This window comes from Hyla sarda, chromosome 5 (genome assembly GCF_029499605.1).
Source record: "Hyla sarda isolate aHylSar1 chromosome 5, aHylSar1.hap1, whole genome shotgun sequence".
NCBI classification, from domain to species: domain Eukaryota; kingdom Metazoa; phylum Chordata; class Amphibia; order Anura; family Hylidae; genus Hyla; species Hyla sarda.
The window spans coordinates 321,189,235-321,261,323 of record NC_079193.1 but is presented as its reverse complement, the minus strand read 5'-3'; the positions used below and the strand labels follow the sequence as shown (position 1 = coordinate 321,261,323).

Here is a 72,089-nt window from a genome sequence, read left to right as displayed (position 1 = left end):
CAGGAACTGTATTGCAAAAACATGATGTGAACCCAGCCTAAGCTATACAGAACAGTTTGTCGTTTACATGCAAGGAAAATATGTCCTCCTGCTATCCACTGTGTCTCTGTCCATGTCCCTCTATGATAGCAGCCCCACCCTCTTAATAGACACAGACCATGTGTTTTCTGCCCTGCACTGATGATGCTCCCTTTAGCTGGGAGGTGTGTGCAGCCTTAGCCAATCAAACACCGAATCTCTCTCTGCTCAGAGAGCAGAAATATGGGGGCTGCTCTCAGAGAGGCAGCTGGACGGTAGTGAGAGGAGAGCTGCAATGGCTGCGGTGAAATGTAGTATTCATGCTGAAAAGGAGGGAAGAATAATATCAAGCAACCAGAGAAGACAACAGGGGCCATGTGGGCCAAGCATATCAGGCAGAATCATTTACATTTTTCATGTCCAGGTAGTGTGGTGGCTTTGGAGTTCTTTTTTACTTCCCTTGAGAACCCCTTTGATTACCGTTTTTGATCACCTTGAAATTCAGATGCACCACCTCTTTTCGGCATAGATAAAATAATATGAAGCATTCTGGATTGTCCTGAAGATTAGAGTCGTCAGGCTGAGCACAGTTCACCAATTATGAGATTCATTTAATTAAAAACATTTGCACACTCCCTGTTCTATTAAAAGCCATAAAAAGCTCAAACAAGTTTGCCCATGATACACAGAAATGCTGCTTATATTGACACAAAGAACATACACTGCTCAACTCAATGACACTTCTGAGAAATCACACTGTCCACTCAGGAAGCAACACTGATTGACAATCAATTTCACATGCAGTTGTGCAAATGGAACAGACAACAGGTGGAAATTATAGGCAATTAGCAAGACACCCCCAATAAAAGAGTGGTTCTGCAGGTGGTGACCACAGACCAATTTTCAGTTCCTATGCTTTCTGGCTGATGTTTTGGTCACTTTTGAATGCTGGCGGTGCTTTCACTCTAGTGGTAGCATGAGATGGAGTCTACAACCCACACAAGTGGCTCAGTTAGTGCGATCATCCAGGATGGCACATCAATGCGAGCTGTGGCAAGAAGGTTTGCTGTGTCTGTCAGTGTAGTGTCCAGAGCATGGAGGCGCTACCAGGAGACAGGTCAGTACATCAGGAGACGTGGAGGAGGCCATAGGAGGGCAACATCCCAGCAGCAGGACCACTACCTCTGAATTTGTGCAACAAGGAGCACTGCCACAGCCCTGCAAAATGACCTCCAGCAGGCCACAAATGTGCATGTGTCCGCTCAAATGGTCAGAAACCGACTACATGGTGGTATGAGTGCCTGATGTCCACAGGTGGGGGTTGTGCTTACAGCCCAACACCGTGCAGGACGTTTGGCATTTGCAAGAGAACACCAAGATTGGCAAATTTGCGACTTGCGCCCTGTGCTCTTCACAGATGAAAACAGGTTCACACTGAGCACATGTGACAGCAAGTAGCAGAGGTAAGCCCTCCGGCTACCTCCACTATGGATCGCCCGCTCGCGATCGCGCTGCGGGGGGGGGGGGGGGGGGTCGATCCACCCTACTAGCCCACCAGGGAGCAATCACAGGTCCCTTTAGATGCCGGCGTCAAAGCTGACAGTGGCGTCTAAAGGGTCCTGTGAATGCTCCCTGGTGGGCTAGTGGGGTGGAACGCCCCCCCCCCCCCCCACAGGGCGCAAGTGGTGAACTTGCGATCTAAAGGGTTAATAGCCTGCTGCGGCGATCACCGCATGCTGGCTATTAGCGGTGGCCCCTGGCTACTGAAAACAGCTGGGGGCTGCAGAATATGGAGCAGGCAGGAGTTCAGAGCACGCTCCATACAGACTGCTGAGCACCGCATGCTGGCTATTAGCGGAGGCCCCTGGCTGCTCAAAGCAGCCAGGGGCCGCAGAGTACAGAGCATGCATGAGTCAGGAGCCCGCTCCATATACCCAGAGCGCCACCGCGCTTGTCAAGTCCGGCCCCGCTTGCACAAGCCGGAAAAATTCACCTGCCCGGTGCCCGGAACTGCATGTCCCAGGCGTCGGGAGATACGAATTCCACATCCCTAAAAAGATCGATTCAAAAATATTTTGAATCGATACAGTATCGCCAAATGAAAAATCGTGATAATTGAGTGAATCGATTTTTTCTTACAACCCTAGTATTTTGTGATGCACTAGAAGCATATATACCATTGGCTATAGACCAGTGTTTCCCAACCAGGTTGTCTCCAGCTGTTGCAAAACTACAACTCCCAGCATACTGGGAGTTGTAGTTTTGCAACAGCAGGAGGCACTCTGGTTGGAAAAACACCGGTCTATGGCAATACCTGCAAATCCAAATAACATTTCCAACCAACCAAACACGTTGTTAACTTGTTCCCTTTTAACTCCACCTGGGCGATATTTATTTATGTGGATATGAATATTTAAAATGTAAGTAACAAGAGAGATATCTGCCTTAGGCTAAGTTCACACGGCCAATGTGCTGCGGTAAAAGGCATTCCGTCGCTCAGTCCATCAGAAGGACAAGATTTAAAGGGGTACTCCGGTGCTTAAACATCTTATCCCCTATCCAAAGGATAGGGGATAAGATGCCTGATCGCGGGAGTCCTGCCGCTGGGGACCCCCGGGATCATGCACGCGGCACCCCGTTTGTAATCAGCGCCCGGAGCGTGTTCGCTCCGGGACTGATTACCGGCAACCGCAGGGCCGGCGGCGTGTGACGTCACGCTCCGCCCCTCAATGCAAGCCTACGGGAGGGGGCGTGATAGCTATCACGCCCCCTCCTGTAGGCTTGCATTGAGGGGCGGAGCGTGCCATCACACGGGGCGGAGGCGTGACGTCACACGCCGCCCGCCCTGCGGTCGACCATAATCAGACCCAGAGCGAACACGCTCCGGGTCTGATTACAAACGGGGTGCCGCGTGCATTATCCCGGGGGTCCCCAGCGGCGAGACTCCCGCGATCAGGCATCTTATCCCCTATCCTTTGGATAGGGGATAAGATGTTTAAGCACCGGAGTACCCCTTTAAAGGGGTACTCCGGCTGTCACACCCCCTCCCATAGACATGAATGGAGTCGGCATAGCAAGACGTCATGTCTCTGGTCGCAGAAACCTGTTTAGAATGTCGGGTGCGGCATGGAGATCGCGGGGGTCCCAGAGGCAAGACCCCCGCAGTCAATGGGAGTCATCGGGCTCCGTCGGTGTCAGTTGTGTTTCTCCCCTTTTAGGGTCTGTTGGCGCAATGAAAACGAGCCAAATGGACCCTGAACGGGTTGGAGGAGAACGACCATGTGAACTTGGCCTTTGTTAAGGACCCAGGGCGTATGGATACGCCCTCACACCCTGGGCCCTAAGGACCCAGGGCGTATCCATACGCCCTGGCGTTTTCCGGTCTCTGCCGCGCGCCGGGCAGAGATCGGAACTGGATGCCTGCTGAAATCCTTCAGCAGGCATCCAGGGCAAACGCCGAGGGGGGCCATGTAGGCCCCCCATGTCGGCGATCGCCGCAAATCGCAAGGGAAATCGCCCTTGCGATCTGCGCCGATACCGGGCTGATCGGGTCTCTGGGACCCGACCGCCCGGTAATTTCGCATGATCCCGGCTGTCACAGACAGCCAGGACCATGCTGAAGTATCGGAGCGAGGTGGCAAACCTGCCACCTCCTCCTATACCCTGCGATCTGTCGGTTAGTTAACCGACCAATCGCAGGAGGGGGGGCGGTTACTTCCTCCCGTCCTGCCCGGCCCCTGAAAGTCGGGACAGGACGGGAGGAAGACCGGAGGACGGGGGAGTGCTGGGGACCGGCCCCGGTACTTACCTCGTCCCTGAAGACCCGGATCCTGGCGGCGGAGACGGCGGCGGCGGCGACAGGTGAGTAGATCTTCAGCCGCGGTCGGGCCCTTTACAGCAATGCACGTCGCCGTAAAGCGACATGCATTGCTGTAATGGGACCCTGTAAACTACAACTCCCAGCATGCCCAGACAGCCCTTGACGTCTGGGCATGCTGGGAGTTGCAGTTTTGCAACATCTGGAGGTACACAGTTTGGAGACCACTGTGCCCTTCCAGATGTTGCAAAACTACACATCCTCAGCATGCCCTTACTGTCCAGGCATGCTGGGAGTTGTAGTTCTGTAACATCTGGCCCTGCAGATGTTGCAGAACTACAACTCCCAGCATGCCTGGACAGTTTTGGCATACTGGGAGTTGTAGTTTTGCAACATCTGGAAGGGCACAGATTGGGAACCACTGTATTAGTGGTCTGCAAACTGTAGTCCCCCAGATGTTGCAAAACTACAACTCCAAGCATGCTGGGAGTTGTAGTTCGGCAACATCTGGCTCTAAAGATGTTGCCGAACTACTACTTCCAGCATGCCTGAGAATGTTTGTGAGTTGTGATTTTGCAACAACTGGAGGCACACTGGTTGGGAAACATTGTTTCCTAACTCAGTGTTTCCCAACCCGTGTGGCTCCAGCTGTTGCAAAAATATAACTACCAGCATGCACTGATAGACTGTGCATGCTGGGAGTTGTAGTTTTGCAACAGCTGGAGGTCCCCCCCTTGTGAATGTACAGGGTACATTCACATGAGCAGGGGGCTTACAGTGAGTATCAGGCTGCAAGTTTGCGATGCAGCAAATTTTGCGCGGCAGCTCAAACTCACTGTAACCCCCCGCCCATGTGACTGTACCCTAAAAACACTACACTACACTACCACAAAATAAAATAAAAAGTAAAAAACTCTACATATACATATACCCCTACACAGCCCCCCTCCCCTCCCCAATAAAAATGAAAAACGTCTGGTACACAACTGTTTTCAAAATGGAGCCTCCAGCTGTTGCAAAACACCAACTTCCAGTATTGCTGGACAGCCATTGACTGTCTACGCATGCTGGGAGTTTTGCAACAGCTGGAGGCACCCTGTTTGGGAATCACTGGCATAGAATACCCCTATGTCCACCCCTATGCAAATCCCTAATTTAGTCCTCAAATGCGCATGGCGCTCTCTCACTTTGGAGCCCTGTCGTATTTCAAGGCAACAGTTTAGGGTCACATATGGGGTATCGCCGTACTCGGGAGAAATTGCCTAACAAATTTTGGGGGGCTTTTTCTCCTTTCACCCCTTATGAAAATGTGAAGTTGGGGTCTACACCAGCATGTTAGTGTAAAAAAATAAATTTTTTACACTAACATGCTGGTGTTGCCCTATACTTTTCATTTTGACAAGAGGTAAAAGGGGAAAAAAGCCCCCCAAAATTTGTAATGCAATTTCTCCCGACTACGGAGATACCCCATATGTGGGCGCAAAGTTCTCTGGGGGCGCACAACAAGACCCAGAAGGGAGAGTGCACCATGTACATTTGAGGTGATTTGCACAGGGGTGGCTGATTGTTACAGCGGTTTTGACAAACGCAAAAAAAACAAAACCCCACATGTGACTCCATTTTGAAAACTACACCCCTCACGGAATGTAATGAGGGGTGCAGTGAGAATTTACACCCCACTGGTGTCTGACAGATCTTTGGAACAGTGGGCTGTGCAAATTAAAAATGTTGTACAGCCCACTGTTCTAAAGATCTGACAGACACCAGTGGGGGTAAATGCTCACTGTACCCCTTGTTACGTTCCTCAAGGGGTCTAGTTTCCAAAATGGTATGCCATGTGGGGGTTATTTTGCTGTCCTGGCACTATAGGGGCTTCCTAAATGCGGCATCCCCCCCGAGCAAAATTTGCTCTCAAAAAGCCAAATATGACTCCTTCTCTTCTGAGCATTGTAGTTCGCTCGTAGGGCACTTCAAGTCAACTTATGGGGTACCTCCATACTCAGAAGAGATGGGGTTTAAAATTTTGGGGGGTATTTTTTGCTATTAACCCTTGCAAAAATGTGAAATTTGCGGGGGAAACACCCATTTTAATGATTTCTTTTTTTTTTTTTTATGTATGCAAAAGTCGTGAAACCCGTGTGGGGTATTAAGGCTCACTTAATTCCTTGCTACGTTCCTTAAGGGGTCTAGTTTCCAAAATGGTATGCCATGTGGGTATTTTTTGCTGTCCTGGCACCATAGGGGCTTCCTAAATGCGACATGCCCCCGAGCAAAATTTGCTCTCAAAAATACAAATATGACTCCTTCTCTTCTGAGCATTGTAGTTCGCCTGTAGTGCACTTCAGGTCAACTTATGGGGTACCTCCATACTCAGAAGAGATGGGGTTACAAATTTTGGGGGGTATTTTCTGCTATTAACCCTTGCAAAAATGTGAAATTTGGGGGGAAACACACATTTTAGTGAAATTTTATTTTATTTTTTTACATATGCAAAATTCGTGAAACACATGTGGGGTATTAAGGCTCACTTAAATCCTTGTTACGTTCCTCAAGGGGTCTTGTTTCCAAAATGGTATGGCATGTGTTTTTTTTTGCTGTTCTGGCACCATAGGGGCTTCCTAAATGCAACATGCCCCCCCAAAAACCATTTCAGAATAACGTACTCTCCAAAATCCCCTTGTCGCTCCTTCGGTTCTGAGCCCTCTACTGCGCCCACCGAACACTTTACATAGACATATGAGGTATGTGCTTACTCGAGAGAAATTGGGCTACAAATATAAGTAAACATTTTCTCCTTTTACCCCTCGTAAAAATTCAAAAATTGGGTCTACAAGAACATGCGAGTGTAAAAAATGAAGATTGTGAATTTTCTCCTTCACTTTCCTGCTATTCCTGTGAAACCCCTAAAGGGTTAAAAGGCTGACCGAATATCATTTTGTATACTTTGGGGGGTGCAGTTTTTATAATGGGGTCATTTGTGGGGTATATCTAAGATGAAGACCCTTCAAATCCACTTCAAACCTGAACTGGTCCCTGAAAAATAGGGAGTTTGGAAATTTTGTGAAAAATTGGAAAATTGCTGCTGAACTTTGAAGCCCTCTGGTGTCTTCCAAAAGTAAAAACTTGTCAATTTTATGATGCCAACATAAAGTAGATATATTGTATATGTGAAAAAAAAATTAAAATATTTTGAATATCCATTTTCCTTACAAACAGAGAGCTTCAAAGTTAGAAAAATGCTAAATTTTCAAATTTTTCCTAAAATTTTCAAATTTTTCACCAAGAAAGGATGCAAGTTACAATTTTTTTTTACCACTATATTAAAGTAGAATATGTCGCGAAAAAACAATCTCGGAATCAGAATGATAACTAAAAGCATTCCAGAGTTATTAATGTTTAAAGTGACAGTGGTCAGATGTTCAAAAAATGGCCGGGTCCTAAGGTGTAAAATGGCTGGGTCCTTAAGAGGTTAAAGGGGTACTCCGGTGGAAAACTTTTTTTTTTTTTTGTTTTTATCAACTGGTGCCAAAAAGTTAAACAGATTTGTAAATTACTTCTATTAAAAAATCTTAATCCTTCCAGTACTTATTAGCTGCTGAATACTAAAGAGGAAATTCTACCCCTGCCAGGAACTGTCCAGAGCAGGAGAAAATCCCCATAGAAAACCTATCCTGCTTTGGACAGTTCCTGAAATGGACAGAGGTGTCAGCAGAGAGCACTGTGGACAGACAGAAAAGAAATCAAAAAAGAAAATAATTTCTTCTTTAGTACAGTGATCCCTCAACATTTGATGGTAATCCGTTCCAAATGGACCATCGTTTGTTGAAACCATCGTATGTTGAGGGATCCGTGCAAAGTATAGGACAGTGGTCTACAACCTGCGGCTGTCCGGGCATGCTGGGAGTTGTAGTTTTGCAACATCTGGAGGTCCGCAGGTTGAAGACCACTGGTAGAGGAAGTTGTACTCACCTGTCCCCGCTGCTCCGGACCGTCACCGCTCGTCACCGCTGCCCTGGATGTCGCCCTCCATTGCTGTCGCCGCGTCCCTGGGGTGTCCCCAATGCTCCGGCAAGGCCTCTGCTTCCCCGGCATCCTCGCTCTCTGCCGCCGCCATCACATCGCTACGCACGCCGCTCCTATTGGATGACGGGCCGGCGTGCGCAGCGATGTGATGATGACGAAGGAGAGCGCCGGCGATGCAGGGGATCCCAGAGAGGATGCGCCGGAGCCCGAGGACAGGTAAGTGATCGTCAGCAGACCACACAGTGCACCGTAAACGGCTATCCGGCGGCAGCTGAAGAAGTCTGCGCTGCCGGATAGCCATTTATGCGATGGCCCCGACATACAAAAGCATCGTATGTTGATGCTGCCTTCAACATGCGATGGCCTCTGAGAGGCCATCGTATGTTGAAATGATCGTATGTCGGGGCCATCGTAGGTCGGGGGGTCACTGTATTCAACAGCTAATCAGTACTGGAAGGATTTAGGTTATTTAATAGAAGTCATTTACAAATCTGTGAATTCGGGTAGAAAAACAGACATGGTGCACATCTACAATCTTGTATAATGATGTAATTGCTTCTCAGCATAATATCAAAAACTAACAGGTTGTTAGTATACATTTTTGATCAAAAAGTACAAGCCCACTCGCCACGTCAAGGCCACCTATTTAGAGTGGGTCCCTAACGTCCCTAGCATAAAATGGCGCAGCACCGAGCGGCAACCACCACCGCCGCGACACCAATGCCCACAGGGGGGAACGACCCACCGGCAGAGCGGCCCCAATGCCACTCAAACCAGTCTATGGGCCGCACCCCCCCGCAGACACGGCGCCACGGCAGCGACGGACACCGCACAGCACCACACCAGTGTGAACAAGGTGTAATGGCTCACTTACCATGCTCTCCCAGTCATACTGGGAGGCTGCTAGGAAAGAAATGACCCATGTGTAGCTAACTACTACTTATATAGGGTTGGGCTGAGGGGGTGGGGAAGAGTGCAGACAACATGTTAAAAAAAAAAAAAAAAAAAGAGGGGATAGAAATCACAGTGTGAATTCGGGTAGAAAAACAGACATGGTGCACATCTACAATCTTGTATAATGATGTAATTGCTTCTCAGCATAATATCAAAAACTAACAGGTTGTTAGTATACATTTTTGATCAAAAAGTACAAGCCCACTCGCCACGTCAAGGCCACCTATGTATGCTAACAACCTGTTAGTTTTTGATATTATGCTGAGAAGCAATCAGATCATTATACAAGATTGTAGATGTGCGCTATGTCTGTATTCTACTCGAATTCATTTACAAATCTGTTTAACTTTTTGGCACCAGTTGATCTAAAAAAAAAAAAATGTTTTCCACCGGTGTACCCCTTTAAAGGGAATCTGTCAGCTGCAATTCACATTCCAAACTGCTGACATTTAGAATGCTGTTAGAAGAAAGAGACATGTGGTACCATATATATATATATATATATATATATATATATACAGCAACAGGAGAATACAGCAGCACACTGCTAGCACAAAGATATAGATAAAACATGAGTATATAGATACAACATGAGAAGCTATTCAGCTATGGTGCAGTAATGAAATAGTGAGATACTTAGGTTGCAATTTGGCGGCCAAATAGCTTGGACCGTCCCACCACGGTAAGGTGATCTCATTGGGACGGACCCTACACTATGAATATGCCTCTGTGTGAATAGATCAACAGGCATTGCAGGATCTGAAACATCCAAACCACCTTATATACACCTGATAGAGGTGGGTGGGGTGCAAGAACCAACATGGAGGTAGCCACTTCCCCATATGTGTAATACAAACAAAGAATAAGTTGGCCAGCACTATTGATTCCAAACTATTATACGGACCTGGCTTACAGGTGCAGGCTGCTAGGCTAAATATACAGCAACAGGAGAATACAGCAGCACACTGATAGCACAAAGATATGGATAAAACATGAGTATATAGAAACAACATGAGAAGCTATTCAGCTATGGTGCAGTAAGGAAATAGTGAGATACTTACCTTGCAATTTGGCGGCCAAATAGCTTGGATACCGTGGTGGGACGGTCCAAGCTATTTGGCCGCCAAATTGCAAGCTAAGTATCTCACTATTTCATTACTGCACCATAGCTGAATAGCTTCTCATGTTGTATCTATATACTCATGTTTTACCTATATCTTTGTGCTAGCAGTGTGCTACTGTATTCTCCTGTTGCTGTATATTTAGCCCAGCAGCCTGCACCTGTAAGCCAGGTCCGCATAATAGTTTGGAATCAATAGTGCTGGCCATCTTATTCTTTGTTTGTATATATATATATATATATATATATATATATATATATATATATACCAGCAATAAATCCAACAGCACTCACGGATTCAAGTGAAAAAACACAACGGTGTTTATTTAAACCATGTTCGGATGCAACGTTTCAGTGGTATCCACCACCTTTTTCAAGCATGGTGGTGGATACCACTTAAACGTTGCATCCGAACATGGTTTAAATAAACACCGTTGTGTTTTTTCACTTGAATCCGTGAGTGCTGTTGGATTTATTGCTGGAATTTATGGGTCTGCGACTGGGACCGCAGCTCTTCCTATTGCACCTCGACTATTACCTAGAGACATACAGTGGTTGTGCTGTCCTCCGCCATTTGGGAATATATATATATAAATATATATATATATATATATATATATATATATATATATATATATATATATATATATATATGTTAGAAAAATGCTTTTATTCTCTGGTGCCAAGTGTCAAAGAGGTGTTGCAAAGCCCTTAAAGTTCTGGGGGGCTGGAACGCCTGCTCCCTTTCATCCTTATTCCATTTAGCTTCCACCACGGACCCCTGTGTCCAAATCTCCTTCCTGTGCTGTGAATACTAATGGTGTGCAGGTGTGAGATTATAAAACAGCCTATACACAAGAATAAACGCTATTTGAGGCCTAATTAATACATAAAATGAAAATAAAACATAAAAGCACCATAAACAATGCATATCCATATATGTAAAAAAAAATTCCAAAGTTCATTTTAGCAGAAAGGGACATTACATCAAAAATGACTCACCAATGAGCCCAATAAAAACATTAGAAGACCCCTCCTGATAACTCTATGTATACCGTACAATGCTAACAGTACGTAATGGCTGTACCTCCCATAAACACCACTTCGAAGTAAAATGTACTACAATGTGAATACACCAATGTTGCATAAAGTGCTGAGTGCGATAAAAAAAACCTGTGAACAGAATACACTATATACTAATCTCCTTAGAGGTGCTGGATGTTGCATTGCAATGGATTGCGTGAAGCTCCACTATACTCCCTACTTGCTATTTTGCTACTTCTTGCTGTTTTCCTCCAATATCTGGATCGGTATTTATTATTAAATTTAGAGATTTTGATTTTATCTAGATGAAGTATTGTGCCAATGATCTATTCACGTCCCTTAGTAGTGCTGGGCTTCCTGGTAGCAAATATCCATCTGCTTATCTAGGTAGATCCTGCTTTTTGTAAAATAATAATTAATGCATCCTGTTACATCCCATTTTAATGTCTCTTTAGTGATGCAAACACCTAATTAGAGATGAGCGAACTTACAGTAAATTCGATTCGTCACGAACTTCTCGGCTCGGCAGTTGATGACTTTTCCTGCATAAATTAGTTCAGCTTTCCGGTTCTCCTGTGGCCTGGAAAAGGTGGATACATTCCTAGGAAAGAGTCTCCTAGGACTGTATCCACCTTTTCCAGCCCACGGGAGCACCTGAAAGCTGAACTAATTTTATGCAGGAAAAGTCATCAACTGCCGAGCCGAGAAGTTCGTGATGAATCAAATTTACTGTAAGTTCGCTCATCTCTACACCTAATGTGAACAGTGACTAGTATATGTTCTTGTAAGTCACTGCTGTGGAATATGGCGAGTTTCCAAAACTTAATTTGAGGAACAGGTTGGGTGAGATAGTTATGATGTGTAAACCTGCAATGTTTACTTGGTGGCTGCAGAGCTAATTTTTATTTTCGTTTTCAATGTTAGTTTATTAAACACCATGAGTTTTTATTGTTATATTGTCATATGGTTTTTATTGTTATATTGTATATTGTTATATTGCGGGTGGTTTGACTGTCATGGAAACATAGAAAACTGCTTCTGGTCCGCACTATATTACAGGTCTGTGGTGGAACCAAGTGCAGGATGAAGAGACTTTGTGGATTATTGGATCCCAGATGATGTAAATGTGACTGCTGTTTGTTTAGGTTAACTTTAAAAAACATCAGTAGGGTACAACCACATGCTGCAGAAATGCTGAGGATTTTCTGAGTATGCAAATCATTTCAAAAAGTAAAAAAAATTATCTATGGTAGAGATTTACTAACCTGCAGGAGTGGCATATTTTTTGAAAAGTAGCAAAAACCTCGCACCAAGGGCGCAGATAGGGGGCACAGCTTCGGATGAAGGGCATTCCCTCCTCACATATCACTTTAGGCCCTGAGACACCACATGTTGCATATAGGTATGGTTCCATGTAGCGTGCAAAACTTGCTGTGCTGCAGGAAATACGCTGCATATTCTCAGATCAACATGCCTGGCGGTAGCCCTGTGTGTTCGGTGAGGTTTGGAGGCAGCGCGCCAAAATGATGCATGGCCCCGCCTCCAAACTTCGCTGAACACACAGGCTGCCGCCAGGTAGTATGCTGATCAGAGAACATGCAGCGTAATTCCCTCAGCAGGAAATACGTTGTGTAAACTCTACGTGGGACCGTACCCTAAATCTAAGCAAACTTGCGTAGACTAGGGGGGGGGGGGGGAGATTGATCAAAACCTGTCCAGAGGAAAAGTTGCAGAGTTGCCCATAGCAACCAATCAGATCGCTTCTTTCACTTTGGAAAAGGCCTCTGCAAAATGAAAGAAGCAATCTGATTGGCTGCTATGGGTAACTCAGCAACTTTTCCCCTGGACGGGTTTTAATAAATGTCCCCCTAGATGTCTACGCAGGGCGCATGGACAGCCACAGATTAGGTGGATTTACTGGAGATGTCTATGCTTCTTAGTAAATCCCGCATAGTGACAATGGGGGAGATTTATCAAAACCTGTGCAAAGGAAAAGTTGCCCAGTTGCCCATAGCAACCAATCAGATTGCTTCTTTCATTTTGCAGAGGCCTTGTTAAAAATGAAAGAAGCAATCTGATTGGTTGCTATGGGCAACTGGGCAACTTTTCCTTTGCACAGGTTTTGATAAATCTCCCCCCCCCCATGGGCGGAGCTTTATGTAAATCTGGCATTTGAAAATGCAGCACTCACTAAATCTTCCCCTATGTGTTTAACCCCTTAACGACGCAGGACGTATATTTATGTCCTGCACCGACTCCCGCGATATGAAGCGTCATCATATCGCGTCGGTCCCGGCGCTAATCAACGGCTGGGACCCGCGGCTAATACCACACATCGCCGATCGCGGCGATGTGCGGTATTAACCCTTTAGAAACGGCGGTCAAAGCTGACCGCCGCTTCTAAAGTGAAACTGAAAGTGAAAAAAAAAAAGTGTTAATAAAGGTCATTTAACCCCTTCCCTAATAAAAGTTTGAATCACCCCCCTTTCCCCCCTTTTCCCATAAAAAAAATAAAACAGTGTAAAAAAAAAATAAAATAAACATATGTGGTATCGCGTAAATGTCCGGACTATAAAAATATATCATTAATTAAACCGCACGGTCAATGGCGTACGCGCAAAAAAATTCCAAAGTCCAAAAAAGCGTACTTTTTATACCATTAAAAAATGAATAAAAAGTGATCAAAAAGTCCAATCAAAACAAAAATCATACCGATAAAAACTTCAGATCATGGCGCAAAAAATGAGTCCTCATACCGCCCCGTACGTGGAAAAATAAAAAAGTTATAGGGGTCAGAAGATGACATTTTTAAACGTGTAAATTTTCCTGCATGTAGTTATGATTTTTTCCAGAAGTGCGACAAAATCAAACCTATATAAGTAGGGTATCATTTTAACCGTATGGACCTACAGAATAATGATAAGGTGTAATTTTTACCGAAATATGCACTGCATAGAAATGGAACCCCCCAAAAGTTACAAAATGGCGTTTTTTTTTCAATTTTGTCGCACAGTGATTTTTTTTTCCGTTTCGCCGTGCATTTTTGGGTAAAATGACTAATGTCACTGCAAAGTAGAATTGGCGACGCAAAAAATAAGCCATAATATGGATTTTTAGGTGGAAAATTGAAAGGGTTATGATTTTTAAAAGGTAAGGAGGAAAAAACGAAAGTGCAAAATGGAAAAACCCTGAGTCCTTAAGGGGTTAAAGGGGTACTCCACTGGACTGCGTTTGGAAGTGAATGTTCTGAATGCTGCTTCGCGCTGCGGGGGGTCGGCCATGCCCCTTGTGACATCACGGCCAGGCCCCCTCATTGCAAGTTAGATTAGAAAAAGCTGGCCGGCACTGCCAAGCTTCCCGTGACTCCTATGTGAACCAGGTCAGGCCCAAAACAGTTAGTGGTGCTCAATTCCTTATGAAAATGAAGAGTATCCAGAATCCCATATACAAAGAAAGGAGGAATGGCACTCACCGCTTACTGTAATTTCTTTCTTTTATTCTCCATAAAGTGCAGGTGCTTTAAAAAGGCATTTCACCCAGCCGGGTGTGGACGCCAGTGCGCGTGCTACAGGTAACAATTGTTTCGCTCTGGCTAGAGCTTCAACAAGGTCTGTTGAAGCTCTAGCCAGAGCGAAACAATTGTTACCTGTAGCACGCGCACTGGCGTCCACACCCGGCTGGGTGAAATGCCTTTTTAAAGCACCTGCACTTTATGGAGAATAAAAGAAAGAAATTACAGTAAGCGGTGAGTGCCATTCCTCCTTTCTTTGTATATGGGACCCCTCATTGCAAGACTACGGGAGGGGGCGTGACAAGCGTCACGCCCCCTCTCGTAGTCTTGCAATGAGGGGGCCTGGCCATGATGTCACAAGGGGCGTGGCCACCCCCCCCCCCCCCCCCGCATTAGCATTCAGAACATTCACTTCCGAACGCAGTCCAGTGGAGTACCCCTTTAAACATTTGCAGTTGTAGATTTTGCTGTTGTGGTTTCCACAGCAAAATGTGCATCACTTTTGCAAAACTGCGGCAAAGAATGGTGCAAAACACTGTGCTGGGTCCACACTACCAAAGTTTTAGGCTGGGTTCCACACTACGAATTTTTTTTAGTGGAAATTGTGATGCAGCAGAGTCACATTGCTGTCAAGGGGACTCCACCGCACAGTTCACACGATGAAATTTCAGCTGTGGAAATTTCAGCAGCGGCTAAAATCCATCCGCCAAAAGAATGAACGTGATTATACTTTTGGTGGAATACCACGTGGAATACATTGCCATCTATGGGGACCGGTCCTAGCGCCGACTAATTCAGTCAGTGCCGGCCACCCTGAAAGTCTCCATCCGAAAATAGCCTTTGGCTGTCTGGGCATGCTGGGAGTTGTAGTTTTGCAACAGCTGGAGGCACACTAATCAAAAACATTGGTCTAGGTTTTCACTTATGATCTACCACTAGAGTGGACTTAGACTGACAATATCCATTTGACTGGTAGAGCAGACATGATGGTTGTTTCTAAGGATCATTGTTATAGGTTGTAGCAGGTGACAAAAATTTTTTTATCAAGAGTCAGATTAAAGGGGTATTCCAGCCATATCAAGTTATAGCATATTTTTAGGATATACTGTTACTTGCTGATCAGTGGCGGTTAGATTGCAGGCATTCAAGTGGTATTTAAATCATTACTGTCATGATGAGCCACAGCAGGATATGTTTAAACATTCCGGGCAAACTCGTAGCACGAGTTAGGCGGCTGGGAGGCCCTCTCCAGCGCAAAGCCTTAGGTGGCCTCCTAACTCCCCTAAGGGGAGAGCCGCCGCTGCTTTCAAAAGCTTTAGGCTATGTTCACCTTATGATTCTGGGATTCTGCTCAAATTCTGTTCTTGTTACGGAATTTTTGCAGAATTTTAGCGGGATTTCTGTCAGAATTCTGCCAAATTTCAAAGCCCCATTGACATAGTTACATAGTTAGTACGGTTGAAAAAAGACATCCGTCCATCAAGTTCAACCAGGGAATTCAAGGGTAGGGGTGTGGCGCGATATTGGGGAAGGGATGGGATTTTATATTTCTTCATAAGCATTAATGTTATTTTGTTCCAGGAATGTATCTAATCCTGTTTTAAAGCTGTTAATTGTTCCTGCTGTGACCAGTTCCTGAGGTAGACCGTTCCATAAATTCACAGTCCTCATGGTAAAGAAGGCGTGTCGTCCCTTGAGTCTAAACCTTTTCTTCTCCAGATGGAGGGAGTGCCCCCTCGTCCTTTGGGGGGGTTTAACCTGGAACAGTTTTTCTCCATATTATTTGTATGGGCCATTTATATACTTATATACATTTATCATATCCCCCCTTAAACGTCTCTTCTCAAGACTAAACAATTGTAACTCCTTTAATCGCTCCTCATAGCTAAGATGTTCCATGCCCCATATTAGTTTAGTCGCGCGTCTCTGCACCCTTTCCAACTCCGCAGTGTTCCTTTTATGTACAGGCGACCAAAACTGAACAGCATATTCCAGGTGAGGCCGTACCAATGCTTTATAAAGGGGGAGTATTATGTCCCTGTCCCTTGAGTCCATGCCTCTTTTGATACATGACAATATCCTGCCGGCTTTGGAAGCAGCAGCCTGACATTGCATGCTATTCTGTAGTCTGTGATCTACAAGTACACCCAGATCCTTCTCTACCAGTGACTCTGCCAGTTTAATCCCCCCTAAGACATACGACGCATGCATGTTATTAGTACCCAGATGCATAACTTTACATTTATCCACATTGAACCTCATTTGCCAAGTGGATGCCCAGACACTTAGTCTATCCAAGTCATCTTGTAACTTATGCACATCCTCTATAGACTGTACCGTGCTACATCAATAGGATTCTGTCCAGAATTCTGCTAAACATAAAGACATGTTCAATCTTTTTTAAGAATCCTGAAAGCAGGATTTTCGCTGCAGAATTTCTGCAGTGAAAATTCCGCATTGTGGATGGGACAGCAGAATCCCCATTCAACACAATGTGAAGTAAATTTTGCTGAATTTTTCTAGCAGATTCCGCTTGGAAATTCTGCTATGTGAACTTTGCCGTAGAGAGAGATGTTCTAATGCAAATCCATATTTACTATATTATGGATGAGTTATGTGAACTATTCAGAATATAAGACAAGTGCCGGGGAGCAGCAGCTTTTCATGATCTTTCCCCTGTGATGATCTGAAGTCACCGATAATCCCAATAAGCAATGTAAATATGCAAATATCTGTCACCAATGGGGCCGACCCTAAAATTGTTAATGAGTAAAGACGGGAATATTTACTCTTGTACAGACGCGGCAACAGCTAGAAATCCCTGTCCTGGGGCCTATTAACTCCTAGCCAGATGGCAGACATGTTAACTTCAATAAAACCTAAGAAAATAGCATCAGACTGGCATCCCATAAAGAGGAGTAAACACGGCTGGCGTCATTTCTTTTCTTTATTGAATGAAGATGGAAAGGACATTCCTACCAGACAATTCTACCCACTTAGACATATGGGTTGAGAGCTTGTGAGACCTACCTGTCTGTCTCTAATCCTGTGAGCGATGATCTCAACATATGATTTACCATCATAGATAGTCTGTACCTACAATTGTTTACCTACATGTATGATCTGATTTGGATGACACAATGGTTGATTTACGAGATTATTGGATCCTTCCTTTTTTCTTTATAATTTCCCTTTGCCCAACGGGCATTGGAGTACCCCACTATATGCTGTATGGAAAAAAGTATTGGATCCCACCTGATTGAATTCAGGAGTTCCTTTCAGTCCCAATGTCACACGTGAATCACAGAAAGGATATCGTGTCCAAAAATACATAGTCACAGAAATTAGGACATAAAATAAATTTTATTACTCGCCCCTAAAAAGAAACCAAGGAAGGTTTCTAGCATGCTCAGGGAGCCAAACAAAAAACACAGCAAATACACTCAGTGATTGAGCACCAAGCTCATAATAGATATCACGACTGATCAAACATATACTGGTGGCAGGGAGTGATTCTAACTAATGTGACAGATAAGGGGTCTGCTGAGTTTATATTGGGGATGGACATTTTGAAGAATTGTTTCACTGAAGTGTTAGATGCCGTGCATGCCTCTCTTACCCATCTGTCCCCTTCAGGCCAGCGGGCTGTACAGCACCACTTGAAAGTTCTACAGGCAGAGCAGAAGTTTTCCAACAAGCAAGGTGAAATCTGATGAGTTCAAGTTCAAGACATCAGGTCGGTGACCTTACAACCCAACATGGATACGGCTGGGTTCACACCACGTTTTGTTAAATACGGCTCCCGTATACGGTTGGGAGGCGGGGGGGGGGCAGGGCTTAATCGCGGCGCCCGCACTCAGCCGTATTCAGGAACCGTATTTAATGTATGTCTATGAGCCGACCGGAGTGAACCGCAGCCTCTGGTCAGCTTAGTTTTCGGCCGTATGCGGTTTCCCGACCGCAGGCAAAAACGTGGTCGACCACGTTTTTGCCTGCGGTCGGGAAACCGCATACGGCCGAAAACAACGCCGACCGGAGGCTGCGGTTCACTCCGGTCGGCTCATAGACATACATTAAACACGGTTACCGAACACGGCTGAGTGCGGGCGCCGTGATTAAGCCCCGCCCCCCTCCTCCCAACCGTATACGGGAGCCGTATTTAACAAAACGTGGTGTGAACCCAGCCTACCATCATCTGGTGTCATGCATGTCCCGGAGTCAAGAATAGGGACTATCAAGCCCAGCTGGAACCTATGCAATTGGAAGATCTTCTTCTTGTTCGAGCTGGGAGAAGCCTTGTCACTGTCACCAATGGAAGAGTCCCGGGTGGTTAGTAAACCTGTCTGATTCTGCTACTGTCTTGCCCAGATACACTCCTGTAGCCCAGCTGTACCTGCTAGAGTCGAAAGACATTGTCACAGAACGTCTGGTGGCCCGACAGCGTGAAGCTCAAGTGGCCAAAGGATCCAGTGTGAGCCCTCCAGAGCCCTGGTGGGCACAACTCCAGGTTGGAGACGACACTACCCCAAGGACCAAGTCAATGGAATCGTCAATGTAGCTATGAGGTACCATGAGACTTTCAGCAAGCACCCCACAGACTTCGGACAGACTTCAATGATCCTGCACCAGGGCTGGTTCAACCTACTCTAGTCTCTACACCAGTCCCAGTCTTGTCACTATTGGCTCCGATCTATACACCAGTATCTAGAGAACCAACTCTGTCTCCAGCCTCTCCAGCGCAGATGCCAGCGACTCTGGGCCCTACCAGTCCTGAACTAATACCAGCTCCTAAGTTTGCTGTGGCCTCGGACGTTCTAAGAGCTCCAGAAGACGCAAGAGTTCCAGATTCTCCCAAGGTGGTGTTGCGTAGATCCCAAAGGTCTACTCAAGGACAGCTTCCCGCTAGATATAGGGAGTAAAAACAGTATCACACATAGTCTAACTAATTTAGTAAGTCTATATAATGTATATACAAGTTAGTCAAAATGTCTAGTCTGGACTGTATTTGTACATTACCAGTCCATATTGTTGAAATGTTTATATCTATCTAACATTTTCCTGTCCTTGTGTACAGGGTGCTCTCCTGGCCAGAGGGTTTCCTAGAGTGACAGAAATGCTGTATATAGAGGTAACAATGATGTGTTGTATAAAATATGTATAGAGTTCTGGGGAGCCCAGCCCAATCTGCAATTTATGTGTTTCAGTATCTAGAGTGTAATGAATCCTGTGTATTTACCAATTTATTACCCAAAGAAGCATATATGGACATTTCTAAAGTGCTACATGGACTCATCCTCTGTTGTTATTAACTATCCAGACCTGCGAAGGACATTTTATACCAGTATGCCCTAGGAACTGTCACTAGGCCTCAGTGGCCACTGTTAGTCGTCCACCCTCTAGACCTGGGCGCCGAAGGTGGCTGTATTCAAGAGGTGGAGTTTGTGGTAGCCCAGTACGGGAGGTGTCACCCCGTACTCTTGCTGCCCTGTCAGGCAGCCTCCCTACAGTGTCCCCTGGGCCCCTTTGCATCTGTACCCCCCCCCCCCCCCCCCCGTTTATATATGTTTCTAATGTATTATACCACGTAATGTGTTCGGGAAGCATTGTCACTTTAAGATTGTTTACCATGTGACTTGTCAAGTGATTGTTACCCAGGAGGTACCGGTGACCCGGTGATCCCAGGGGTGACCTATGGGCTCCCTACTAGTCTCCCCCATATAAGCCCTGGGTGAAGCTAGCTCTCTTTCTTTCCTTACAAGTCTTTGCTGAGGTAAAGTCGAGTCCTAGAGAGTGTCCAGAGTCATAGGAAGCCCCAAGTCCAGTCTACAGCCACAAGCAGTAACCACAGTCTCAGTATTGTCAGTCATCAGTTAAGTCAGTCACAGTCCCTATTTGGCATCAACGTGGCCTGCATTAAATTGACCCCATCTACTACAGTAGTTTAGGAACCACAGCAACTCAGCCATGAAGTGGAGACTATGTAAAGTTACATGGCGGGGTCGCCGATCCCCAGTGCGACGCATAGTGTATAAAAGTCACCTGCTGACTCAATACTGTAGCCATCAAACCTCATCTGGCAATAAACCAGCACAAAAACTGTGGAAGCTTCATAAATGGGAGTCCATGGCCGAGCAGCTGCAGCCTTACATCATCAAGGACAATACCAAGTATAAGATGGAGCGGTGTAAAGCACACCACCACTGGACTCTGGCGGAACATGTCCGGTGGAGTGATGGATCACGCTTCTCTATCTGGCAGCCTGATAGACAGTTTTGGATTTGGCTAAAGCTAGGAGAATGTTACTTGCCTGAGTGCATTGTGCCAGCTGTAAAGTTTGAGGAATAATGTTGTGGGTTTCTTTTTTTCACGGTTTGGCCTGAACCCCCTTACTTCCAGTATAGGGAAATCTTAAAGGGGTTCTCCAGTGGAAAACAAATGTTTTAAAATCAGATCAACTGATGCCAGATAGTTAAACAGATTTGTAAATTACTTCTACTTAAAAATCTTAATCATTTCAGTACTTGTCAGCTGCTGTATGCTCCACAGGAAGTTCTTTTGTTTCTGGAGTTCTTTTCAGTCTGACCACAGTGCTCTCTGCTGACACTTCTGTCTGTGTCAGGAACTGTCCAGAGTAGGAGAAAATCTCCATAACAAACCTTTCCTGCTCTGGACAATTCCTGACATGTCAGCAGAGAACACTGTGATCAGACAGAAAAGAGATTCAAAAAGAAAAGAACTTCCTGTGGAGCATACAGCAGCTGATAAGTCCTGGAAGGGTTAGGATCTTTATATAGAAGTAATTTACAAATCTGTTTAACTTCCTGACACCAGTTGATTAAAAAAAAATTGTTTTCCACTGGAGTACCCCTTTAATGCTTCAACATGCCAAGACATATAGGAACCGTTTGGGTTCGGCCCTTTTCTGTTACATGACTGTGCCCCAGTGCCCAGAGCAAGGTCTGTAAAGACATGGTTGGGGGTGTTTGGTGTGGAAGAACTTAACTGGTCACACAGAGCCCTGACCTCAACCCCACCCAGCACCTCTATGATGAACTAGAATGGTGTCTGTGAGCCGGCCCTCTCATCACACATCAGTGTCTGACTTGACAAATGCCCTTCTGGATGAATAGGTAAAAATTCCCATAGACACTCCAAAATCTTGTAGGAAGTCTTTCTAGAAGAGTGGAAGCTATTATAACCGTAAAGAGGGACCAGCTCCATAGTAGTGCCTATGGATTTAAACTAGAATGGGCTGAATCTGCTGTAAGTATAGTGTGTAGGTGCTGCAATACCATGTGCTGTATTTGTATTATATAGTAATCCCTCAACTTACAATGGCCTCAACATACAATAGTTTCAACATACAATGGTCTTTTCTGGACCATTGTAACTTGAAACCAGACTCAACATACAATGCTATGGAATCTGCGAAACGTGTCAACGGTTGGAAGAACCGACCAATCAAAATGGACATTTCACTGGTAAAACCCCTGTATTACTGAAGTGCATGCACTGACTGATGTCTTGTAGCGCCCCCTACAGTACAGGGAGGTATTACATGTTCTGTACTCTTTACCTGTACCCAGGGTTAGCTGCTCCTTTGGACATCAGGTGAGGGCGGCTCCATATTCAATTTTTTATTTTTTTTATTTTTATTTTTGTGAGGACATTGCGTGTTCTGTAAAAGACCCTGAAGAAGCTTGTCCTCTACATAGACCAGTGTTTCCCAAAGAAGGTGCCTCCAGCTGTTGCAAAACTACAACGCCCAGCATGCCTGGACAGCCGAAGGCTGTCCGGGCATGCTGGGAGTTGTAGTTTTGCAACAGCTGGAGGCACCCTCTCTGGGAAACACTGACATAGACAGTGATTTACAGCTCCCAGCAGATCTTTCTTACTTTTATATATAAGGATTTGCTTTATCTGTATTAGTTATCTACTTATTTTTCTTTAATCCTCACTTTTTCCTATTTTTGGATGACATTTTGGCGGTTTACAGAACCAATTACCAGGTTTCCATAGAGTTATGGTCTCGACATACAATGGTTTCAACTTACAATGGTCGTCCTGGAACCAATTAAAGGGGTTATCCAGGAAAAAACTTTTTTTTTTTATATATCAACTGGCTCCAGAAAGTTAAACAGATTTGTAAATGGCTTCAGTACGGCTTTCAGTACTTATGAGCTTCTGAAGTTGAGGTTGTTCTTTCCTGTCTAAGTCCTCTCTGATGACACCTGTCTCGGGAACCACCCAGTTTAGAAGCAAATCCCCATAGCAAACCTCTTCTAAACTGGGCAGTTCCCGAGACACGTGTCATCAGAGAGGACTTAGACAGAAAAGAACAACCTTAACTTCAGAAGCTCATAAGTACTGAAAGGATTAAGATTTTTTAATAGAAGTAATTTACAAATCTGTTAAACTTTCTGGAGCCAGTTGATATATATAAAAAAGTTTTTTCCTGGAATACCCCTTTAATATTGTAACTTGAGGAACCACTGTATAGAGAGTATTAGCTCACGTGATACATATTCAGAAATATGAGGCTACCTGTTCTCCTTCTTTTCTGGTTTACTTCGGAGAGTTACAATTTACTGTGGAGGAGCTTCATAGGATATGAAGTTGAAAATTGTTTTCATTAATGTTAATAGGTTGAACTCACTATAGAAAAGGTATTTGGCCTAGAGAGAGGCGATGAGCGCGAAGTGTGATGAGCTTATCCTTCAGGAATCCCATCTGCTCCGCAAAGATAACCCCAGATTATTTCACAAATCATTTCCTCCTATATACTTCATGAGCAGTGATAACAAGAAAGTGGGGGTAGTAAGTGAGTTTAATACCTGACTGACCATTACTGGCTCAAATATAGGAGGAGACCATTTGAGGAGATCTCTAGAAATCATTTGACACATCAACATCCAAAAATATATACTGACATATACCATATTTATGCCCCAGATACAGGTCAATGGAAATTACTTGACAACATTCTGGCTCATATTGTAGAACATAAAGAGGAGCGTGGCCGGTGACTAGAGATGAGCGAACTTACAGTAAATTCGATTCGTCACGAACTTCTCGGCTCGGCAGTTGATGACTTATCCTGCATAAATTGGTTCAGCTTTCAGGTGCTCCCGTGGGCTGGAAAAGAGAGTCTATCCTAGGACTGTATCCACCATTTCCAGCCCACCGGAGCACCTGAAAGCTGAACTAATTTATGCAGGATAAGGCATCAACTGCCGAGCCGAGAAGTTTGTGACGAATCGAATTTACTGTAAGTTCGCTCATCTCTACCGGTGACCCTAATATGACCAAAAAATACAGGGAAAACAGTCTACTAGATGGCATCGTAAAATTGTATATTGAATTTACACAGTTGTGTTATCTTCTTGGATAAGTCATGGATTGTACAATTTCTCAGGTCATCATAAGTTATATACTAGACCAGTATTTCCCAACCAGGGTGCCTCCAGCGGTTGCAAAACTACAACTTCCAGCATGCCCGGACAGCCTACCGTATTTTTCGCCCTATAGGACGCACCGGGGTATAAGACGCACCCAATTTATAGGTGCAAAATCTAAAAAAATAAAGATTTTGAACCCAATAGTGGTCTTCAACCTGCGGACCTCCAGATGTTGCAAACTTCAACTCCCAGAATGCCTGGACAGCCAACGTGCAATTTTTGATAGGAGACTATACTAAAGTATTTAGCACCAAACGCAATATACTTTTCTGATTGAAAAGCTACTTTGGTCATATATCTTTGGTTACTAAGGGGTAATAGGAGAAAATGACCCCAACATTTGTAACCCCATTTCTTCTGAGTATGGAAAAACCCCATGTGTGGACGTCAAGTGCTCTGCTGGCGAACTACAATGCTCAGAAGAGGAGGAGCGCCATTGAGCTTTTGGGAACAGAATTTGTTTGGAATGGTAGTCAGGGGCCATGTGGGTTTACAAAGCCCCCCGTGGAGCCAGAACAGTGGACACCCTCACATGTGACCCCATTTTGGAAACTACACCCCTCACAGCATTTAATAAGGGGTGCAGTGAGTATTTACACCCCACTGGTGTTTAACAGATCTTTGGAACAGTGGGCTGTGCAAATGAAACATTTTATTTTTCATTTTCATGGACCACTGTTCCAAACAGACACCTGTGGGGTGTAAATGCTCACTGTACCCCTTATTACATTACATGAGGGGTGTAGTTTCCAAAATGGGGTCACATATGGGGGGGGGGTCCATTGTTCTGGCACTATGGGGGCTTTGTAAACACACGTGGCTTTCAATTCCGGACAAATTTTCTTTTCAAAATCCCAATGGCGCTCCTTCTCTTCTGAGCATTGTAGTGCGCCAGCAGAGCACTTTACATCCACACATGGGGTATGTTCTTACTCAGAAGAAATGGGGTTACAAATTTGGGGGGGATTTTTTCCTATTTTCCCTTGTTAAAATGAAAAATTAAGGGTAACACCAGCATTTTTGTGAATTTTTTTTTTTCATTTTCCCATCCAATTTTAATTAAAATTCGTCAAACACCTGTGGGGTGTTAAGGCTCACTATACCTCTTGTTACATTCCGTGAGAGGTGTAGTTTCCAAAAAGGGGTCACATGTGGGTATTCATTTTTTTGCGTTTATGTCAGAACCGCTGTAAAATCAGCCACCCCTGTGCAAATCACCAATTTAGGCCTCAAATGTACATGGTGCGCTCTCACTTCTGAGCCTTGTTGTGAGTCCACAGAGCATTTTACGCCCACATATGGGGTATTTTCATACTCAGGAGAAATTGCATTACAAATTTTGGGGGTCTTTTTTTTCCTTTTACCGCTTGTGAAAATAAAAAATATGGGGCAACACCAGCATGTTAGTGTAATTTTTTTTTTGTTTACACTAACAGGCTGGTGTAAACCCAAACTTTTCCTTTTCATAAGGGGTAATGGAAATACCCCATATGTGGCCCTAAACTGTTTCCTTGAAATAAGACAGGGCTCCGAAGTGAGAGAGCTCCATGCGCATTTGAGGACCATATTAGGGATTGCATAGGGGTGGACATAGGGGTATTCTACGCCAGTGATTGCCAAACAGGGTGCTTCCAGCTGTTGCAAAACTCCCAGCATGCCTGGACAGTCAGTAGCTGTCCAGAAATGCTGGGAGTTGTTGTTTTGCAACAGCTGGAGGCTCCGTTTTGGAAACACTGCCGTACAAGACGTTTTAAATTTTTATTGGGGGGACAGTGTACGGGGGTGTATATGCAGTGTTTTACCCTTTATTTTGTGTTAGTGTAGTGTAGTGTAGTGTTTTTAGGGTACATTCGCACTGGCGGGTTACAGTGAGTTTCCCGCTAGGAGATTGCGCTGCGGCGAAAAATTTGCCGCAGCCCAAACTTGAAGCAGGAAATTTACTGTAAGCCTGCCTGTGTGAATGTACCCTGTACAAACCTCCAGCTGTTTCAAAACTACAACTCCCAGCATGCACTGACAGACCGTGCATGCTGGGAGGTGTACTTTTGGAACAGCTGGAGGCACACTGGTTGGAAAACCTTCAGTTAGGTTCTGTTACCTAACTCAGGATTTTCCAAACAGTGTGCCTCCAGCTGTTGCAAAACTACAACTCCCAGCATGTACTGATCGCCAAAGGGCATGCTGGGAGATGTAGTTATGCAACAGCTGGAGGTACGCAACTACAACTCCCAGCATGCCGAGACAGCTGTTTGCTGTCTGGGCATGCTGGGATTTGCAGTTTTGAAACATCTGGAGGGCTACAGTTTATAGACCAGTGCACAGTGATCTCAAAACTGTGGACCTCCAGATGTTGCAAAACTACAAATCCCAGCATGCCCAGACAGCAAACAGCTATGTGGGCATGCTAGGAGTTGTAGTTTGGCAAGATCTGGAGGGATATAGTTTAGAGACCATTGTATAGTGGTCTCAAACTGTAACCCTCCAGCTGTTGCAAAACTACATATTCCAGCATGCCCAAACAGCTGTCTGGGCATGCTGGGAGTTATAGTTTTGCAACATCTGGAGGGCTAGAGTTTAGAGACCACTGTACAGTGGTCTCAGACTGTAGCCCTCCAGATCAACTTACCGACTTCCGTAGGATCCAGGGAGGCGTCCTCTTCTGCCGCATGACATGCCGCCCGTGCCGATCGCCGTCGCCTGCTGCCTCCGGACGGGTAAGTGGATCTTTGGCGCCCGGTCCCCTTCGGTTCCCCCTTCTGTCCCGCCTATTGTGGGTGGGCAGGACGGGGAAAACTAAAGTTAACCCCCCGTCCCCGATCTGCTATTGGTTGTCGCTTCTGGCGACCAATAGCAGGGATAGGAGGGGTGGCACCCCTGCCACCTCACTCCTATCCCTTCAGGGGGATCTTGTCTTAGACATCCGCGATCCCCCTTATATTCCAGGTCACCATAGACCAGTAATGACCCGGAATAGGCACAAATCTCAAGTCTGATGACCCCCCTGGGCATTTGCGCGGAGTGCCTGCTGATCGCCGCGCGGCAGGGACCGAAATTATGGATACGCCCTAGGTCCTTAAGTGGTTGAAGGGGTTAGCCAGGAAAAAACTTTCATTTAATATATCAACTGGCTCCAGAAAGTCAAACAGATTTGTAAATTACTTCTATTAAAAAATATTAATCCTTTCAGTACTTATGAGCTGCGGAAGTTGAGTTGTTCTTTTCTGTGTAAGTGCTCTCTTATGACACCTCTCGGGAACTGTCCAGAGTAGAAGCAAATCCACATAGCAAACCTCTTCTACTCTGTGCAGTTCCTGAGACAAGCAGAGATGTCAGCAGAGAGCACTGTTGCCAGACAGAAAAGTACAACTCAACTTCAGCAGCTGACAATTATTGGAAGGATTAAGATTTTTTTGATAGAAGCAATTTACAAATCTGTTTAACTTTCTGGAGCCAGTTGATATATAAAAAATAGTTTTTCCTGGTAATACCCTTTTAATATTAATTCCAGACCATTATGGAGATTGCAAAGTTGTATTTGCTGTGCCCATAACATTGTGGCAAGGGGACACTGTATGAAACTTATTGCTGAACAGAAAAAAAAAATTTCCGATATAGAGGGGTTGTCCAGGAATTAAAAAAAAAAAGAAAAATTATATGGCTAGATAGAATTGGTGTAAAAATAAATTAGAAGCAATACTCACCTACCCTGAATTCCCAATGGGGCTGTGCCCATGATCCCAGTTCCTGTTCATTAAAGGGGTACTCCGTTGCTCAGCGCTCAGTGCTCGAGCTTGAGAACGGTCGCGAGGCCGCCGAAATGTTGCTCTGTTTTTTTGTACTGGAATAATGGAATAAATCTTCACATTTTTTTCACAATTTGTGTCCTGCTGTTTACTGGATTTCTATTGAGAGTGGAGCCACCAACCAGGGCCCCTTACAAGGGTGCACCTTTTCTATTACATTAGGTTGTGCTGCTCTCCTTGGTATATATCTATCTCATAACTGTCACGATTCGGCTGGCTGGAGGTGGATCCTCTGTGCCAGAGAGGGATTGGCGTGGACCGTGTTGGTGGACCGGTTCTAAGTTGCTACTGGTATTCACCAGAGCCCGCCGCAAAGCGGGATGGTCTTGCAGCGGCGGTAGCAACCAGGTCGTATCCACCAGCAACGGCTAAACCTCTCTGACTGCTGAGATAAGCGTGGTACAAGGGAGTAGACAAGAGCAAGGTCGGACGTAGCAGAAGGTCAGGGCAGGCAGCAAGGATCGTAGTCAGGGGCAACGGCAGGAGGTCTGGAACACAGGCTAGGAACACACAAGGAAAAGCTTTCACTGGCACAATGGCAACAAGATCCGGCGAGGGAGTGCAGGGGAAGTGAAGTATAAGTAGGGAGTGCACAGGTGAACATACTGATTAAGCCTGCTGCGCCAATCAGTGGCGCAGTGGCCCTTTAAATTGCAGAGACCCGGCACGCGCGCGCCCTAAGGAGCGGGGCCGCGCGTGCCGGGACAAGACAAACGGGGAACGGGTCAGGTACGGGAGCCGGGATACGCATCGCGAGCCGGCGCCTCTCGCATCGCGAATCGCATCCCGGCTGGGAGTGATACTGCAGCGCACCCGGTCAGCAGGTCTGACCGGGGCGCTGCGAATGAGAGGATGCTGCGAGCGCTCCGGGGAGGAGCGGGGACCCGGAGCGCTCGGTGTAACAGTACCCCCCCCCCCTTGGGTCTCCCCCTCTTCTTGGAGCCTGAGAACCTGAGGATAAGACTTTTGTCTAGGATGTTGTCCTCAGGTTCCCAGGATCTCTCCTCTGGGCCACAGTTTTCCCAATCCACCAAAAAAAATCTTTTCCCTCTGACAGTCTTGGAGGCCAGAATCTCCTTCACAGAGAAGACGTCAGATGAACCGGAAACAGGAGTGGGAGAAACAACTTTGGGAGAGAAGCGGTTAATGATGAGTGGTTTAAGGAGGGAGACATGGAAGGCATTGGGAATACGAAGAGAAGGAGGAAGAAGGAGTTTGTAAGAGACAGGGTTAATCTGGCACAAGACTTTGAAAGGGCCAAGATAAAGTTTGTAACTGGGGACACGAAAGCGGACATATTTAGCGGAGAGCCATACCTTGTCTCCGGGAGCAAAAATGGGGGGAATTCTTCTTTTCTTATCAGCAAATCTTTTCATCCGGGATGAAGCCTGTAAAAGAGAATTTTGGGTCTCTTTCCATATGGTGGAAAGATCACGAGTCACTTCATCCACAGCGGGCAAACCAGAGGGCAAGGGAGTAGGGAGGGGAGGAAGAGGGTGACGGCCGTACACCACGAAAAATGGGGATTTAGCAGAAGATTCGGAGACTCTGAAGTTGTATGAGAATTCGGCCCATGGTAGAAGATCTGCCCAGTCATCCTGGCGAGAGGAAACAAAATGCCGTAAATAGTCACCCAGGACCTGATTAATTCTTTCTACTTGCCCATTGGATTGGGGATGATAAGAAGAAGAGAAGTTTAATTTGATCTTGAGCTGTTTACAGAGGGCCCTCCAGAATTTAGACACGAATTGGACGCCTCTATCCGAGACGATATGCGTGGGCAAACCGTGAAGGCGAAAAATGTGTACAAAAAATTGCTTTGCCAACTGAGGCGCTGAAGGAAGACCAGGAAGAGGAATAAAATGTGCCATCTTGGAAAATCGATCAACGACCACCCAAACAACTGTGTTGCCACGGGATGAGGGCAAGTCCGTAATAAAGTCCATACCAATCTGTGACCAAGGCTGTTCAGGAACAGGCAGAGGATGAAGGAGACCAGCAGGCTTCTGGCGAGGAGTCTTATCCCGGGCACAGACAGTACAGGCCCGCACGAAATCAACAACATCCGTCTCCAGAGTCGGCCACCAATAAAATCGAGAGATGAGTTGCAAGGATTTTTTGATGCCCGCATGGCCTGCGAGGTGGGAGGAGTGTCCCCATTTGAGAATCCCGAGACACTGGCGTGGAGAAACGAAGGTCTTCCCTGGAGGAGTTTGCCTGATGGAGGCTGGAGAAGTGGAGATCAGACAGTCCGGAGGAATGATGTGTTGCGGAGAGACCTCTACTTCAGAGGCATCAGAAGAACGAGAGAGGGCATCGGCCCTAATGTTCTTGTCAGCAGGGCGAAAATGGATTTCAAAGTTAAAATGGGCAAAGAACAACGACCACCTAGCCTGGCGAGGGTTCAGTCGTTGGGCAGACTGGAGATAGGAGAGATTCTTGTGATCCGTGTATATGATAACTGGAAATTTTGATCCCTCCAGCAGGTGCCTCCATTCCTCAAGCGCCAATTTAATGGCCAGTAGTTCTCGATCACCAATGGAGTAGTTTCTCTCCGCCGGAGAGAAGGTCCTAGAAAAAAACCCACAAGTAACAGCATGCCCGGAAGAATTTTTTTGTAGAAGGACAGCTCCAGCTCCCACAGAGGAGGCATCTACCTCCAATAGAAAGGGTTTAGATGGGTCAGGTCTGGAGAGCACGGGAGCAGAAGAAAAGGCAGACTTGAGATGTTTAAATGCGTCTTCCGCTTGGGGAGACCAGGCCTTAGGATTGGCATTTTTCTTGGTTAAAGCCACGATAGGGGCCACAATAGTGGAGAAGTGTGGAATGAATTGTCTGTAATAATTGGCGAACCCCAAAAAACGGATAGCACGGAGTCCGGAGGGGCGTGGCCAATCTAAGACGGCAGAAAGTTTATCTGGGTCCATTTGTAGTCCCTGGCCAGAGACCAAGTATCCTAGGAAAGGAAGAGATTGACATTCAAAGAGACATTTCTCCATTTTGGCATAAAGTTGATTGTCCCGAAGTCTCTGAACAACCATGCGGACATGCTGGCGGTGTTCTTCTAAGTTGGCAGAAAAAATCAGAATATCGTCCAGATAAACCACAACACAGGAATATAGGAGATCACGAAAAATTTCATTAACAAAGTCTTGGAAGACGGCAGGGGCGTTGCATAGGCCAAAGGGCATGACCAGATACTCAAAGTGTCCATCTCTGGTGTTAAATGCAGTCTTCCATTCGTCCCCCTCCCTGATGCGGATGAGATAATAAGCACCTCTTAAGTCCAGTTTGGTAAAGATGTGGGCGCCTTGTAGGCGATCAAAGAGTTCCGAGATAAGAGGTAAGGGGTAGCGTTTTTTTACCGTGATTTTATTAAGTCCGCGGTAATCAATGCAAGGGCGTAGGGAGCCATCTTTTTTGGACACAAAAAAAATCCAGCTCCGGCAGGAGAGGAGGACTTGCGGATAAACCCCTTTTTTAAATTCTCCTGGATGTACTCCGACATGGCTAGAGTCTCTGGAGCAGACAGAGGATAGATTCTGCCCCGGGGTGGAGTAGTACTCGGGAGGAGGTCAATAGGACAGTCATAAGGCCTGTGAGGAGGTAAAGTCTCTGCTTGCTTTTTGCAAAAAACATCAGCATAGTCCATATAAGCCTTAGGAAGACCGGATACCGGGGGAACCACAGGGTCACGACAGGGAGTACTGGGAACCGGTTTAAGACAGTCCCTGAGACAAGAAGTACCCCAGTTCTTGATCTCTCCTGTGGACCAATCAAGGGTTGGGGAATGGCGTTGAAGCCACGGTAATCCAAGAAGAATTTCTGAAGTGCAGTTGGAGAGGACCAAAAATTCAATTTTTTCGTGATGGGGTCCGATGCACATTAGGAGAGGTTCTGTGCGGTAACGCACGGTACAGTCCAATCTTTCATTGTTAACAGAATTGATGTAGAGGGGTCTGGCGAGACTGGTCACCGGGATGTTGAACCTGTTGATGAGAGAGGCCAAAATAAAATTTCCTGCAGATCCGGAATCCAAGAAGGCCTTAGTAGAGAAGGAGAAGGTAGAGGCAGATATCCGCACAGGCACAGTAAGGCGTGGAGAAGCAGAGTTGACATCAAGAACTGTCTCACCTTTGTGCGGAGTCAACGTACGTCTTTCCAGGCGGGGAGGACGGATAGGACAATCCTTCAAGAAGTGTTCGGTACCGGCACAGTACAGGCAAAGATTCTCCATGCGGCGTCGTGTCCTCTCTTGAGGTGTCAAGCGAGACCAGTCAACTTGCATAGCCTCCACGGCGGGAGGCACAGGAACGGATTGCAGAGGACCAGAGGAGAGAGAAGCCGGGGAGAGAAACCGCCACGTGCGAACAAAGTCCATATCCTCTCGGAGATCCTGACGCCTTTCGGAAAAACGCATGTCAATGCGAGTGGCAAGATGAATAAGTTCATGCAGGTTAGCAGGAATTTCTCGTGCGGCCAGCACATCTTTAATGTTGCTGGATAGGCCTTTTTTAAAGGTCGCGCAGAGGGCCTCATTATTCCAGGATAATTCGGAGGCAAGAGTACGGAATTGGATGGCGTACTCGCCAACAGAAGAATTACCCTGGACCAGGTTCAGCAGGGCAGTCTCAGCAGAAGAGGCTCGGGCAGGTTCCTCAAAGACACTTCGAATCTCCGTGAAGAAGGAGTGTACAGAGGCAATGACAGGGTCATTGCGGTCCCAGAGCGGTGTGGCCCATGACAGAGCTTTCCCAGACAGAAGGCTGACTACGAAAGCCACCTTAGACCTTTCAGTAGGAAACTGGTCTGACATCATCTCCAAGTGCAGGGAACATTGCGAAAGAAAGCCACGGCAAAACTTAGAGTCCCCATCAAATTTATCCGGCAAGGATAATCGTAGGCCGGAAGCGGCCACTCGCTGCGGAGGAGGTGCAGGAGCTGGCGGAGGAGAAGATTGATGGAGCTGTGGTAATAGCTGCTGTAGCATCACGGACAGTTGAGACAGCTGGTGGCCTTGTTGCGCTATCTGTTGCGACTGCTGGGCGACCACCGTGGTGAGGTCGGCGACAACTGGCAGTGGGACTTCAGCGGGATCTATGGCCGGATCTACTGTCACGATTCGGCTGGCTGGAGGTGGATCCTCTGTGCCAGAGAGGGATTGGCGTGGACCGTGTAGGTCTGACCGGGGCGCTGCGAATGAGAGGATGCTGCGAGCGTAACAATATCTATCTCATATCTATCTATCTCATATCTATCTCATATCTATCTATCTAATATCTATCTCATATCTATCTATCTATCTATCTATCTATTTATCTATCTATCTATATATCATATCTATCTCATATCTACCTATCTCATATCTATCTCATATCTATCTCATATCTATCTATCTATCTATCTCTCTCATATCTATCTATCTCATATCTATCTATCTCATATCTATCTATCTCATATCTATCTATCTATCTATCTAATATGTATGTATGTATGTATGTATCTCATATCTATCTATCTATCTCATATCTATCTATCTATCTATCTATCTATCTCATATCTATCTATCTAATATCTATCTATCTATCTATCTAATATCTATGTATGTATGTATCTATCTCATATCTATCTATCTCATATCTATCTATCTCATATCTATCTATCTCATATCTATCTATCTATCTATCTATCTCATATCTATCTATCTATCTATCTATCTCATATCTATCTATCTATCTATCTGTCTAATATCTATGTATGTATGTATCTATCTCATATCGATCTATCTCATATTTATCTATCTATCTATCTATCTACCTATCTTATATCTATCTATCTCATATCTATCTATCTTATATCTATCCATCTATCTATCTCATATCTATCTATCTATCTATCTATCTCATATCTATCTATCTATCTATCTATCTATCTATCTATCGCATATCTATCTATCTATCTAATAAATATCTATCTATCTATCTATCTATCTCATATCTATCTATCTTATATCTATCTCATATCTATCTATCTCATATCTATCTATCTATCTTATATATATCTATCTCATATCTTTCTATCTCATATCTATCTATCTATCTTATATCTATCTATCTATCTATCTATCGCAGTGTTTCCCAACCAGTGTGCCTCAAAATTAGTGATGAGCGGCATACGCCACATTCGAATTTGCGATATTTCGCAAATGTATGGACGAATATTCGTCCTATATTCGCAAAATTCACATTCGCTATCTTTGTTTTTTTCATGTGAAAATTAGTAATGAAATTCACACGTACGATTATATCTTTCACCTAAAAGAAGGGAGGGATCAGTGTCCTCTGACTGGAAGCGCCGATATTCGCAAATATTTGCATATTCACCAAAAAATAAAAAATAAAGAATATTCATCATTATATCGCAATATTCTATATAAAGGCTGTGAGTAGTAGTTTTGCAACAGCTGGAAGCCCCCTGATTGGGAAACACTGATCTACACTATCTCTATCTTTTTATCATAAGTTTTACATGAAAATAGTAAATTTGGAATTTCATCGCTCAAACTTCTTTTTCTTCTTTGTCTTTGTAGATGATTCGGCAGCGACATGAAGATTGAATTGTTTGGGGTTTGTTCTGTCTCTTCTCTCATTGCGCTGAATGAAAATGATTTTGCAACAAATACTACATAAATGGTGCCATCTAGTGTCAAGAAAGGAAACTACATCACATATGACTAGTGAATAAGAGATCAGGCTGGATTATTACAAAGGATGAGGAGAATTATATCTGGAAATAATAATCAATTATTATTGGTATACAGTGTATGTAAAACCCCACTTACCTCGGGTTTCATGTAGGTAGATGACCTACAAATGCACCAAACAGCCTCACTGAGTCATTGTTAAAAATGTGGTGCATTTTTTAGACTGTCTAGTCCAAGTTTACCAGTCTAAGTTTATAATTATCTTCCCATGTATGCCTCCCATGTCAAGGCGCATGTTATTGGAAACTTTATATCAAGCTTTAACCCCTTCATGACCCAGAAATGTTTTGTTCTGGCTCACGTTTTTTCCTCCTTACCTTCTAAGACCCATAACTTTTTTTTATTTTTGTATTATGGCTTATTTTCTGCGTGACGAGTTGTACTTTCCACTGATAGACTTTTCTTTTTCTTTTCTTTTTTTTCTTTTTATCATACAATATATTACGAAGGGCGAAAAAAATTATATGTGTGGCAAAATTGAAAAAAAATATAGAATTGCACATTTTTTGTAGGGCTCTAAGTTTTTACGATTCCAATGATACCAAACTTGAATAATTTTTGTTTCCTTTTATGGCTAAAACAAATTGAAAACTTAAAAAAGAAAAGAAAAAAAACCTTTTGTTTATGACCATGTTCTCCCCACTATAACTGTTATATTTTTCCACCTACGGAGCTGTGTAAGGGTTTGTTTTTTGCGCCATGAGCTGTAGTTTTTGACTGTACCACTTTTGTGGTACAGGATATAATGTAACCAAAAGTCAGTAATTTTGGCATTAGCCTGGCAGTGGTGACATCACTGTGCACAGAGGGCTTGGGAATACCCTCCGCACACCATGTCTGATGATTTGCATATACCGAAAAAAAAAGGATAACAGGCAACCTGAGGCACAGTGGTAAGTGTCTGTGGTAGGTATCATTTTCATCAGTGTCAACCGCACTACAAGCCTGTACCAACATGTTAGTGTGGGTGATACTGATGACAGATTTCCTTTAATACATAGCATTTTGATGATAAATGTGTGTTTGTAATGTTTTTATTTTTTTTTACATGGTGTTTCTTTTAGGGTCTTTTTGGTTCAAATTTTTGCGCAACTCAGTCTCTGCCACTTTACTAAAAATGGGAGAGCATGGCCTTAAAGGGGTAGTCCAGTGGTGAAAAACTTATCCCTAATCCTAAGGATAGGGGATAAGTTTGAGATTGAACCGACCGCTGGGGCCCCCTGCGATCTCTCTGTACGGGGGCCAGGCTCTCCGGCCAGATAGCGGATGTCGACCCCCACACGAGGCGGCGGCCGACACGCCCCCTCAATACATCTCTATGGCAGAGCCGGAGATTGCCGAAGGCAGCGCTTCGGCTCTGCCATAGAGTTGTATTAAAGGGGCGTGTCGGCCGCCGCTTCGTGCGGAGGTCGACATGCCCCCTTCCCGCGGGCTGTCGGGGCTCCGTACAGGAGATCGCAGGGGGCCCCAGCGGTCGGACCCCCCGCGATCTGCAACTTATCCCCTATCCTTAGGATAGGGGATAAGTTGTTCACCACTGGGTCACCACTGGACTACTCCTTTAAAGGAGCATAGCCGGATTTATTTCAACTTATTCCAGAGGATATTTCAATTAAATCTTACACCAGCAAATCACTATGGTAGATTTCAGTGCATGGGGTGAAGTCACAGATAAATCCAGCACAATCGTACACTGGTTGGGTTTTACTTAGAGGGGTACTCCACTGCCCTGCTTCGGAAGCTCCGCTGTCCAGTGTCCGTAAGTTTATTGTTCAGAACGCTATGTGCAGGCTTCCGTGTTCAGGGCCGCCCCGAGGGGGCGTCACGAGGGGGCGGGCGTGACATCACGAGGGGCGGCCCTGAACACGGAAGCCTGCATGTAGCCTTCGGAACAATAAACTTCCGGACGCTGGGGAGCGGAGCTTCCGAAGCAGGGCAGTGGAGTACCCCTTTAAAGGGGTACTCCCGTGCCCGAGCCTTCTGAACATCCGCAGGGCCGTGATGTCATGACCGAGGCCGCTGCTTCAAGCCTTTTAAACCTGATGTTCAGAAGCCTGGGGCACGGGAGTACCCCTTTAAGACTTGCATCTTAGTAATTCTCTCCCATAGGCTCAGGCCCAGAGCAGACTTACTAACAAGACTACTGTCAGCCTCAGAAATGACATCAGACCTTTGTTTTTGCGCAGTTTTGAAGAGGCAACTCATTTTTTTGAAGTCTGTGCCACAATTATATAAATCGGGCACACAATCTATAAAATACACAGTTTTGTCTACAGCAGCGGTCTTCAAACTGTGGCCCTCCAGATGTTGCAAAACTACAACTCCCAGCATGCCCGGACAGCCAACGGCTGTCCGGGCATGCTGGGAATTGTAGTTTTGCAACATCTGGAGGGCCACAGTTTGAAGCCCACTGGTCTACAGCAAAAAAAAATGGTTTCAGCTATTATTTTCCATAAGATTTCCTTCTTGCTTAGAATGATAAAACATAATACATTCTGCCATGTACAGGTAAAGGCTGTAAAAAAAGACAAACTATGTACGATATAATGTTACAGAAGCTTCAACAACTCATCATTTAGAGATTTCTTAATTAATGCAATATTATAATTGTGCCATAGTACTAAAAAGCTCAGCATTGGGTATGGAAGGTTTACAGAATAGGGATGTAGTTATTTATCTTGGTTCTGTGCCTTTGGGAAATGCATTCAGCGATCCACACAACATTGCGACATTCCTGCTCCTTTAGCTTAATGTAGGCGTAAAAGACCCCAAAGTGGAATTGATTGTTAAACGCCAGCACGTTCATTTTCACCTGGAAACAAAGAACAAGACAAAGTAATAGATTGGTTTACAAAATCTAATTTCATATACCCTATTAGGGAATTCTAGGGATAAGGGATTAGATGACTGTTGGACCCCCCACGACCTCTGGGTCGGCACCGTGGTATTCTGAAAACGGAAGCTTGTGGCTTCCGTGTTTGTGACTTCATGCCACGCCCCCTCTATTCATGTCTATGGGAGGGGGTGTGACAGCTAGTAGATAGCCATCACGCCCCCTCTAGTAGACATGAATGGAGGGGGTGTGATGGCTGTGGTCGCCAGGCGTCCGGCGGCGGATTTCTGGTTGCCGCGCCAGAGATCGTGGGGGGTCCGGCCGCTGGGGTCCAGCCCTTTGGATAGGGGATAAGATGTCTAGGGACAGTTTACCCCTTTATGCTGCCTGAAGCACAGGTGTGGTGTCTCAGCACCAAAGGCTGTCCTGTGGGCTTCGGACTTCCTCGGCAGCCCATGTGACCCTGCCTGCCAATGGGAACCCCTAAATTGTGAGCTATATAGAGTAGTGGGGGAGGAGTTGCCCCAGTTCAGGGTTCAGTGTGGTAAAGGTGTGAGCTGTATGTGGAGAAGCTCTGAGGGAAGTCCAGATAAAATCTGATCTCAAGTCTTATCCAGCAATTCTACAAGGATCCCCCGCATAGAAGAAATTCAAGCCTACCGGAGGAAGTCTCCGGACTTTGTCAGAACCCTAGCGACCTGGAACAGTCTTCAGTCTCATTTCAAGACAGTATCAATCAATTGGGTGAAAGGAACATAAGTCCCAACAAGGCAACAGGGCTCCCAAGGGGTAACACTGCATCCTCTCCACTCTGCACAATACTGTTGGCATGTAATACCATCTGCACCCTGCTCAGTATAAGGCAGTTATCTGTACCCCGACGTTGGTGTGTTTCTTTACTCCCTGTGTCTGGCCCAGGAGAAGCTGTCTCCAACCTCGGATCGTGTATAGGCTAACGGTGCCCTGGCGTCACGAAGTGATAAGGTATTTCTTGCACCCCTGTGTCATCACACAGGCAGCATAGCACAGAGTCAGAGTTTGGTTATAGGGCAGATTACTGCTCCCCGCTGGGGATATAACCAAGGGGACACTTTGTGACAAGTTTTGTTATTGGTTCCTTAATGGGGTACTCCGGTTAGGTATCTCCTATCCACAGGTTAGGGAATAGGTGTCTGATTGGGGGGGGGGGGGGGTCTGACAACAGGGACCTCCCGCGATCTTCTGAACTGGTCCTGGCCCCCACTTCTCAACTCTCCAGTCTGCTACTTCCCCCAGAGTGCTCTGGCCCCCACCTTCGGAGACGTGCTTGTGCCTTGTGCTATGGTCAATCACCGGCTGAGATGGGTGAGTTGCGCAGTGGCAGCTGGTCCCCATTCATGTTACCGTAGGAGGTCCCAGTGTTCGGACCCCACCATATCCAGTGGTTAGGGGATATGTTTCTTCAAATCTAGAGTACCCCTTTAAGCATAGTTTTGTTGCTTTATGTCCTACCTCATTCTCAAAAAACACGTCTTCTAGTGTCTTCTCTCCAGCTCCATTCCCAATTCCTTCAAACAATGTTCTGTACTCCTGCAAAAAACAAACCAAAATGTGTAAGACCAGGATTATTCTTAGATCCAAAGACAAGAGAGGTATAAAGATTTTTTTTAGGATTCCTTTGGCCCCCCCCCTTTTTTTTTCATAGAACTTGATATACTTGGTTTATTCCAGTGTTCTCCAAATAGGGTGCCTCCCGCTGTTACAAAACTACAACTCCCAGCATTTCTGGACAGCCAACGGCCTCTAAGAACCCCACTGGATGAAGAGGATGAGGCACTGGTGTAGTACGTGTCCCCTTCTAAAATTCCCCCTGCACCGTATCGCCCTCAGACACCAGAATGTGCAGGAAACATAAACTGCGGCTGCCCTGTTGACTTGAATGGATCCCGTTGCAGTTCTTAGGTGGGCAGAGGCTGCTGTGCGGGAAGAAAACAGTTCAACTAAGTGTGTATGTATTCTCAATAGGGAGAGACACGTATTAGACCGTTGTGTTGTACAAGATGCTACAATAAACATAAGAAGATTTACAATATGACTAAAGAGTATTGTTATATACCTATTGTTTGCTGAGCACAACCTAAAGTACGTAGCACTGTGACCGCATAGGAACCGGTCTATTAATCTACTATGGTTTGATCTCAGAAGCCCTGATGGACAATTTTCTTGTTCTAGTGAATTAGATTGTTGGAATTGTTGGGCTCGGCCAACCTAAGTCTATTGTGTATTTTTGCTTTATAGTTGAAAGAGGAAAAACAGGATATTTGGGGAATCGGTATTGGAAAAAAGAGTTCTCTGGCCACTATGACATTTTGGAACTAGCTAAATTAAATGAAATTGAACAATAGGTACAACTGACTGCCTCATGACACCAGCAATAGTTCCTGCACCACCCAAACCCACCAGGAGTTAAAGGGGTACTCCGGTGGAAAAAATGTTTTTTAATCAACTGGTGCCAGAAAGTTAAACAGATGTATAAATTTCTTCTATAAAAAATCCTTCCAGTATTTATTAGCTGCTATATACTACAGAGAAAGTTCTTTTCTTTTTGGATTTCTTTTTTTTTCTGTCCACAGTGCTCTCTGCTGACATCTCTGTCCGTATAAGGAACTGTCCAGATTAGGAGCAAATCCCCATAGCAAACATATGCAGCTCTGGACAGTTCCTGATACAGACAGAGGTGTCAGCAGAGAGCACTGTGAACAAAAAAAAAAAAAGAAATCCAAAAACAAAAGAACTTTCTCTGTAATATACAGCTGCTGATAAGTACTGGAAGGATAAATATTTTTTAATAGAAGTAGTTTACAAATCTGTTCAACTTTCTGGCATCAGTTGATTAAAAAAAAAAAAGTTTTTTTTCCACCAAAGTACCCCTTTAAGGACCAAGCCCATTTTGACCTTATGGACCAGAGCATTTTTTGCACATCTGATCATTGTCACTTTATAACTCTGGGATGCTTTTACTTATGAATTTGATTCCGAGAGTTTTTTTGTGACATATTCTACTTTATGTTAGTGGTAAATTTTCGTCGATACTTGCATCATTTCTTGGTGAAAAATTATATTAATTCACATATACATATATATTAACCCCTTAAGGGCTCAGCGGTTTTCCGTTTTTGCATTTTCACTTTTTCCTCATCACCTTCTAAAAATCATAACACTTTCAATTTTGCACCTAAAAATCCATATTATGGCTTATTTTTTGCGCCACCAATTCTACTTTGCAGTATTAGTCATTTTACCAAAAAATCCACGGCGAAACAGAAAAAAAATCATTGTGCGACAAAATTGAAGAAAGAATTTCATTTTGTAACTTTTGGGGGCTTCCGTTTCTACACAGTGCATTTTTCGGTAAAAATAACACCTTATCTTTATTCTGTAGGTCCATACAATTAAAATGATACCCTACTTATATAGGTTGGATATTGTCGTACTTCGGAAAAATATCATAACTACATGCAGGAAAATTTATATGTTAAAAATTCTCATATTCTAACTCCTATAACTTTTCTCTTTTTCTGCATACAGGCCGGTATGAGGACTCATTTTTTGCGCCGTGTTCTGAAGTTTTTATCGGTACCATTTTTGTATTGATCGGACTTTTTGATTGCTTTTTATTCATTTTTTCATGATATAAAAAGTGACCAAAAATACACTATTTTGGACTTTGGAAATGTTTTGCGCACACGCCATTGACCGTGCAATTTAATTAACAATATATTTTTATAGATCGGACATTTACGCACGCGGCGATACCACATATGTTTATTTTTATTTTTATTTACAGTTTTTTTTTATGGGAAAAGAGGGGTGATTCAAACTTTTAATAGACCTTTGTTAACTTTTTTCACTTTTTTTTTGCAGTGTTATAGCTCCCATAGGGACCTATAACACTGCACACACTGATCTCCTATGCTGATCCCTGCAAAGCCATAGCTTTGCAGGGATCAGTCAGATACGCGGTCGATTGCTCAAGCCTGCTTCCCAGCTGATCGGAACATCACGATGTCCCGATCAGCCCGACTGAGCTGCCGGGAACGGTTTACTTTCGTTTTCAGACGCGGCGATCAACTCAGCCCCCCGTGGTGCCAGAACAGTGGACTCCCCACATGTGACCCCATTTTGGAAACTACACCCCTCACAGAATGTAATAAGGGGTGCATTAAGCATTTATACCCCACTGGCATTTGACAGACATTTAGAACAGTGGGCTGTGCAAATTAAAAATTTTATTTTTAATTTTCACGGACCACTGTTCCAAAAATCTGTCAGATACCTGTAGGGTGCAGATGCTTAATGCACCCCTTATTACATTCTGTGAGATGTGTAGTTTCCAAAATGGGGTCACATAACACCTGTGGGTAGTTAAGGCTCACTGTACCCCTTGTTACGTTCCTTAAGTTTTTTTTTGTGTGTGTCTTTATGTCAGAACCGCTGTCCTACCAGATGTTTTTCATTTTTATTGGGGAGGGGGGGGGGTACTATGTAGGTGTACATGTAGTGTTTTACTCTTTATTTTGTGTAGTGTAGTGTAGAGTTTTCAGGGTACATTCACACGGGCGGGGGTTCACAGTGAGTTTCCTGCTGGGAGTTTGAGCTGCAGCTGAAAATTTGCTGCATCTCAAATTTGCAGTGAGAAATTTGCTGTAAACCTCCGCCCATACATCCCCAATTGGGGGGGGGGGGGGGGGAGGGGGGCAAACTTCCAGCTGTTGCAAAACTACAACTCTCAGCATGCAGTGACAGCAGAAGGGCATGCTGGGACTTGTAGTTATGCAACAGCTGGCATACTACTACAACTTCCTTTTGGCTGTCTGTGTATGCTGGGGGTTGTAGTTATTCAACAGCTGGAGGCACACTGGTTGCAAAACACTGAGAGTTTGTTACTTAACTCAGTGTTTCCCAAACTGTGTGCCTCCAGTTGTTGCAAAACTACAACTCCAAGCATGCCCAGACTGCCCAGGCATGCTGGTAGTTGTAGTTCGGAAACATCTTTAGGGCCAGATGTTACAAAACTACAACGCCCAGCATGCCTGGACTGTCTGGGCATGCTGAGAGTTGTAGTTTTGCAACATCTGGAAGAGCACAGATTGGAGACTACTGCACAGTGGTCTCCAAACTATGGCCCTCCAGATGTTGCAAAACTACAACTCCCAGCATGCCCGGACAGCCAAAGACTGTCTGGACATGCTGGGAGTTGTAGTTTTGAAACCCCTAGAAACAGCAGTGACGATCGCTTTACAGCAATCTTCACTGCTGCCTCTGATGCTGAAGCCGACGCTGCCTCCTCCACTTGCCTGCTGCTGGTCCCAGGTTTCCGCTGCCTGTGCCGGTACCCAGGTATGTGCTGCCGGTCCCCCCCGCAACTCTCGGGGTCATCTTCCCCCGCTCTGCCCAGATTTCTAGGGGCAGGCAGAGCAGGGGATCTGAACTTTCACCCCCTCAGTCACCTGAGACACTGTGATTGGTCCACAGGGACCAATCACAGTGATCGCTTACCAGGACCATTCACAAATGGTCCTGGGGTGTGTTGCAGAAGTTTTTTCCTGTCGGTAACAGCTGGACTTCTGCCTGTTAACCCGTGCGATGCCGCACATCGCCGGGTTAACTGAATGACTTATATTAACATCAGGATGCGTGAATTAGCTGCATAATCTGACGTTTATATAAGTCATAATGCAGGAAGGGGTTAAGGTTCCGATGTCGTGTTTTTCGTGTTCAAGGGACGAATATCTAATAATAGTTAAATGAGCACTGTCAGATTGAAAAACTTTATATATTTTGCACATCTTGACAAAACATTAACCTTTCTATTAGCTAAAATGAAGCTTTTAATCATGGCTTTTAAAAAAGAGACCATTAGGGGTCCCCATATCATCCAGAACATAATCCTGTCCAGACTCAGCATCATCTTTGCCCAAGCTGAAGCACAGACTTGGACAAAGTCCAGGAAGTGAGTGCCTATTACTCCTCTGTGTGCACTCCTGTCTGAAAACAGAGTTACAAGGTTACAGAGCAGCCTACAGTGATTGGATTTAGAGACAGCACAGCACAGCAGACTCAGGGAGGAAGTGAATGCATGGTGAGTGAGGGCGGGCTCAGTGCTTGTCTCGGACACACCCTTTCCTGAGAAGTGAATGTCAGAATGAGTGAGCAGCTGAACAGATGGATTTGTAAGCCAAATACAGAAGCTAGACACATAAAAAAGACATGTAAAGCATCTGCATGACCTAGTGAGGAACATATAAAAGCATTATTTATTTCTGTCATATGACAGGTTTGACTTAAGTGAAACTGGAATCTCTTTGTAACTGAGACTAGTGATGATTTCAGCCATGTTTGGGACCCTAGGTGGTGAACTACACATTGAGATTTGGGAGCTTACTACTACATTTGTCAAATTCTATTTCAGATACCAATGATATCAATACATCACTGTTTTCAATGATTCTGAATAATCATGTAACAATTTCTAATGGTCCATAAAACCTGTGTTTGATTGATTGACAAACATCATAACCGTGTCCACAACTCCCACCAAGGTCATTATTATTATACATACAGCGTAATACTCAGCTATGTTCTTCACTTGGTCATAGTCATCTGCATTGGCGAGAAGTCTCAGCCCTTCCGGATACAGTTTGCCACAAGTGGGGTACAAGGTCTCTCTATCTTCTTTGTTGAGCTCGGTGCCAAAGGAATTAATGGTGATAACAAACACACGTCTGTCTGCTTCAAACTACGAAAGAGAAAGAGAGGCCATTACATAAAGGTTAGCAAGGAGCATTAGGGTATGTTCACACTACAGATATGGCGCTGAATCTCCCCCTGCGGCTATGCAGTACTCGCGAACTTCCGCTCAATGAATGAACATGTTCTTTCTTTGCGCAGAACAATTTCAGCGGCAGAATTGCCCGCTGCTGAAATTCCGCAGTGCGAACAGGTCTCACGGAAGACCCATTCACACTGATGCTAATGTTCACAGTGTGGAATTCCACTCGCGGAATTCTGATCACGGAATTTCCTTCGTTCTAACGAGGGATAAGTCATTGACAGAGGTGTCTGGCAGTGGCTTATATTCCTTTCCCTATTAAAACATGTGCCCTCTCGGACTCACATGCATGTGTATATGGGGGGTTAGGAGGAATCCAAGTTGTATCTAAGAAGTCACCTTAAAGGGGTACTCCGCCCATAGACATTTTATCCCCTATCCAAAAGATATAGGATAAGATGTCTGATCTCGGGGGTCCCGCCTCTGGGGACCCCCGCGATCTCGGCTGCGGCCCCCCAGACATCCGGTGTGTGGAGCAATCTTTGCGGAGGTTCATGACATCACGGTCACGTCCCGTTCCACTCCTAGACATCTTATCCCCTATCCAAAAGATGTCTGATCGCGGGGGGCCCGCCACTGGGGACCCCCCTCGATTTCGGCAGCGGCCCCCCCCACATCCGGTGCACGGTGTGAACTTCGCTCCGTGCCGAATGACTGGTTATGCGGGGCGGAGGTTCGTGACTTCAAGTTCATGCCCCACTCATGACGTCACGTCCATGTCCCCTCAATGCAAGTCTATGGGAGGGGGCGTGATGGCCGTCACACCCCCTCCCATAGACTTGCATTGAGGGGGCACGTGCGTGACATCACAGCCTCTGGCGGTGCACTAGATGCTCTGAACGAACACAGGATGAGGCAGATAGATCACGGGGGTCCCCAGTGGCAGGACCCCCACGATCAGACATCTTATCCCCTATCCTTTGGATAGGGGATGAGATGTCTAGGAATGGAGAACCCCTTTAAGTAGATATTGGGATTCAAAGGAATTTTTTTCTTTTATTTCAAACATGCCAATTTGAAGCAACTTTTCGTTGTTGGTTGGAGCTTCGGAAAAGCAAATCTATGTGCGGTAGCCCTTGGGGGGTGTTGGTAGTGGGGGTATTGTTTCGGTAAATGAGGGGTTAATGTTAACCCTATAGTTCGTGACGCCAGGCTGAGGGCTAGTATGCTGAGGTAATTCTCCGGCCTACTGCTGCCCTTCCCAGTAACGATAGGTGCATATACCAAAATGACTGAAGGTCCACAAGGTACTTGAACTTGAACAAACTTTACTGAAAGGCTTGCGGTACATCCAATGCACAATAATAGTCTCAGGAATACAGTCTCTATATAGTGCAATGACTGACAGTTGTTGTGGACCTTGACTTTTAGATATAGTCTCTGAATTTAGCGTAATATTTGCAGATCCATCCGGATTTAGGGGATAGATAAGGTCCGGTGATGCTGCAGAGATTGGGGCTTAGGGATTGATACACTCTCAATTTAGAATCGATCAGCCGTTGCCGCAAGGCTCGGGCCTAACTCACTGCAGGAGATAGCTGTATAGATCCTTCCTCGTCAGGAGTGCAGGAGCAAAGAGAAAGAGCAATGGCCGCCGCTCCCTTATATGGGCAGGGCCGTTCTGGATTGGTCACAGTAACTGTCACTCACCATTACAAGGAGTGATGGGTAGCATACGTCACAGGGACCTCCAAAGGTCCTAAAGCAGAAACCATAGAGTTTTCCCGATCACATGACCCGCAGGTCCTGCTACGCTGTATACAGGTAATTAACTATTTATAGACATTGATATCATATTTACATGCATCCTAAATAAACTATTAGCTCAATAACTATCTAGATGAGAGGTGACCAGGGGTGAACTAGACCATGGGGACCCCGACGTCCTAGGGACTCTGGCTATGGGGACCCACACACGCAGGTACCGGATAGGATACGGTACCGGGACACCACATATGTTTGCTATAAGTAGCCGTATATTTTTGCAAATAATTACTCACATTTCTGATACACGAGGAGGTCTATATGAGGCTTCGACCTCCCGACAAACCCTGCCTACTTTTCTAATCAACATTATAGTGACAAGAGAAGCACACAACAGCAAAAGTAATATGTTTTTCTGGAAATGGGGTTTGTCCCATCATTTTGCACTTTCATTGAGGGGACGTGGCCATGATGTTACGAGCCTCCAACTCTCTAAACGAATGCCAGGTACAGCAGGGAGATTGTGGGAGTCCCCAGTGGCAGGGCCCCCGTGATCAGACACCTTATCCCCTATCCTTTGGATAGGGGATAAGATGTCTAGGGGTGGAGTATCCCTTTAAGGCCATGTTCACATGACAAAATTTCTGGGTGGAATCCAGTGGAAAAATTCAGCAAGGAAATACCTTTGCTTTCAAAGGGATTCTGCTGCACTGTTCACACGATGGAATTTACACGGTGCGGCGAAACATCTGCTGCGGAAATCTGATTCTGGCCTCCGCCGAAAGAATTGACATGTCAATACTTTCAGCAAAATCCACTCAGAAAGGAATTGCCGTCTATAGAGACGGCGCATTTCCAATCAGTCCTAGTGCCTGCACTTTCTGCTGACGCCCGCTATTTGCAGGAAGTCCACCTGTGTTTTCCAGGTAGAAATTCCGCAAATAAATTCCGCCATGTGAACATAGCCTACGACAGGACTGCGGGTGATGTATCCCCAACAATCCATCTATCTTACACCACCATATAACATTTTTAGACAACCAAAAAAGTGAAAAATCGGACTAATTTCCTGATTTACCTGAAGAATTGGGCACATTATTTCTGCAGTCGTTCCTCCTAGATTTTTGCAGAGGTTGTAGAAAGCCTCTAGGTATGACTGGCAGAGAAAACAGACAAAACAGTATAGTAATGGGATTTCATATAATATCATAAAACATAATTGCTTTGCACATTTGTTTGGCTGCAGGGTGTCAAAAATTAGCAAAATCTTTCTGCAAGGCAGATGTTTGCTCGAAAATTTTGCAACTTTTTACCATTTACACCAGGCGAAGGAATGATCACCCACATCTCTGACACTGCACAATATTTGATTAGGAAGCAAGTTTAGACCTACTAGTGGTGATGCTCACAGTAATAGCATAACCCAGAAAAATACATTTTATTTAATCACATACCGAGATGCCAAGTGTCAAGGGGCATTCTTAACCAGTGAAGAGTCCTGACTTCTCGGTGGTTAATCAATCCAAACCCCTCTATGTGTCAGGGGTTAAGTTCGGGGCCATTGACTTTAGTGGGGTCCATTAGTGTTCAGCATGCAGTGGATCTGCCGGCTCCATTTAAGCCAACTGAATGGAATCTGCAATGGAGCCTAGAAGTGGATCTAGCCTAATTTTCTCTTGAGTGACCCCACGTGATAAGATGTGATAGCACCACCATGGGTTCAAAGTTTGAGGGATTTACCGCAAAGACACTTGTTTAAAGGGTTACTCTGCTACCCAGCGTCCGGAACATTGAGTTCCGAACGCTGAGTGTGGGCTTCCGTGTTCACGCCCGCCCCCTTGTGACGTCACGCCCCGTCATGTAACGTCACCTCCCGCCCCCTCAATGCAAGTCTATGGGAGGAGGCGTGACGGCTGTCCTGTCCCTTTCCCATAGACTTTCATTGAAGGGTCAGGCCGTGGCGTCACAAGGGGGCGGGCGTGAACACAGAAGCCCTCACACAGCGTTTGGAACTCAATGTTCCGGAAGCTGGGGAGCGGAGTAAGCCTTTAAAGTGAATCAGTGAGCAGGTTTGGGTACCCTAACCTACTGATAGAGGCTAACAGGGGGCATAACACTCAGGATTATGGTACCTTTAATATGGCCGTCAGTGAGCAGTTGCTCTATTGACCTCCGATGGCCTTGAGTTACATGATTGCAAAGGGAAACTCAGTATTCAGGAGGCATTGTCAGAGGAATGGGCGGGAGGTCATATCACTGCACCTAGGGTATAGGAATGCCCACATTTGCACATCAATAAAATTACAGAGAAACTGTGCATCAGAGGGCCTAATAAAAGTTAATATAATCCTCAGTTTGGTGTCCCCTAGTAGTCTTCATAAACAGGATTAAGTGGCCCTAAACGGCAGACTGATTTTCTTTAGGGAATGCCCAGCGGATACTTGGCACCATGGCACATGGGTAAATAAAACTTCTTTTCCCGAGTTTTCCTACAGCACTAGTATGTGTTAACTTGATTCCTCTCATCACCTATCATGCAGTAACAGAGGGTTTAGGGGTGGGGGCCTATAGTGATGAAAGATTTACTTCAAAGAGACCCCTCCCATCTGGTTTGTACTATATAAGCCCTTTGAACAAATATATGAAATGTACATGATATGTCTACTGTAGCCCGTCTGAACTTTGTTGTATGGCTGAAAGGGTTCACAGAGGGGTGCAGCATATACAGGCAATATCCTGCCCCTGAGGGGAACTTTATTCAGTGTTATAAGATTACATACAATTAAAAAAATGCCCCCTTTAAAGGTGAAGCATCTATAAAAATTCAAAAATATCAAAAAAAGGTGAACTTGCACTCACCAACCATGTAGTAGACTTTAATCCACGGGAACTCTGTGCGGCAGGGAGACTTTGGGATGGGAGCTCTCAGAGACTAACAGCCGTTTTCGCACACACCTGTGTGCTTCTTCCGGCCTCGCGAGGCCGGAAGAAGCACACAGGTGTGTGTGAAAACAGCTGTTAGCCTCTGAGCGCTCCCATGGTTGGTGAGCGCAAGTTCACCATTATTTGATATTGGTACATGATTTGGTACATGATATTGGTACATGATTTGGTACATGGTTGGTGAGTGCAAGTTCACCTTTCTTTGATATTGGTACATGATTTGGTACATGATATTGGTACATGATTTGGTACATGGTTGGTGAGTGCAAGTTCACCTTTCTTTGATATTGGTACATGATTTGGTACATGATATTGGTACATGATTTGGTACATGGTTGGTGAGTGCAAGTTCACCTTTCTTTGATATTGGTACATGATATTGGTACATGATTTGGTACATGGTTGGTGAGTGCAAGTTCACCTTTCTTTGATATTAGTACATGATTTGGTACATGATATTGGTACATGATTTGGTACATGGTTGGTGAGTGCAAGTTCACTTTTCTTTGATATTGGTACATGATTTGGTACATGATATTGGTACATGATTTGGTACATGGTTGGTGAGTGCAAGTTCACCTTTCTTTGATATTGGTACATGATTTGGTACATGATATTGGTACATGATTTGGTACATGGTTGGTGAGTGCAAGTTCACCTTTCTTTGATATTTTTTGGATTGCTTGCTATTTTTTCTAAGAATTTAGCACCCCACCAGTGTATATATTATCAGCTACGGCCACTGGACACTTATCAGACTGTGCGAATATATTACTACAGGCAGAATATAGTAAGACTGTGCCTTCTGTTCCCTTCTCGGATGTTATCTATAAAAATACATATCATCTTCTAAACTTATATCATAGTAACTTATGTAGAAGGATCCTGTAAAGTACAGACTGACTGATCTGTACACATATCTCCAGCAGATATAACATCAGTATCTAGCCGTCCGCGTGCAGTAGACCGTACCTTGTACAACTTGTTTCGCATAATTTCAATATTCATCTCATCCATATCATTTTCTGACAGGCAGTCTTGGAAGAAGTCAGCTAGAGATGAGAAACAGAAGGATAACACGGGTAAGATGCCTGGGATCGGCAGTGATAAGACTTTATGATGCACCAACAAATAACGTCTCATTTCCTAAATACCAGTAGAGGCACGAATAGATATTTTCATTATAAACAACATTGATGATCCCTTACTGAGGCCACATACAGATGGGTGATACTGATCTAAGATGGGTTTGCAGGCCTAATAGGGATGAGAAAATGCTGCAGTATTATGGCCCTCTTAATGCGGCCAAAGAAGCGCATTTTATTTTTCTAAAATGAAGCTTTGATGAAATAAATTCTGTCAAAAAAGACTGCAATATGGACCAGCTATTTATCTAAGAACAATTTCCATCCACAGGGAAACTTGGAGAATGCAACAAATAATATATACCTGTAGTTTATAAACATACCGCCATATAGGCTGAGATGGCAAACGTACATTTTCAGTAGCCATACTGTGCATTTACTCTAATGCCCCAGACATTGTAAACTATACTTATTAAAGGGGTACTCCGCTGAAAACCTTTCTTCTTTTAAGTCAACTGGTGGCAGAAAGTTAAACATATTTGTAAATTACTTCTATTAATCTTAATCCTTCCAGTACTTATTAGCTGCTGAATGCTACAGAGGAAATTCCTTTCTTTTTGGAACACTGATGACATCACGAGCATAGTGCTCTCTGCTGACATCTCTGTCCATGTTAGCAACCATGTATAGCAGATGCATGCTAAGGGCAGCATGGTGGCTCAGTGGTTAGCACTGCTGCCTTGCAGTGCTGGGGACTTGGGTTCAAATCCCACTAAGGACAACAAAAAATAAAGCATCATTATTATAATAACGTCAGCAGAGAGAACTGTGCTCGTGATGTCATCAGAGAGCATTCCAAAAAGAAAAGAATTTCCTCTGTATTATTCAGAAGCTAATAAGCACAGGAAGGATTAAGATTTTTTTAATAGAAGTAATTTACAAATATGTTTAACTTTCTGCCACCAGTTGATTTAAAAGAAAACAGGTTTTCACCGGAGTACCCCTTTATGTATGTTCCATGCTAGAAGCTATTCCCTATTCTGTTACCGAATTAAAAAATGGAAGGGATCTGCAATATCTAGGTGAGTAGCCTACACGCGTCAGGTCTAAGCTGTAATACAGTTAGCTCTAATGGGGAATGTTGTGTATTATGGAAACATGTTGTGTGTTACCACAAGCATTTACACATACACAGAGACACACTGTATATGTACAAACTAAAAGGGGGGACTTTACTAAGACCAGTGTTTTACATGCTGCACTTCGGGTACTCAGGAGGGAGAGAATTTTTTTTTTTTCTTCAAATAAACTGGTGGCAGAAAGTTAAACAGATTTATAAATTACTTCTATTTAAAAATCTTAATCCTTCCAGTACTTATCAGCTGCTCTATGCTCCAGAGGAAGTTGTGTAGCTCTTTCTAGCTTGACCACAGTGCTCTCTGTTGACACCTCTGTCCGTGTCAGAAGAGTTGTTAGATCTAAGTAATACTACGTGTTTTGTACAACTTTTTACCTGTACCAGGGTTAGCTTTTTTGGACACCAGGTGAGGGCGGCTCCTTTTTACTTTTTTGGGACACTATGTGTTCTGTACAGGACCCTGAAGAAGCTCCTGTCCTCTACATAGACAGTGATTACAGCTCCCAGCAGATCTTTCTTACTTTTATATGTAAGGACTTGCTTTATCTGTATTAGTTATCTACTTAATTTCTTTATTTTTAGATGACATTTTGGGCCAGAACCAATAACCAGGTTTTCTATAGCATTATGGTCTCATACATAGAATTGTTTAAACGTATAATGGTCATCCTGGAACCCATGAATATTGTAATATGTCCCCTGTATTATGGTACTAATTGTGTAATGATATGTCCACTGTATTATGGTACTGTACTTATTGTGTAATGAAAAAATTGCACAAACCGAGAGGAGTGTCCACTATGATGGCATTGAACAGTTCTGCCGGAGTCTGTGCAATGTTGACTGCTTCCATTTGGTCGAAGCTGCCCAGGGGGTGGCACTTAGGAACCAGTTCAGAAATCGGCCTCTGGTGTAAGGTTCCTGTGATGAGGAGGATGATGTTATCAATCATGTAGCTGTACCTGCAGACAATAATGGAAAATGGTCAGAGCTCTTCAGAGATAAACTTATTTATCTACTGTCACTTGTAAAGAAAATGATCATTTATCTTCTCTGTCATATTCCTTTATCCCGTAATATTACAACAAGGAAGCTCAGGCTTTTATTAGCCTCAGGGGTCCTTAAATAGAGCCATAGGGAGCCCTAGCACAGATGGAAGAACAGAACAACACAGGAGGGATTCTATTATGTTAAAATCCTGTTGACTGAAATGATATCTTGAGTATTGGGCTGGATGTCTAAATGTTAAGGGCCAAAGTGATTGGTAGGGGCTCCAAACCACTTATGGGACCCATCATTGCCCCTCTATCACAGCAACCTATAGGAGAAGTGGATATACATGCACAGTCCTACTCCTCTGAAATCTATGGGAAATCTAAAGGGCTTGTCAGACTTGGCTACAAAATAAAGAATGATGTACTCGCCTGCCCCAATCCTCTGTCCCCACCATTCCGATAGTTTTCGGTTCTACTTCTTAGCACTTCCTGATCTTGACATTAGCAACTGAGCACTGGCTGTAGTTCTGACCCACCTCATCCATCCATTGGCTAAGGGGTGACTTCCTTGAGTCGAGACCAAGACCTTGAAGTGCTGGGAGGCAGGACTGGGCACTTTTGGAATGGCAGTGGCAGGAGGACTAGTAAAGGTGAGTACACAATTCTCTATTATTGTAGTCCAGTCTGGTCACATTCACACATAGAAATGAGCCCCCAGATGGCCCTTTCAAAATCCACAAGCATGTAAGGCTACCTCTGAAACTCTTCTCGGCTGGATGGCATAGTCAAACATCTATTAGGGATAGTGGCTTGTGAAGGCCCCAATGCTTTTCCAAGGTTTTAGAGGCCATTGTCATGTTTCCCATGTGCCTTTTCTTTGATCTGGCCTTGAAGGTACATACAGTAATAGTTCAAACATCATTCGGTGGAGCTTACGTACGTAATAAAATCTAGAAATGTGGCAAGAGGTTCAAAAGCATGGTTTCGGAAGTACTGGAATTCGGTCATAAGCTTTTCTTTCAGCTTTCCATCAACTGTAGATACCGTGAGTTGTCCAGTCTCATTTGCCAGGAAATGTCCATAGTCTGTGGACTGTAAATGCAACTTCAGGTCTAAAATTGTAAAATAAATATAATCATATTAGATACGAAAGATACTTTGCCATAGTTTATATGCGAATATACTGTATATTAGTATTGAGAATTCAACAAATGATTTATTAAACACATCATATAGATCTTTTCATTTTTTTGGTACAAACCCAGGATATCAGCTCTATAAGACAATAGAACTAACACTTGACACCCTAGAAAATTGACGTACAACTCTATGGGGATCAAGGATCCAAAATCATCTTCTCTTTAACATTGACTGACACCTGTGATCCCAACTATTAGACAATAAAGAGGCCTCCTAAAAAGCTCCTAAAAAGCACAGCCCCTCTCTTTACCACCGATCAAACATCAATGACCAATCCTAAGGCCATGTTAAAGGCTCTTTTAATCTTTAAAAGTACCATGAGACATAGCCAGCAAATGAATACGTTGGTCCCTCAACTTACAATGGCCTCAACATACAATAGTTTCAACATACAATGGTCTTTTCTGGACCATTGTAAGTTGAAACCAGACTCAACATACAATGTACAGACAGTCCAGATCTGTGAAATGTGTCAATGGCCGAAAGAACTGACCAATCAGAATGGGCAATTTACTGGTAAAACCCCTGTATTACTGAAGTGTATGCACTGACTGATATCTGGTAGCGCCCCCTACAGTACAGGAAGGTATTACATGTTCTGTATACTTTACCTGTGCCAGGGTTACCTGCTCCTTTGGAAACCAGGTGAGGGCAGCTCCGTGTTACTTTTTTAGGACATTGCGTGTACTGTACAGGACACCGAAGAAGATCCTTTCCTCTATATAGACCAGTGTTTCCCAAGCAGGGTGCCCCCAGCTGTTGCAAAACTACAACTCCCATCATGCTCGGACAGCCTTTGGCTGTCCGGGCATGCTGGGAGTTGTAGTTTTGCAACAGCTGGAGGCTCCCTGCTTGGGGAACACTGACATAGACAGTGATTTACAGCTCCCAGCAGATCTTTATTACTTTTATATGTAAGGATTTAATTATCTATATTAGTTATCTACTTATTTTTCTTTAATCCTCACTTTTTCCTATTTTTGGATGACATTTTGGTGCCTTTAGAACCAATTATCAGGTTTCCATAGAGTTTTGGTCTCAACATACAATGGTTTCAAGATACAATGGTCGTCCTGGAACCAATTAATATTGTAACTTGAGGGACCACTGTATAGGAAAAATAAGGATTGGCAGCTGCTTTTTGCTATTTTGCCCAAGATAAAGCTAATACAAAGTATATATCTGAATAAGTGCACAAAATCACAAACTTTGGTGCGTAGTATATGTTACCCTCCACGGAGTCCCTATGTCCCCGTCTGCCGGCGGTGCTGGGATTCGCATCGCGGGAGGTGGCCGCATGCAAATCCCAGCCCGTTACTCACCATGCTCCGCTGCCGCCTCCTCCCCTGTTTCTCTGGAATTTAAAGGGCCAGTACGCTCATAATTACTGTCACACCAGTCTCTACATTATAAACTTCCTGCACCTCCCCCACTTCTCTGCCTTATCTTCAGTGCCCGTAGCCTGAGATTAGGCGACCCTTATAGCCTGTTAGCCTTACCCGTGTATCCAGACCTTCTGCTACGTTATTAGACTCCGCACCTTTGCCGGCAGCTTTGACCTTCTGCTACATTTGACTACGCTACTGCCTTATCCTTCGGTACCTCGCCTAGCCCAGCTACCTGTGTGGTCGAGCCGTGTCGTGGGTAGCGACCTGGGTGTCGCCTGCCGCAGCAAGCCCGTCCTGCCTTGAAGACCAGCGGCACCTTATACTCCGCTCCCCGATACGGTCCGGTCATCAGCCACACAGGTTAGAGGATCCACATCCAGCTCCGTTACAGTATAAAGCATTTTTATCAGAAGTCTGATATAAAAAATAGATCAGATATCTTAAAAAAAAGTTTAAAAAACAATTTTTAAATAAACTTTATAGCCTCTGGTACCCTAATTCCAATGCTCCTTTTATTTTGTTGCTACACTCCCCCTCATTTCCAAGATATAGGATATTTATTACTTGTTGACCATAATTCCTTAATAATCAGATTGGTGGGAATTTTATTTCAAAAAAGGGATGTGAATGTGGTGTGACCCTAATTTATGACCATTCATCCTTTTATTCACACCCCCTGAGCCTGATTTACACACCCTCAGAATTCTATTTGCACCCCCACAGCTTTATATTCACAGCCTTTCTTCAATGAAATTCTCATCCACCTGACTATTCCGGGAAAAGTGCAGATTAAATGGTAAAATTCCTATATCTTGATAACGGGTGGTGTAACAACAAAATAAAAACAGCATTGGAATCAACTTTTTTTGAAAATATTGAACAGGTCCTCTTCAAATGGATATTCCGGTATTTTTTATTTATTTGACTATGTTACAGGGGCTGTAAAGTTAGTGTAGTTCATAATATAGTGTCTGTACTTGTGTTTCATGATGGTCTCGCAATTTTTCTGTGATTTTTGCCCCTAACAGCATTCAAAATGAGTGTTGTCTCAGGTTTTCCCAGGTTGTCTTTGCTTCCATGGGTGGAGAATCTGCTGGGTGGGAGGGAGATCACTCTGCAAGAATTGGACTTTTGCAACAGTTGGTGGCACCCTGGTCAGAAAACACTGGTCTATTGCATTGAAGCGATCACAGATGTGTTTCAATGGGTGGGGTGACTGATGTGTGGGAGGGAGAAAAGTCATCTCACACTTACAAACAAGGAATTATGGGACTTGTACGAACTCCAACAGGGAAAAGCTAGTTCACAAAAAGATAGTCATAGCGTTATGGTTGACTCAGAACATAGCCATTTAGCCCAAAGACAAGCACAGATCCTTCCTAAGCATGTCCATTACTATCTGGCACGTACATACTAAAATACTTTAAAGGGGTTATCCCAAGAATAAAATGAGTCATTGATAGTATATGTGATAACTTGCTCTGATCAGTGGGAGGGTGGCAAAAAGGAGGTCAGTTCCGCACATGCTTGACCTCTGCTCCGTTCATTTAACATTTTATTTCATTTTATTTCAATTATCTTTAATGGGATGTTATGGGAAATTATGACATTGTTTATTTATGTATGTATGTATTTATTTATGTCTACAGTGTTCACTGTGTAAAATAAATAACATTATATTTTAGCAGTTTGGACATTTCCACATGCAGTACCAAATATGTTAATTTGTTATATAGCATAGTTTTTTTTTTTATTAAAATAAAATGGAAAATGGGGGGGGGGGATATTTATTGTAGCATTTTTTTTAAACTTATCAGATTTTTAGTCACATTAGGGATCTTAACTGTATGATCTGATTGCTTACGTTATGTTGTTGCCAAAAGGGGCCCTCTCACTCCCTTTAACCACCTAGGGGGGAATTTATCATTGTTTATAGAGCTGTTTTGTGTCTATTTTTTAGTGCAAAAATATGTGCAAGTGTTATTTTTGTGTGTTTTTGCGTAAATTTTGATAGAATTCTTCATCGCCTTGTCTACAGTTAAGTTTACCATAGAGCATTTTCTACTATAGAATCAAATTTACTAACTGCGATTTTTTTTTGCGCAAAAAAACATGCGCAAACGGCATTTTCTTTTGCAAATATACACCACCTCGGAGGACACATAAAAAAGTGTCTATTTTGGCTCAGTAAGGACTGCTTCTTCCATTATGGACAGACTCTGCCCATGATGGGAGTTGTAGTCCAAGGGCTGAGGTGCAGATCGCACCGGGTCATTCTTCAGAGACCCGCTGCGATCCGCATTTATTAACTGTAAAAGCCGGCGGTACATGCGGCCACACTGCGCTGCACGCCGCTCCTGTATACACTGTCATAATTCATAATCTGCGCCGCTGGGAGAGGGGAGCTCTGATTGGTCAATAGCTATTCACCAATCAAAGCTCCCGTCGGGGATTATGAATTATAAGAGCTCTATATAGGAGCCGGCGCGCAGTGTAGCCACATGTGCCGCTGGCTTGTATAGTGTGGATCACAGCGGAACTCCAGAGAATGATCTGCTGCAATCTGCACCTCTGCCCTAGGACTACTACTACTATCATGGGACAGAGTCTGTCCCATGATGGGAGGAGTTGTAGTACCGCAGCGCTGAGGGATGGTACTTGCACATCCCCCGGCTGCGGGACTTTTAGGACTACTACTCCCAATCAGAGCTCCCGACGGGGATTAGGAAATGTGACAGTGTATATAGGAGCCTGTGTAATGAGGAAAACTGTGCCCTGCAGCGGAATGTGACCCTCCGCACAGGGACACAGTTTTCTGCTTTGCAGGCCGCTCCTTCTCATTCCATTCTCACTACCCTCCCTCAAGTGGACGGGGATACAGTTTCTACACCGCTTAGACAGACTGCGCCAGAGAAGCACCCCACAGCCTTTCTCCCACCTGCCGCGGTGCATATCAACCATCGCCCGCTACCTGCAGCGCAGTGTAGCTGCATGTACCAACGGCTTGTTAACTTAAAAAATCGCAGCAGGTCATTCTCTGGAGATTCGCTGCGATCCGCATTTATTAACTATTCAAGCCGGCAGTACATGCATCTACACCGCGCTGCCCGCCGGCTTGTGTATACACTGTCATAATTCATAATCCCCACCGCCGGAACATGGGAGCTCTGATTGGTGAATAGCTATTGACCAATCAGAGCTCCCCTCTCCCGCAGTGTAGCTGCATGTACCGCTGGCTTGTTAACTTAAATGCGGATTGCAGCGGGTCTCTGCAGAATGACCGGTGTGATCTGCACCTCAGCCCTTGGACTACAACTCCCATCATGGGCAGAGTCTGTCCATGATGGGAGTAGTAGTCCTAAAAGTCCCGCAGCCGGGAGATGTGCAAGTGCCATCCCTCAGCAGCGCTCCGTTACTACAACTACTCCCGTCATGGGGCAGACTCTTTCCCATGATAGGAGTAGTAGTCCAAGGGCAGAGGGACAGATCTCTGTTCACATTATGCGTTTTGCACAATGGGAACAGAGCCTTTCTGGAAGTGTGTTCCCAAACAGGGAGACTCCAGCTGTTGCTTAACTACAGCGATCGCACAGATGTCCGCCATTAACCCCTTAGATGCCGTTATCTGTACAGATCACGGCATCTGCGGCAATGCACACATTAAAATAGATGATCGGATTGCCCGCAGAGCTGCCGCGGCGATCCGATCATCTGTAATGGTGGCCGGAGGTCCCCTCACGTCTCCCGGCGTCTCCTGCTCTGGTCTGAGATCGAGCAGACCAGAGCAGGAGATAGCCGATAATACTGATCAGTGCTGTGTCCTATACATAACACTGAACAGTATTAGCAATCAAATGATTGTTATAGATAGTCCCCTATGGGAACATAAAAAGTGTTAAAAAAAAGTTGAAAAATGTAAAAAAAAAAAAAAAGTAAAAAAAAAAAAGTGAAAAATACCCTCCCTCAATAAAAATGAAAATTGGCCTCTTTTCCCATTTTACCCCCAAAAAGCGTATTTAAAAAAAAAAATATATATATATTTGGTATCACTGCGTGCGTAAATGTCCGAACTATCAAAATATAATGTTAATGATCCCGTACGGTGAACGGCGTAAGCGTAAAAATTTTAAAAATGTAAAAAAATGCTGGTTTTTTTGTCACATTTTATTCTAAAAATTTTTTTATAAAAAATGATATCAAAGGTTTATATATGCAAATGTGGTATCAATAAAAAGTACAGATGACAGTGCAAAAAATGAGCCCTCATACCGCCCTATATACGAAAAAATTTAGACGTTATAGGTGGTCAAAATTGGGCGATTTTAGATTACTGATTTTGTACAAAAAGTTTTAGATTTTTTTTAAGCGGTACAAAAATATAAAAGTATCTAGCCATGGGTATCATTTTAATCGTATTGGCCCACAAAATAAAGAACACGTCATTTTTACCGTAAATTGTACAGTGTGAAAACAAAACCCTCCAAAATGTGCAAAATTGTGGTTTTCATTTACATTTCTTCCCTAAAAAAACATTTTTTTGGGTTCACCGTGCATTTTATGGGAAAATGAGAAGTTTCATTACAAAGTACAATTGGTCACGCAAAAAATAAGCCCTTATATGGGTCTGTACATGGAAATATAAAAGAATTATGGATTTTAGAAGGCGAGGAGGAAAAAACGAAAATGCTAAAATAAAATTGGCCTGGTCCTTAAGGTGAAAATGGGCTTGGTCCTTAAGGGGTTAAGGAAAGGAAATCTTAACATTTGACAGTAAAAAAAAAAAAAAACTGTATTGCTGTGTCCTAAACCCAGAAAAATTGTTTTTGTTAAAATGTAATAAATAATCTAAACAAATCCAAATCTGCAAAGGCGAATACAATGTTTACAGTCACTAAATGTTAAAGCTAACTACAAAACAAACTGCAAACTTAAGAATTAAGGAGAACAATGCTATAATTTCCAGTTTCATGAAAAACGTTTATTGTTCCTTATCTTAGTGACCACATGACAGGGACTGTGAGTTATTGACTAATTTGTTGTTTCTGGAACTTGGAAAACAGCACTCGGAGATCTGGTTCCCAATTGTGTGGTTGACTTGTTCCTGATGAATGCTTTAGTGTACATGCGGATATAAATACAACACAACACAGCCTATTATCGCTGGAGAAATATATTATTTTTCTGATAGTTGACTGTAGACATCAAAGAGGAGGTTAAGGCACTTCTTTTTACATTTAAAGGCAAAACTGCAGAGCTAAAATACTGTATGTCTAAAGAGTTTATTTTTAATTATATTTATTCATCATTCCAAATGCATCAATGTTAGGGAATGAAGGGATTATGGGAAGAATGTATCAATCTATGTGTGGTATGGGGTGTGATGCAAAGGGTAGATGAAATTACCCTGGGGGCAGATGACATTAACCCCTTGTATTCGTGACGCCAGGGCATGGTTTATCAATACAACCCGAAGGTATACCGCTGGATCCTGGGCAAGGCACAGGGGCAATAAAGACTCCGACACCAAGTTACGGCAAATGGTAGCTTTACTGAGGGTAGACAGGTGGAAAAGTCTATACAGTTCAGCCAGGGCCCCGGAAGGTGACCAGTGACTTCAGAGACCTTAAGGGCTTGCTGGAACTTGTAGTAGAGGTGGACAATTTAGTGCAGGGCACATTGACTAGACAGATGACTTTGACTTGACTGACTTGTGACTGACAATGCTGTGACTGTGGTTACTTGCAGGTTTGTAGCTTGTGGCTGCAGACTGGACTTGAGGCCTCCTATGACTCTGAACACACACTTAGGCACAACTTGACTGGACCTCAGCAAAGACTAAGAGAGAGTGCACAGGCTTCACCCAGGGCTTATATGTGGGAGGCTCTGGTGGGGTCCCATTGATCACCCCTAAGTCACCTGGTCACTGATACCTCCTGGGTAACAATCACATGACAAATCACAAATCATACTGTGCTCCCAGAATACACAACAAGTGGTGGTATTGTATTCAGGGACACAACATGTGGTAGTATTGTATTCAGCATGTGGCAGTATGTGCTGTGCCCTCAAGTGAATAATCATGCCTTCCTTAAACAATTAATGATGCCACTTTCCCCAAAATAAACTGTGCCACTGTGCCCTCAAATTGTCCAACTATATCCCAAATGAACTGTGCCACTGTGCCCCAAAATGAACTGTGGTACAGTGTTTCCAAACTGTGCCACTGTGTCCATAAATTGTGCTGCTGTGTCTCCAAACTGTGCCCCCAAATAAACTGTTCTCCCAAACGGTGGCACTGTCCCCCTGAAAATACTAACCTTCCCCCGATTCCATACTGCTCTGTTGCTCTGGCCTCTTTTTATCAGGTCTGGCCAGAGGAGAATGATGCAGTCAGTGCTATTCTCTCTGCCACATGATAGAAGCCTCGGCGGAGGGAGCCTAGGGTTCCTTGATCCTGCCAGCAATTACTTATTTAATTATAGCAGCATCTTAAAGATTCTCATACAATTGAATTCTGGGACTATGGGGAACCTCTTGCCGATTCCCTAAACTTGCTGTTGGTGGAGGATTGATCATCCATTCATTTAAATGGCCAGCTTATAATACCTAGGGGTGCTTTTAGGAAGTCTACGGCCACTCAAACAATAAAGAAACCAGTTGTTTTTTTTTAAAACCAATCCTTACCACTAGGTACAATTCACCAAAGAACACCGGGGTACAGACTAACGAAATTAAAACTTACCTTTTAATAATAAGGGTTAAAGTTGCATAGACACCCCACACATAGAAATCAATTTCCACTGCTAATATGTATAGAAATAAGCAAAGTATGATATCAAAATGTCAGCAAAAAATGTATAAAATAGAAATATCAGCAAAATAGCATAGATACTGTATGCACCAAGTCTATCATATCTCTGCTTTGTTCTATGCACATTAGCAGTTGACATTTCTATGTGTTGGGGCATCTATGGGGCGTCTATGCAATTTTAATTCTTATTATTTTAAAGTTTAATTTGTATTTAGTACATTTACACCCCAGTCTTATTTGGTGATTTGCAGTCTATGGCCAGCCACAAGCCTTACCCATGCCAAAGTGCTGATCTCCAGGCTTATGTCAATGACGTCTCAGAAGATAGGAAAAGCTGTGCATTGGCTTCAATGAAAGGAATCATGTCCATAGTTTTTTTAACTGAAAGTTCAGACCAGATACATTATACACTGCTCAAAATAAATAAATAAAGGGAACACTTAAACAACACAATGTAACTCCAAGTCAATGACACTTCTGTGAAATCACACTGTCCACTCAGGAAGCAACACTGATTGACAATCAATTTCACATGCTGTTGTGCAAATGGAACAGACAACAGGTGGAAATTATAGGAAATTAGTAAGACACCCCCAATAAAGGAGTGGTTCTGCAGGTGGTGACCACAGACCACTTCTCAGTTCCTATGCTTCCTGGCTGATGTTTTGGTCACTTTAGAATTTTGGCGGTGCTTTCAATCTAGTGGTAGCATGAGATGGAGTCTCATGGCTCATCCAGGATGGCACATCAATGCGAGCTATGGCAAGAAGGTTTGCTGTGTCTGTCAGCGCAGTGCCCAGAGCATGGAGGCGCTACCAGGAGACAGGCCAGTACATCAGGAGACTTGGAGGAGGCCATAGGAGGGAAACAACCCAGCAGCAGGCCCGCTACCTCCGCCTTTGTGCAATGAGGAGCAGGAGGAGCACTGCCAGAGCCCTGCAAAATGACCTCCAGCAGGCCACAAATGTGCATGTGTCCACTCAAACGGTCAGAAACAGACTCCATGAGGGTGATATGAGGGCCCGACGTCCACAGATGGGGGTTGTGCTTACAGCCCAACACCGTGCAGGCTGTTTGCCATTTGCCAGAGAACACCAAGATTGGCAAATTCACCACTGGCACCCTGTGCTCTTCACAGATGAAAGCAGGTTCACACTGAGCACATGTGACAGATGTGGCAGAGTCTGGAGACACCGTGGAGAACGTTCTGCTGCCTGCAACATCCTCCAGCATGACCAGTTCGGCGGTGGGTCAGTAATGGTGTGGGATGGCATTTCTTTGGGGGCCGCACAGCCCTCCATGTGCTTGCCAGAGGTAGCCTGACTGCCATTAGGTACCGAGATGAGATCCTCAGACCCCTTGTGAGACCATATGCTGGTGCGGTTGGCCCTGGATTCCTCCTAATGCAAGACAATGCTAGAACCTCATGTAGTTGGAGTGTGTCAGCAGTAGGAAGAGGAAGGTATTGATGCTATAGACTGGCCTGCCCGTTTCCCAGACCTGAATCCGATTGAGCACACGTTGCACCACAGACTGTCCAGGACTTGGTGGATGTTTTAGTCCAGGTCTGGGAGGACATCCCTCAGGAGACCATCCGCCACCTCATCAGGAGCCTGCCCAGGCATTGTAGGGAGGTCATATGGGCACGTGGAGGCCACACACTACTGAGTCTCATTTTGACTTGTTTTAAGGACATTACATCAAAGTTGAATCAGCCTGTAGTGGAGTTTTACACTTTGATTTTGAGTGTGACTCAAAATCCAGACCTCCATGGGTTGATAAATTTGATTTCCATTGATAATTTTTGTGTGATTTTGTTGTCAGCACATTCAACTATGTAAAGATGAAAGTATTTCATATGATTATGCGGTAGCCCTTGGGGGGGGGGGGGTATGGTAGCGGTGGTATAGGTATATAAGAGGTTAATGTTAACCCTAGAGTTCGTGACGCCAGGCTGAGGGCTGGTATGCTGAATCAGTGTTCCGGCCTATCGCCGCCCTTCCCAGTAACGATAGGTGCATAGAATAACTGAAGGTCCACAAGGAGATTTGAACTTGAACTTGAATAACGTTTACTGAAGTGCTTGCAATATTCACGGTACAGTCACAGTCTCGTACAAACCAAACAGTCCTTTGGTTACTTAGCGACTGGCAGTAGTTGCGGACCTTGAGCTAGACAATAAGTCTTGTAATTTAGGAAGAGATTTGCAGATCCGTCCGGATTTAGGGGAGGTATTAGGTCCGGTGATGCTGCAGAGTGTTTGGGAGGTGATACACTCTATAATTATAATTGTTCAGCCGTTGCCGCAAGGCTTGGGCCTAGCTCACTGCGATTACTGCTGTACAGGTCTTGCTTGCTTGACAGACCACGAAGTAAGAGAGAGACACATGGCCGCCGCTCCCTTATATGGGCAGGGGCGTGGCGATTCTGATTGGTCCGAACGTCTGCCATTCACCTTACATGGTGTGATGAGATTGCTTTCGTCACAGGGCCTCCTAAGGTCCTTAAGCCAAATACCATAGAGTTCACCTTGTCACATGACCCGCAGGTCCTGCAACGCCAATGGAAACAAGTGATCAACCATTTATCTACATATACTATGCTATTTACATTAACCTATGCATAAATTACTAATTATACATTAGAATAGAGGCGACTAGGGGTAGGCTAGATTACAGGGACCCCTACCTCCTAGGGACTCTGGCTATGGGGACCCATAAAGAAATAAGTACCGTATAGAATGCGGTACCGGGACACCACAATTAGTTCATTCATTCAGATCTAAGATGGGTTATCTTAGTGTTCCCTTTATATTTTTTGAGCAGTGTATGTTCCTATACAAATTGTAAGAATCTTAATTCAGAATATAACTCAAGAGTAGTTCTCCATTAGAGAAGTGAGACTGGATTGTCTAGTGAAAACCTCTCAACCACATCATTGTCAGTCATCTCAGCAGGATTAGATGAGCTTCTTAAGATATTACTGAACCATACTGAACAGGACCAGAAGAAACTGCCCGAGCTGTAAGAAATGTTTGTCCTCTACTCAAGGGCTGCACGCCGGCAGGATTACCGCTCTGTTGCCAAAACACAGCAAAGGTCGCACTGCTTGAGATGCTTGGGAGTAGTGACAGAGATGATGCACATGGTTCTATGTCATTAAGCCGGGACATTACATGACAACGTGAGAAATAAATAGATATTAAATAGATATATAGATATTAGATGGATAGATAGATGATAGATAGATAATATATTATATAAATAGATAGATAAATAGATAAATATGATAGAGATAGATATATAAATATATATATAATAGATATAGATGATAGATACAAGAGAAAGAGATAGATAGATATATAAATATATAGATAATAGATATAGATGACAGATTGATAGATACAAGAGAAAGAGATAGATAGATGCCAGATAAATATTACATTAGATAGATAAGAGACAGATAATAGATTAAATAGATAAATAATAGATTGGATATTTTAGATAGATTAATACATATATAATAGATAATAAATTAGATTGATAAGAGATGGATAGATAAGAGATATATAACAGATTAAATAGATAGATAATAGAAACAAAATGCACAGGTAAAAAAATACAGCAGCATCGTGCAATTACTATGGCACTTGCATGTGCACATTGTATGTATATGGATTTTAAATTGCATTACTGCTATATATACTGTACATACATTTTTCAGTGTTCATTTAAATCAAATTGAGTGTGGCAATCCACCAGTGACAAGGTAGCCTGTACATCAACCTCCAACAAATGCCCCTGTATGGGCATATAGTAGCATGTGTCATGCTTAGGCTACCATTGTAAAATAATGTATAATGCATTGTATTTGTACTTACCTCTGAATAGAATAGAGGCAATATTGTACCCATAGAATAGAGGCAATATTGTACCCATAGAATAGAGGCAATATTGTACCCATAGAATAGAGGCAATATTGTACCCATAGAATAGAGGCAATATTGTACCCATAGAATAGAGGCAATATTGTATCCATAGAATAGAGGCAATATTGTACCCATAGAATAGAGGCAATATTGTACTCATAGAATAGAGGCAATATTGTACCCATAGAATAGAGGCAATATTGTACCCATAGAATAGAGGCAATATTGTACCCATAGAATAGAGGCAATATTGTACCCATAGAATAGAGGCAATATTGTACCCATAGAATAGAGGCAATATTGTACCCATAGAATAGAGGCAATATTGTACCCATAGAATAGAGGCAATATTGTACCCATAGAATAGAGGCAATATTGTACCCATAAAATAGAGGCAATATTGTACCCATAGAATAGAGGCAATATTGTACCCATAGAATAGAGGCAATATTGTACCCATAGAATAGAGGCAATATTGTACCCATAGAATAGAGGCAATATTGTACCCATAGAATAGAGGCAATATTGTAGCCATAGAATAGAGGCAATATTGTACCCATAGAATAGAGGCAATATTGTACCCATAGAATAGAGGCAATATTGTACCCATAGAATAGAGGCAATATTGTACCCATAGAATAGAGGCCATATTGTACCCATAGAATAGAGGCAATATTGTACCCATAGAATAGAGGCCATATTGTACCCATAAGGGTGCGTTCACACAGAGTAATTCAAGAGGGATTTACTCGAGTAATTCCTCTTAAATTCTCCGCTGCAAATGAATGCACATCTCCTCTGCCCATTGACTTTAATGTTATTTCCGCTGTCCTGTTCACACTGCGGAAATTCTGCTAGCAGAATTCCAATGCTGAATTCCGTTCCGCTTGAAGAAAGAGCATGTTCATTCTTCAAGTGGAATCCACTAGCAGTAATCAATTTAAGTCAATGGTAAAAAAAAAATTCCGCCCGACATCGTTTTCACGCGGAATTCGCGCGCAATTCCTGGGCAATTTGCGGTGAATTTGCACGCAATTTGCGTGGAAATGGCTGAAAAAAAGTCACTTCTTTCTCCCCCATGTCCGCGTTCAATTCCGCGTGCAATTCCACACGCAATTGCACGCACATTGCACGTGAATTTCCCGCGAATTTTTCAGTGTGAATTACTCTCCATTTACTCCGTATGAACGCACCCTAATAAAGTCTTGCATTAGACAAACAGATGTCCTACTAAATAAACTCTGGTGTACAATAATTACTTTACAGTGGACTTACAAAAAGTTGGGTGGGCCCATTTCTCTGGTGGTCTTATGGAACTTCAGCCCAACACTGAACAGAGCAGTCTGCTGACCTATTCCCTACATTTACACATACCAGCCATTGGGTGAATGGGGAACCTGTGTATATATTTGACATACGTTTTGGGAACTTTCCCAGTGCATATGGCACATATACATTGCAACTGTATTTTGGGAGATACAGTACAGTTCTCTATAAAAAAAAAAAAGAAAAAATAGCATTTCCTGTCAGCTAATTCATTTAAATGGGTGTTCCAATTTTAAAAAGCTCACAGGCCTCCAACCAAAATTGCTTCCCACTGAAAATATCCTTGAAATGGCTGTAAACATTTTTGGAAAATTAACAGTATTCTATTTCTGCTAAATAGACTATAATAGTTTGTCATATTGTTCCATTGACACTGAATCGCTGCCCATAGTAGGGAATCCACGGGACAATGATTCATCCTGTGTCTTCCTCTTCTGGTTTACTTCCTATTCAGTTCACAGCCTCAGTTTGAGCCAAATATATGACACAAGGACACAGGACTGGATTTAAGGGAGGTAAATGAAGACAATTCTCCAGGGCCTCCAGTTAAAAGTGACCCTGAAGGCAGTTACCGTATTTTTCGTCATATAAAACGCACCCAATTTTAAAGGATAAAAATCCAGAAAATAAAGATTCTGAACCAAATACAATGTAAAGTATAAGACAGTGATCTTCAACCTGTGGACCTTCAGATGTTGCAAAACTACAACTCCCAGCAGGCTGGGAGTTGTAGTTTTGCAACATCTGGAGGTCCGCAGGTTGAAGGCCACTGGTATAGGAGGTAGTACTCACGTGTCCCCGCCGCTCAGGACCCGTCACTGCTCGTCACCGCTGCCCTGGATGTCGCCCTCCATCGCTGTCGCCGCTTCCCCGGTATCTGCTGCTCTGCTGCCCGGTATCCTTGCTTTCCGTCGCCGCCATCACGTCGCTACACACGCCGCTACGCACGCCGCTCCTATTGGATGACGGGACGGCGTGCGCGACCACGTGATGACGACGAAGGAGAGCGCCGGCCATGCAGGGGATCCCGGCACGGAGCAGACACCGAGGAGGCAGGTAAGGTCCCTCCCGGTGTCCTGTAAGCTGTTTGGGAGGACCCGATTTCGTCGCGGCGGTCCCGATCAGCCCGACTGAGCAGCCGGGTTAGTGTCACTTTCGCTTCAGACGTGGCGGTCAGCTTTGATCGCCGCGTCTGAAGGGTTAATACAGGGCATCACCGCGATCTGTGATGTCCTGTATTAGCCGCGAGTCCCGGCCGTTGATGGCCGCAGGGACCGCCATGATAGAACAGGGTTTTAATGTGTATTTGCCGTATAAGACGCACCAACTTTCCCCCCCCCCCAGTTTTGGGGAAGAAAAAGTGCGTCTTATACGTCAAAAAATACGGTACCTCAGGAGCAAATAAAACCACCCAACAGAAATTAGAGGTGTTGTAGTAAAATGGGAGAAATACAGGGGGTGGACAAAATGACTAGTAGCTACCTGTTTATACTCTTTCGACACACCTTCCATCACCGGTAGTGCCTTTTTTCTCGGTCACATAGCTTGTATAGCTGGTAATAAACTTTATTACTTGTTTATTAATTTTAGGGGTGTGATATGTCAGTTATGACATTGTTCCAAAGGGAAATGATTGTTGCTGCGGACCTGCTTGGGCCACCAGAGACCTGAGATGCTCAGTTGGAATGTCGAGGTCTACTATTTCCTTGATCACATATATCTATGTATGCATAGAGCAACACAACATCTGAGGACAGAAGTAGCCGGGGTCAAAAGTCAAAGCTGGATGCGAGGTAGAAATAGCGCACTTTGTAGTGAATTGTAGCCAAGATGCCCATCTTAGTGCAGTGAGTGCTGGGCGAATTTCATTTATAGTGGTGCCTTTAAACTTGCATTTAACTCTGAATTAATTTGACTTTAAACCACAGCTACTTCTGTCCACAAATGTTTTTTCCAGTCTTTTCATACTGAGTAGGGATCAAGGAAACAGTAGACCTCGACACACCCATCAACTGATGCGGGTAACAGCCGCCCTTAGCAAGTGCGTACTAAGTATCATTACCCTTTGAAACTCTGTCACGTCACATGGGCAATACATAACATAACGAAGGCTCTGTTAAAAGCATCTGCTACAGATTCCTTCGTATCTGAATATTCGAGACGCATACAGAACTATTCTGCCAGAACAATGGACATTGCACTTAAAACTGATGGACCCCATTAGAAGTCAAGGGGCTCACCGGGTATTTTCTATTTCATAATGGATTAGTAAAGCGTTGTGTCTTCTGTTATTTACACACATGATAAGATAACCTAATGACAACGTGAAGTATCATGACAATTTGCATAATATTGTATATTTACAAAACTCACATGGCCTATGGCTAATGATACTAAAATTGACCCAATATACCATAAATTCCTTGTGGCTATCCTGTAGTGGGTGGGAGGATAACAGGATGGAAGGGATTTACTGAAGGAACGCTAACCCCCCACCCACTGCAGCATAGCCACGCCCCCTGGAGACCATGGGGAGACATAACAAACCTTCTACAAAGGAACAGCAGAGCAGTTGCCCTTAGCAACCAATAAAATAATTTCTTTCAATTTTTAAAAGGCCTCTGAAAAAGCCTCTGAGAAGCAATCTGATTGGTTGTTATGGACTACTGCTTCACTGCGCCTTTGCACAAGGGTTAATAAATCTCCCCCCATGTGACTTATGACATATCAAAACCTGTGTAGGGGAAGAGTGGTACAGCATAGCCCCGCCCCCTGGAGACCATGGGGGAGATATAACAAACCGTGTACAAAGGAACAGCGGAGTAGTTGCCCATAACAACCAATCATATTGCTTCTTTCATCTTAGAAAAGGCCTCTATAAAATAAAAGAAGAAATCTGGTTGGTTGCTATGGGCAACTGCACCACTCTTCAGTTTTCATAAATCTCCCCCTTTATTGTCTCTGGGTGCATGTAATCCTGGAAAAGCTCAGAGACTCAAGTAAAATAAAAAGACCTGCACTTCCGGGTCCTGTATATAAAACAGGACAAATCTGTGCACGGAGGTAATAAAAGAAAATCACACAATATTATAACTTGGCATCATGGACTTAAAGAAGAAAATAAATCCAGAAATCCCCCCTTTTAACCTGTCAGCAGACTGTAAAGTGACAACCGATGAGATGGGGGAAATATAGAATAAAATAATTCACATGAATCGCATGAAGAATAAATATCCAGCAGATGTCACACCCCCTCCTATAGACTTGCAATGAGGGGGCGGGGTGGGGCATCATGGGGGGGTGGGGCTATGACGTTACGAGCTCCCGCCGCCGGCTCCAGCGTTCGGTACAGTTTGTTCCAAACACTGAGCTGCGGAGTACCCCTTTAAGAGGGAGATTTTTCAAAACCTGTGCAGAAGAAAAGTGTAGACATTGCCCATAGCAACCAATCAGATTATTAAAGAGGCCTATGTAACATAGAAAAGAAAGGGAAGCGGAGAACTCATACGATCACAGGTCTTCAATTCAGGCTGCTACAACGGAGGTCCCGATGGCGGTGACTTCTGCAGGGAGGCGAAGGTGGAATTGGGGGAGCTCAGACGGCGGCCACAGTCCGTATTGCGCCAATGGGCGCTTCGTCAGGCCGTACGGCGCAATACAGACCGTGGCCGCCGTCTGAGCTCCCCCAATTCCACCTTCGCCTCCCTGCAGAAGTCACCGTCATCGGGACCTCTGTTGTAGCAGCCTGAATTGAAGACCTGTGATCGTATGAGTTCTCCGCTTCCCTTTCTTTTCTTTGTTACATATTACCTCCTCTCCATCCACCTGGACACTTATCAGTGTTATTTATTTTCCTGTGCCAATTTTTTCACTACCTTCTTTTGTACTTTTTTTTCTGGTTGCATATTAAGATTATTAAAAAGACCTATGTAAAATGAAGGAAGTTTTTTTTATATATTTTTTTTTACTTTTTGAACCAAAGCCAAAAGTGCATTTAAAAGTAAATTGGAAATATAAAAGAAGGAATAAGTACTTCTTATTGTATCCACTTCTGACATCTGCTCAAAAACCTGCAGTGGTGTTTTCCAAAAATAATCTCTATATAAAACCACCCTTTTACCTTTTAAAGGGGTACTCCACTGCTCCAGCCTCGGGAACATTTAGTTCCGAACGCTGGGTTCGGGCTGCAGGGGTCGTGTCGTCACGACCACCAAGCCCCCTCCTGTAGTCTAGAGGGAGTGTAGCATGACGTCACGACCCCTCCAGCCCGCACCCAGAGCTATGCTGAGATGGGGATTTGCTTCTACTCTGGACAGTTCCTGACATGGACAGAGATGTCAGCACTGTGGTCACACAAAAAAGAAAAACTCAACTTCCTGTGGATCATACAGCAGCTGATAGGTACTGGAAGGATTAAGATTTTTTTTAATAAAAGTAATTTACATATCTGTTTTACTTTCTGGAAACAGTTGATTTGAAAAAAATAGTTTTCCACTGGAGTTAAGGGCTCATTCACGCTATGTATTCTCCAAGCAGAATTCCGCTACTGAATTCCACTTGGATAATGCACTGAAGCAGTCTCCCATTGTTCTCAAGGGGATTCTGCTGCACTATTCACACTACAGTATTTCCGTTGTGAAATGCCTTACGATCTATAGAGACGGTGCATTTCCAAGTGGTTCTAGCACCGGCATTTTTTGTCAATGTCCACTCCTGGCGGAATCTTATCTCGGGGTGCAGATTCTATAGTGTGATTGAGCCCTTAGAATCTATCCAAACAATCTCTATGGCAACAAAATGCTGGTAATAACCACAATTATCATAATAATAATTTACCTTCTAAGGTTTCACATTGTGCCAGGTTGATGTAGTCGCTGGCCTTCAGGATACCACCCTTAAATCCTCGGACCAATCCCTCCAGATATCCATTATCCACATTAAAGTAAAACTCGGATCCAGACATGGTGGAGCTGACCGTGCCCTTGTCCCTACCTCAGTGCTTTCCACACAGTCACCGAGCTCTCACAGGCTGTAATTTCCAGTGTGACACACAATGACCACCGTGTTCCTGTTTCATTTCATTCCATTTAAAGCCGTTCCCTATTGTTTATTATGCAAACAGACATCGCGGAACTGCAACAAACTAGCTGAAGTTATTTCTAGGGGAGGACAAAAATTTACATGAAAGGCGCTCAAAGACGTCCTTGTAACTACAGTATATGTTGTCGATACATTGTCTGCAAACTGAGGGTTTCTCCTGGTTTTGGTAATTTATGGTATTGCACATAGGGCTTATATGAACAGCCCTGCCAACTGTATAAAGGAATACTCCCCCTGCAGGATCAAGTGATTATTA

General features: G+C 44.1%; 1 protein-coding gene and 1 long non-coding RNA gene across 2 annotated transcripts; one reads left to right on the top strand and one right to left on the bottom strand.

The window, feature by feature from the left end:
• Positions 1-19,165: 19,165 nt before the first annotated feature.
• On the top strand, positions 19,166-34,481 carry LOC130272729 (uncharacterized). Its single transcript, XR_008843706.1, has 2 exons — positions 19,166-19,615; positions 34,338-34,481. It is a non-coding gene; the product is annotated as an uncharacterized LOC130272729 (long non-coding RNA).
• A 1,982-nt stretch (positions 34,482-36,463) lies between these two features.
• Positions 36,464-71,829, bottom strand: ATP6V0D2 (ATPase H+ transporting V0 subunit d2). Its single transcript, XM_056522276.1, has 8 exons — positions 71,570-71,829; positions 53,021-53,192; positions 51,869-52,047; positions 49,835-49,914; positions 46,998-47,075; positions 43,946-44,122; positions 38,836-38,913; positions 36,464-37,323 (listed from the first exon to the last, which is right to left on the bottom strand). Exons 1-8 carry the CDS (start codon positions 71,694-71,696, stop codon positions 37,162-37,164), a joined length of 1,053 nt encoding a protein of 350 aa, XP_056378251.1. The 5' UTR covers positions 71,697-71,829; the 3' UTR covers positions 36,464-37,161.
• Between the last annotated feature and the right edge of the window lie 260 nt (positions 71,830-72,089).

Excerpts from the sequence above, each read along its gene's own strand:
- ATP6V0D2 (XM_056522276.1), bottom strand. The coding sequence starts at position 71,696 with ATGTCTGGATCCGAGTTTTACTTTAATGTGGATAATGGATATCTGGAG. Across the intron at positions 49,915-51,868 it reads CATAGTGGACACTCCTCTCG|CTGACTTCTTCCAAGACTGC; the intron begins GTTTGTGCAATT and ends TCTCATCTCTAG. Across the intron at positions 47,076-49,834 it reads TGCGAAACAAGTTGTACAAG|TCATACCTAGAGGCTTTCTA; the intron begins GTACGGTCTACT and ends TTTCTCTGCCAG.